This window comes from Triticum aestivum, chromosome 2D (assembly GCF_018294505.1).
Source record: "Triticum aestivum cultivar Chinese Spring chromosome 2D, IWGSC CS RefSeq v2.1, whole genome shotgun sequence".
NCBI classification, from domain to species: Eukaryota; Viridiplantae; Streptophyta; class Magnoliopsida; order Poales; family Poaceae; genus Triticum; species Triticum aestivum.
In genome coordinates, this window is record NC_057799.1 from 399,062,194 (window position 1) to 399,134,282 (window position 72,089).

Below are 72,089 nucleotides of genomic sequence, written 5' to 3' on the forward strand. Positions count from 1 at the left end.
CGCACAACATCATTTGTCGTCGTCATATCTTACTACACTAGCAACAAGATTATGTAGTACTGACGTATGAACCACTGCAAATGCCTAGTAGTAGGAGCACTGTGTATGTTCAAGTGGCTGCCGTGTTTCGCACTCCTCCGTCGTAAGAGTGGAAACGCTTGCTGTAATCATTTTTTTCTTCAGAAAAACAGTGGACACGCTCTACCGTGCGGATCCTCCTCCAGCCATGCACTAAATTACTCACTTTCGCCGACGTGTGGGACAGCCAGCATCGGGGTCCACCAGCCATGCACTAAATTACTCCGTAGTAGAGTGACAGTAGACTACCCCGATCGAAGCACCACAGTAATGCCCAATGAGCCGTCAAATCACAAAACCCCCTCCTTTCCAGCAGTAAGTTGGACGGACGAAGCAACCATCATTTCACTCTTCTCTCTCAGCTTCCTCTCTACCCAACCCTCGCTTCTCCCTCATCTTGTTCCTCATTTCTTCAAGAAAACCCTGACCTGCTTCTGCCATTGTTCTTCTCTCCCAAAGAAGGAAAGGTGAGCGCATCAATGGTGTTGATTCTGGCCAAGGCCCGGTCTTGCAACCCCGAGACTGATCCTATAACTCCCTCTCTTTTCTTCTTTTGGGTTTGTGATTATGGTTTCTTTTCTTTTATTTCTATTTGACAGTTTCTTGATGGACGCTGGAGCACCGGCCGAAGTGATGTCTATGGCTATGGCCAAAACCGTCGAGGCTCATGGTACGAAGAAGCGCAAGCACCCCGCTGAGACTACCGCAGACAAGGTCAAAGCCATGGCCCTGTCCAAGCCCCCCTCTCCGGGATCCCTCATTAAGCAAGTCCAGGTAATATCTCTTCTTGACGATCTTTTTCTCGATCTTGATCATGTTTTTTCATCTAACACGCAGTACTAGTACTAATAGTACAACTTTCTGGGTGATCTTGCATGTGATTTTTGTGTGCCAAATGACGGTTCTAAATTCCTCTTTTGACCAAAACATGTGAGAGGTTGACACTGATTTCTTATAGATTACTTTCAACTACTCCCTCTGTCCCAAATTTCTTGTCTTAGATTTGTCTAGATACAGATGTATCCAATACTAAAATGTGACTTGATACATCCGTATCTAGACAAATCTAAGACAAGAATTTTGGATGGAGGGAGTACTTTATGAACATCAATGCTACCTTTGAAGAGGGTATATTTGCCTCAGTAACTTGTGTTATGGATATTGCAAGTAATCCCTCTGCTCTCATGCCTTTGAAGACATGTTCTAGTGTCTTTGTTCACTCATTTCTGTGCGTATATGTAGTCATATATGGAGTATAATATTGAAAATCATCTTATATTTCTGAACGGAGGTAGTAATAAAATATGGTTTCTGTTTGAATTAGAACCAGGTCCGCGGTGGAGATGAAGTTCTCAAAGTCATGCCGTGTGAACTGGAAGACCTAAGGACGAGTTCTACTGCTAAACTATCCAGCTGTTGTGTCCTTGTCGCCATGTGTCCTGAACTAGTGTTTTCCTGTAGCATTGTTGTCAGGCGTGTTCTCGAGTCTGTACTTGACCACAACAATTTCCTGGATGTGCCTTCGATTACGAAGGGTGTGGTTCTTGTAAAGCTTCCCAACAAATCTGATGCGGCTTGTCTTCATGATCATGTTTATGAGTGGAAAGACCACTCTCTTAGGTTCTCCAAGGTTGACAAGATGGTGATGGTGCATGTAGACATCTCTCACGAAGTCCATGGCCTAGTCAGTTATGCGGGGTTCATCCCGTAGGTCGGTGGCAAGAATAGTCTGCAGAGTTTAATTAGTGCAACTTTGCTTGTCTGTAGTAAGTACTATTGTTCAGTACTTGATTTGTGTTTGTGAACCATGTATTGTTTATTAGTACTGCCGCTTTTGGTGTGTGGTCAGTCCTGAGAACGGTCTATGTTAATGTCTGTCCACTCAATTCAGTCTGTATATGTTGAAGTATCCAGATCATCTTTTTTGTGAGGACGGTTTATCAATTATGGTTACACTCCAATATCTGTATGCATTGCAGGGTTTATCGCACCCACCAGGATTTCCAGTCCCATGGATGTTCGGTCCACACGATTTGTCATGACCTTTGGACTGTCTTGCTTGTGGGAGTAGGCGGGACCCCTGCATGCCACCCGTAGTTGGACGATCAATCTTCTGTTTAGTACTTCAACATAGTGATTTCCTGGTAAGGATTCACTCGTGTCACATCAAGTAAATCTTATTAATTTACTGTCTAAATCTTATTGATTTAATGTCATGTTTTCTTTCTTTTCCTGCAATTTTATGATGCAGGTTTTGCCATGTGACATTCATCACAGAATAAACCGTTTGGTTTGCTCTACGATGGCTATTTTTGCAGGTTTCACTTCTTATGTCATGTCAGTAATGAAGGCACTGTCCATCACTTATATTACTAGAAAAAATTGGATCAGTCTGTTGTCTGAGTACAAGCTGAATCCCTATGATGAACTGCAGTTTGGTTTAACAAAAATGCCATAATTAGTCCTTCTCGCTTTTAAAAGAAATGAAGAAACAAACTGGATCACGGTCACGAAGCCTAGTCGAGTTAGAAAGCTGATCATACCAGACCACACACAATCGCCGCTGTCTCGCACATCGGTACCACCTTCAGCAACGGATCGAGCACCAGCAGTTGCTCTAGCACTGACAGTGACAGCAGCTCAGTCTGATCCAGCTGAGGATTGGGCACCGACCGCGTCAGCGGATCAGGCTGATCTACCGGAGGATCGGGCATCGACACCGGCACCTGCTCCGACACCGGCACCAACTCTACAAGGAGCACCATCTTCAGTAGCAGCAGCGGCTTCAGAACCTGCACCAACACTTGCACTTGCATCTCCTCCGGCCCGTGCAGCGGCAACCGAACGAGCAGTTGCACCGGCAACAGACTGGGCTGCAGTTCGCACTTCATATACCGAAGTCCTTACAAAAACCGACATGTCCACCTTCTTGGTAATCATTGGCCGCCCAAGTGTTTCGTTCTTTTTTATTTCCATGTTGTTTCGCATGATTCACTGTGTTGATCTAACTGTTTGGGTATGTCTTCTTGTTTGCAAATAGAGAATTCCTAGAGCAACGAGGGAGTCGTTCAACAATCCGGGCGACAGCGGCCAAGTTTCTCTTACCATGTGCAGCCTTGGTGTGAATGAACCTGCTCAATATACCGCAAGTACAAAGGATGGTCGCATGATGATTGATGCTAAAGGATGGTCAAGGTTCAAATCTAAATCATATCTTGCGGTAGGGGATGATGTCAAAATCAAACTTTCTCGGCAAGGAGAGCTGGTCCAAATCAACTTTGAAATTCTTCAGTACTGCCGAACAGATCTATCTACCAAGAGATTTTGATGTAATACTCTGGCATGGTGAAACAAGTGTCCTGTGTGTATAAATAGTACGACATTATCATTGATAGAATTGCAACTCTGATTGCTGGTTAGGAACTGTCGTTTGATTTCATTCCAACAGCTGCTGTGCTTTATTCAATTTTGTGTATTCGCCTTGCGACAACATCTAAAACCAGCGTCGTACCGACCGCTTGCAATATGAAAAGCGCTGAGGTAGAACACATGGGCCCCCAAACATGCAGGCCCACCGGCCTATGGCCCAAAGTCCAGAACCGTGAGCCTGTCTGAGTATTCCTCAGCTGAACCCCCATAATGCCCGTGCGTTGCACATAACATCAAGATGCATTTCTATGAGTATTTTATCTTGTGAGAGAAAAGGATGAACAAGGGAAGGCCTTATTTGCAAATGCGGAGAGGTGTGTGGGTACCTTTTTGCAAAATTGCCATAGTTTCCTTCCTATCCGTCAGATATAAATCGGACGGCCTACATTGCAGGATGACAGGCACACCATCATCACCAACTCGTCTATACCGTGTTAAAAAAATCTGTTTTTTATAATTACATATGTTATATATATTCCCCTTGATTTTTCTTATGTATAAAGTTGTGATATAAAAGATCTTTATATTTCTTTACAAAGGGAATATCTCTTTGTCAAAAATATATTTATGTGTAATAACTAGTTACTCCTGTCTTTCTACTTCCTTGCGCTGATATGTGGGCATCCGGCAACGGGATCCACATGCCATATGCACCAAATTAGGGTGCACAACTGCATGGTAGACACACCCCGGTTGTAGCGCCGCATTAATGCCCAATGAGCCATCAAATCACAAAAACCCCCACCTTTCCAGCTTTAGTAGTAAGTTGGACGGATGAAGCGGCAATATTTCACTCGGCCTGAATCCCTTCTCCCTTGTCTGCTTGTTCAGAGAAAACCCCCGCTCGGCGATTGCATAGGGTTTTCTCATGGAGAACCTGGTACGAATTCTTCATCCATCCCCGATAAATCCAAGTCCCTTGGTCGCGGGTACTCCTAGGATGGCAGCCACCGCCATTGATGCATTTTTCTTCCTACTGAATCTAGTATGTTTCATTTGCAGTGCCCAAAGTGCGAGGACCCTACAGGTTTCTGCGCCCTCAGCGAGACGCCACACTTGTTCCTTCTCATCGTAACACAGGATTTTAAAACACGCACAGTATGTTCCTAGAATCCTCTTTTCTATCCGGGAGGGTGCTTTTTTTTGAACATGATGTCGACTAATTTGGAAATTTGGATTGCTATATTTGGATAAAAGGTACTAGTACCATGGTCAACACTGACGTGAAAGAGGAAACTATTTCTAGATTTGGATATAGGGAATACATTGTGTTGTCATATTATTTTTCCTGCAGTGCATTCCTTGCTCTGCCAGAACACATGTACTCAAGATGCTCGGCCTTGCCATAACAGAATACACCAATTTAATGGTAACAGTGAAGACAAGCCATGGATATAAGTTTCGAGTTGGGTTCATGAACCAAGAAGGTCGCTACTTTTTTTATAGCCGAACTTGGATAAACTTTCTCAAGTGTTACAGACTGAAAGTTGGCGCACGAATGTTGATGGAAATAGCAGAACCTGGTCTCATCTTCACTGTGATCTTCCACCCCGACGTTGTTCCAATTGTTCATCCATGTTAGTTTTGTATCTGGTTCTTGCTTGTTGCCTCGATTACTTCTTAATCCACCTATTCTGTCTAAGTGATCACAATTTAACTTTAGAAGTAGCAACGAATATCTCACGAAGATGCTACTTCTAACTAATATTTTCTTATAATTGGTGGCACGTGTAGGTTTTTCCAGAGTTAAGCAGGCTGCTCGTTTGTTATTCTGTAACAACTCCGCTGTTACAGATGGCACTGAAGTTGACTGGGACGACATCCACAAGTTCCTACACTTTATTGATCGTCTTGATGTCCTTGTGGGACGTTTCAATGGTGGAAGGCCACGTGGGATATGTGTGCCACTGCTGCACTCATTGAACAGGTCCAACTGTGTCGAGAAACTTATGGTACGAGCTATTTTCTGTTATATATGTTGTTCATAAACTATTGCTTATACACAGTTTTACAGTTGTGATCTTCTTGAAACAGAAACTGCCCAATTCTATTGTTCCTATACAGATGCCTGACCATGGTCGGGTCAGACTTGCGCTTGGTCACAACATGATGTTTATGTCGACCTACTCCATTCCCCTTGGAGGTGAAAAGATACTTATTCATGGGTGGTCTCAAATAATGAAGGCCCGTCCATCTTGGAGAATAGGACAGAAGATTATGTTCCTGCTTTTCCATGGATCTAAAGCGAATATCCTGTTTATTGACCACATTACGAGATGAAGCCGCTTTCAGAAGGTTGTGGATGTGCGGGGTGGCGCCTGGGCCTTGTCCTGGGGCTTGGCGGCCTCACCCTTGGTTAACTGTAGGCAAAGTAGCACTATTCGAGGCATGCTTTGTATGGTTGAACCTGTATAAGTACTCATACTGCTTTCAGCTATGGTTGTTAAGTGCCCCTGCTGGTTTCAGTTAAGGTTGTTAAGTACTCCTGTTGCTTTTACAGTCTGTCGTGCTTCTTCAGTCCTGTCTTCCTCCAGCCGCCAAAACCAAACCAGCGCCGGCGGGGCCGCCTGCTTCCGCCTCCCACGGCTGGCTGCGCCTCAGCGCACGCATCGCCGCCCCACCGTCTCCTAAATCGTTAACGCCAACGTCCGAGGCCTCGCCGTCGTCCTCCGCGCACTTTGGTGCGCTCACCGCGGCGCCGCCCTCTCGTGTTGTCAACATGGTCAACAAAGAACAGGAATCGGCAGAAGTACGTGGAGAGGATGACATTAGGGCCCACCATGTCAGCGTATGGAAAAATAAAATGCTTCCTCCTAGTGCTTTCCTGACATCTGGGACCCACGACATTGTGAGCGTATATAGTCAATAGACAAGAGAACAGCACAAGATCGGCTGACACCTGGGACGTAGCAGCTCGAGCAATATTTTTTTGTTATTGTTGAGATGGAGCAGGGTGAACTAGGCTGTGGCCCGTCTAGCCCAGGTTTATATTTTATGTTCACCATGTGACTAGCCCAGCTATTTTTTCTTTGTGAAAATGAGCCCAGTTTATTTTTTCTGAAGAATACCCAATCCAGGCCTACTTATTTTTCCATGCTCTGATGGGCTGCAACTCTTTCAAGACGCGTGCAAATCTTGAAAGTAATATGAAATGGGCTATAAATATAAAAACAGATGACAAATTGGCAATTACTTTATAATTTCTGAATTTTTTCACATTTTCAGATTCCTATTTCACTGGGCATTAACCTAATTTAAATATATCTTCAAAGTACTTTAAATCTGGCTCGACATTTCGGTATTAAAAATAGTTTGGAACCCACAGAAATATGCGAAATTGGCCTTGGCCAACAAAAAAACAGACTGCAATAAATTGCATAAGAAGTCGCAATGAGCTATATATAAATTATTAAAAAAGAGGGAATGGTCTGACTTATGGGCCTATTAAGTTGACGCGTATGCAAGATTTTTTTAGTTATTATATACGTCAACAAATGATTCTAGCCGACGTAACTGTTGGATGTCAATCCAATGGCCGTCATGTTACTTCAATCTCTGATATTCTTGCTACAACCGCCAAATCCAGCGCCAGCGGGACCGCCTGCTCCCGCCTCCCGTGCAGGCCTCACCGCCCCTACTACTCCCACCGCTGGCCAGGGCATCCCTCTACTCACCCATACCCCCTGTTATTCTGCGGCGACGGCAGCCTCACACCGCAGCCGAACCAGTGAACCCTCGTACTCCTCTCCGCATGGGCATCCACTGCCGCGTCTTCCCCGGCTCCGCGTCGTCCCCTTCCTAGGCCTCGCCGTCGTCCACCGCCCAGGTGCTCTCGGCGCAGCGTGGTCAACGTGGTCAAGGAACGACTTCCATCGGAAGAGTATTGTCGGGGAGAGGCTGACAGCTGGGTCCACGGTAGCCGCAAGGAAGTGCCTCCTTATTACGCGGAAAATAATTATTCCTCCACCTGACAGCAGGGACCCACCTAACGGGCAACTATATTTCGTGAAAAAACGTTTCCCCCTGACTGCTGGGGCCTACTAGCTACATCTTCGCACGCAAGGAAGTGCGTCCGGGCAAAAAAAGTGATTCGCCCCCTGACTGCTGGGACCCACCAGCTACATCTTCTTACGCAAGGAAGTGCCTGACAGTCGGGACCCACCTAGTCGAAGCGTACGTAGCATTGTCATTCTGGTCGCGAATGTGTACGTACATACTGGTCGATGTAGAGGCGCGCACGTGTCGTGGTAGAGGCGCGCACGTAGCATGTACACGTACGTACAGCGGCCAGTGTGCAAAAAAGAAAATACGACCACGTATGTACATACGGGCAGGGTCTCGAACGCCTACTCGCGCATACGTACGGCCAGGGCTCATGTACATGGCTGGGACGGAACGGAGAAACAACGTCATCGTCGTGTTCATGGGGAGCCAACCGGCTGGGTCGGAACGGAATGCGTCGTCGTGTTCATCGGGAGGGCTTGGACGGAACAACCGATGGAAACGAGGCCTGGCGTACCGCAGAACGGAGGAAATGGCCTTGTGTTCGACCAGCCACGTTCGAAACGGGATCCTGTTCATTGGGATGGGTCTGGCGTACAACAAAACGGAGGAAACGGACCTCCTTCGGTCGAAACGGGGGTCCTGTTGATCGGGAGGGGTGTGGCGTACCGCAAAACAGAAGAAACGGACTTGTGTTGGAGCGCTACGGTCGAAATGGGGGTCCTATTCATCGGGAGGGGTGTGGCGTACCGCAAAACGGGACTCCACGGGATATTGTTCATCTCCACCGTCGACCCCCTCCAGCCTCCACGGGCTACTGTTCATCCATCGTCGACCTCCTCCAGCCTCCACCTGCGACTGTTCATCCACGGGCTCCTGTTCATCCAGCCTCCACCGCGCGCTACTCCACCGGCTACTGTTCAACCAGCCCTCTGCACGGGCTCCTGTTCAACCACCCCTCCACGGGCTACTGTTGATCCAGCCCTCCACCGTCTACTGTTCAGCCTGCCCTCCACGGGGTGGTCCTGTTCATCCTGCCCTCCACGGGGTCCTGTTCATCCAGCCCCAACCGGCTCGAACGATCGGGGTCCTGTTCATCCACCCCCACCGGGAATTGTTCATCCAAACCCCCCAGCAACGCTCACTATTCATCCAGAGGCAACGCCACGGGGTCCTATTCATCCACCCCCACCGGGAACTGTTCATCCAAACCCCCCAGCAATGCTCACTATTCATCCAGAGGTAGCATCGATCGGCGTCAGTTAGCAGCAGTAGCGAAGGAATCTCTCGATCGGGTTCAGTTAACAGCCATCGATCGATCGCTTGGGTTCAGTAACGCGTAGCCTGCAGTGCAATCGCTCGGGTTCAGTTAGAGCCCAACGCCTCACACACACGCACATACGTACGAGAGAAACGCGCATCGCTCGGCCCCCGACCACCCACCGTAACCGGGGACTCCCCGATATTTTCCGCGCCCTCGCTTCTACCATGGTTTTTTCCGTCATGGACGGCCCAAAGAATGTCATGCAGCTCCGTCTCCGGCCCGCCCAGGACGAAAAGCCCATTTTTTGTCATGATTTTTTGTCATAGAAGTAGGACCCCACCACATCTATGATGATACTGGGTTTTGTCACAATTATCGTCATAGAAGTGTCATAAGTATGACAAAAGATTTTCGTTCGGCCCAAAATGTCATGGATGTGTCTTTTTTTTGTAGTGGGAGGACGTGCATCGTTTCTCCGTTCGACAGTGCCGAGGCAGCACGTCCCGATCTGCGGTACACGCCGTTCTCTCTGACCAAGCTCCAGCGTGGTAGGGCCTATGCCACCTGCTCGCTGCCGCAGTACGGGCATATTCCACCCGCCGCCGCTCACCTAGTTACATCCCGACGACCTCCAGGTATCCCCTCGGGCCTTGCTCCACTGCCCGTCTTCCCACGTCGCTGCATGTGGATCTTCCGTAGTTCTTTGCCCAAAACGTAGCTCGTCCGGCGTACTTTCCATATTGCAATCTCGTCCTCACACCGTTTTAGGCAAACACAACCGTGTTGTTATCTTCCCTTAGGACAAGGAATATGCTTCTTTTTTTTCATCGCATGTGTCATCAAGTGTTATTGGCCATTAATTGTTTCCTTTCTACCTCTTTTTTGCAAACAGGGCTATCTAGTTCACCTCGTTGCTATTGCGACCTTTTGGTGAACTGCACAAATCACTTTTTTCTTAAGAGTGTTTTGTGCAGTTCTACCAAAATGTCACAAGGGCAACGTCTCTACATTTAAGTGCGACTGCACAAAGGGAGATTGGTTTTGCTCTATCCTCCTCATCCAACTCCGAGCCTAATCTTCTCCAACTAGTTAGTCTTAAGAGAGACTGCAAAGGTGACCGGCTTCTATTTGTGTGTTTATTGTTTCATCACCAGTCCTCTATTATCATAATCACACTTAATATCTTTGGAACAGGGACGCTCAGCTCTATTTTAGTGGAACTGCACAAAATGATCGGAATGTTGCATGCTCTAGACAACTACTTTTTTCCCAACATGCCTTGTTGATTTAGACAGAGCTGGGGGGACGTTGCTGGCAATGAAAGCATGGATCAATTTTAATTTAACACCTTCTCACAATTTTGTCTTCAGTTGTGATGTAAATATTAGCTCTGATTAGCAAGGAAGTTAGTTTTTTTATTGTTTCCGAAAGGGCATCGATGGCAAGACACACGAAACAAAAGCTGAAAGCTCACACCATTGTACAATTTCATGTCGTTGGAAAATTATTTGTGTAGTAAGTCAATTATGTAAACAAATGCTGGAAGCTTGATAGCATTGCCAGAAGCCTCTTCGGCATCCGGGTCCATGTGCCATGCACAAAATTATACTCCTTCGTTCCTAAATATTTGTCTTTAAAAAAAATTCAAATGGGCATATTTTAGAGTGTAGATTCACTAATTTTGCCTCGTATGTGTACTCCCTCCATTCCTAAATATTTGTCTTTCTAGAGATTTCAACAAGTGACTACATACGGAGCAAAATAAGTGAATCTACACTCTAAAATATGTCTATATACATCGGTATGTAGTAGTCCATTTGAATCTCTAAAAAGACAAATATTTGAGTAGTCACTCGTTGTCTCTAGAAAGACAAATACTCCGGAGTATATTTAAGAACCGAGGGGGTAGTGCACAGCCGCATGGGAGACTCGGACCGGTCGTTGCGCCGCATTAATAGTGAGTAATGAATAGTCAAATCATAAGCCCCACCTTTCCCACTATAAGTTGCTCGGAAGAAGCAACCATCAATACGCTCTTCTTTGAATCCGCTCATACTATTCCATCCGTCACTGTTTATAGAGCGCGCTTCAGAAAAAGAGAAAATCTCTGGGACCAAGGCGACTAGCGATCGGCCTGAAAAATAGCATTGGTAGTTATAGCCGTCTATTACTAGAGGAAATAATGCGTACACACATGCATGCAGTGCTTCCACACCGGGTACACACATGCATGCACTTACTCCACTCTGTAGTACTACACCGAGAGAAAATTGCGGTTACCATGCCCTAATTAATTGAGCATTAAACCAAACGTGTCTAAAGTCTCTCTGGTGGTGGAAATGCATTGAGAGAAATGCATCATAATGAAGTGCGCCTTGTAAACTGTGACGGAGGGAGGAGTAGTATGAAGGTGCAAAACCAAGTACGCGTATGGCCAGTCGGTCAACGCACCTCCTCTTGGCATATCACTGACATGTGGGACCGGAGTGTGAGCAAACCGATCTCAATTGACGGCAAAATGGCCAACCCGCCGTTCCTTGAGAGAGACGAGGAGCGAGAACACACAGACAGGCTTGCACGGAGGCCACGATATATTCGAGCATGGTTGATCGATATCATCATTACATGTTGGGCTGCCATTTTCCGCCCTTCTCCGGAATAAATGTGTACTTTATCAGAGATTAAAAAAATAAGAGTATAGAGGCTCCACCATGCGGTTCTAGTACTAGTATTACTCGTACTACTAAACCTTGCGCTTGGCTCTTCGCCTCTTCGTGAAGTCGAACAATGATGGTACTCCGCATGTTCGGTACTACAGTGTATGCCTCTGGCAATCTGACACCGAATGAACTGATGCATGTCCACCGCCTGGGCGAGGGTACGTTGCATTAGTCAAAAGGCGTAAGCGAGCTTCACCTTGTCCTGCAAGCTTCTCCTCGTTCTGTGAGTTGACGGGACACACCAACAAATAGTGCTAGTCCATACTCCCTCCTTTGCGGTTAATATGGCTTAATCTTTTCTGCGGGTAAATGAGAGAGCTTTATTCATATATAACCATTCTTAGGACGATCAGCCAAGACACTGGTCACTAGGAAGCGAGGTACCCCGCAAAAAAAGAAGTAGGAAGCGAGGTGTTTCATCAAGCCAGCTCTCGGCCACATTCAAAGTGCAGCAAGCACGGTTCGCACAAAGATGCGCCGCAAGGTTTGCTGACCTATTTACATGCTAAATAACAATAAAAGAGGAAATATTACCGAGCGCTCCTATTTGTAACAGGATATGAGCCAGAATTAAGCGACAATTGTGGCGAGTGTTCCATGCAATCAACTTCCATTTTCACATGCGAGAACCCTCGAAGAGAACCAAATGTGTTGAAGATTGCTTTATCACATTTTAAAAATATAATAAGAGTGCAGACGCTCCTCCATCCGGTTCCTAGTACTAGTATAGTACTACATAGTACCTCTATAGACTATAGTAGTAGTACTAGTACTAGTAAACTTTGCGCTTGGCTATTCGCCTCTTCGGGAAGTGCAACAATAATAGTACTAGTATAGTGTATGCTTCTGGCAATTTGACACCGAATTAACTGTTGCACGTCCACCGCCTGAGCGAAGGACAGCTTGCATTAGTCAAAAGTTTCTCCTTGTCATGCGAGCCACCGCGCGCAAGCTTCTCCCGCCCTACAAGCTTCTCCTCGTTCGGCAAGTTGACGGGACACATCAAAGTAATGCTAGTCCATACTGCCTCCTCTCCGGTTAATATGGCTTAATTTCAAACGAGATAAATACACTGTCTGTCACTGTATATTTGTAAAAATACGGTCAGTGGACTTCATAATACGCTCATTGCACTCAATATATACATTTTTCGGTGTTTATACGATCACTAGCTCACCCTGGCTGAGTATGTGTGTGCATGCACATGTAGGTTGAGCACTTGAGCGTGACCGTGTGTGTTCCGTCGTGTGCTCGGACATGCATGCATTAGGGCGTCGTGCGCGTTTTTGCGTCCATGTGTACGTGTGACTGTTGCATACACGTACGGGGAGTACGTGTAGGGGCCACTAAAGGAGCAGTCAAATCACACAGTAAGTTAGTCAGAAGAAGCAACCATCATTTCACTCTTCAATGACACGTACGCAATATAAAATGGTTGATATGGAGAGAAAAATAAAACCACTATATATACACTAGCAGGAGCCTAAGCTACAAGCCTGCTTGCTTGGGTTGCTCTCTTCACAAGCATAGAACGACGGTGGCCACACCGCTGGTCACATATCCGGCCTGATCCCGCAGTTGGGGGAAGGGAACAATGTTCTGCGTAGAGGCGGTCGACATCGTCGAGGGAGCAAATCCATAGTCGTGCGTCCCAATCGGGGGTCACCGCGGTATGGGCCGATGCCGCGTCCCAACCGCCCTTCTAGCTACAGCCCGACGTCCCAGGTAGTCCATCTTCCTTTTGGAGCCGGCTTGCTCCACTGCCGCAGCTCCCCACGTAGCTCCATCTCCATGTCGATCTTTCTCTACTTCTACCGGCTTCTACTTGTGATGAGTTTATGTCTCATGAACTAGTGCCAGTACTATTATTCTAATCACACTTCTTCAATATCTTTGCCATCAGGGATGCTCAACTCGATTTTAGTAGAACTGCACAAAAGCATCGTATGATCCGAGGGTGCCAGCCGTCTTTCCTTCGACAGGTTCTACCTGGCCAGGAAATTAAATCCTGTTTATGGTTTAGGGTTTAAGTCATAGTGACCCCATCAGTAGTTTTTCTTTCGTACACGCTCTCACAACTTTTGTCTTTAGTTGTGAAGTAAATATTGGCTATGATCTGTGAATCATTGAGATGCATCAGCATGTGTGTTAGTTTTCCTTTGTATTTGATGGAATGTTGTAACGGGGCAACCTTGGAGTAGGAATGAAAATAGAGTGGAAAGTTTCTGTTTTTCCAAAAAAAATGGAAACGGAGAGAAACCAACGTTTCGTTTCGTTGGATCGCGCCATCGAGCAAAACCAATGTTTAAATCACGTTTGTCGCGTTCGTGTCTCACCCTCCTCCACGGCTCGACCCCACACGGTCGCTCGGCATGCCACTCACCGCAAACCGAGTATACGATAACTTTCCCGCCTGCTTGTCGATGGATTGCGCCATTGAATACTAGTACTACTGGAAGAGATTGACGAGTTGGGGGAGGACAGCTAGCTGTAGCACGGACTCCCAAGAACTTTTTACATGCATGTTGTGGACGGCTATTGCGACCTTTGAACGGGGAGCAGTCGCGTGCACCAGGAATCGGCGCGGGCGACGCTCTCTCGGCCGGCGCACTGCTTCAATGCCGGCGCCAGTGAGAGGTCGCATCCGCTCTGGCCGGGCATGAATGCGGCACTGACCGTTTCGGGCGGGAAGCACGCGCGGGTGATGAAGAGGGTTCGTGTTGGTCAGGAGTGGCCGTGGCAGCGGTCCGGACGCCCGCAAATAAGAGATGATGTACGTTAATATTGCCGCGTTTATAATTAACAACGTATATAATGTGCCAGTTGGACAAATAGGATTGGAGATGGAGATGGAAATGGAATTTTACATAAACACGGATATGCATGTCTATGTCTATGTGTGTGTGCGCGACGACTCTCGTGACCTGGAAGCGGGGGCGTGTTTTTGATCGAGTTTTCTTTCTTGGTACGTTAAAAAATTGTCCGCCAGTTTTCATTTCTTTTTCTAGGAACGCGCGTATTCTATTTAAAACCATTGCTATGGAGAGATTGTTTTACTCCATTATAGCCTCTTGTTTGATAGAGTTTCTCGCATCCTGCTCTCTCACCCTCTCCATATCAAAACAAGATGACAGTGTCCACACTATCTCTCTCCTCACCGGTGGTCACAGATCCGACCGAATCCCGTCCGCTGCGGGAGGTGAGGAGGTGCAGAGTTGATGTTGTCGCCGTCGGCGATGGAGGAGGCCGATGCGCACCGTCCTCTCGGAGCCGGCGCTGGCGCGGACGAAGGTCCTCCACGCCCTTGTTCACTGCCGTCGTGTGGGCAGATCCCGCCCGCCCGCCTAAGCGACATCTCGCCCACCTGAGGTATAACTTCTTGTACTGGTCGAGCTCCCTAGGTCGCTGCATGCGGGTTTTCATCTATGTGACTACTCCCCAGCTCCCCATGTATTGTAGCTAGGTCTCGTCGGCTGATCCAACATCGCCTACTATTATAGAGGAAATGCCACTCGAAAAGTTATCCTGATTTATGCCTCGGTGGAGGTATACATGTTGTTTCGACAAATAGTACATGGTGGTTGTGTGGTCATTGTCCATATGCTCCTATTGCTGCTGCTAATCTAATACTATCACTGGTTAAATGAAGAAATGCTTTTTTTCTCAGGTATCCTGGTTTAGTTCCCATCAAGATAATCATGATGCTTCTGTTTGTTGGTGTACTTTTCATAATTCTTATTGACAATTGAGATGTCGTTGTTAATCTTGTAAAACAAAGTAACAACACTATATCCCTTTTTTATATTTTTGGAAACAGCGATGTGTATCTCCATACCCGGGCATGTCTTCCTCAATTTTAGTGGAACTGCACAAAATTGGATGGCCATTGTTGTTCCGCCTCACTGTCGTCTGCGACGTGGTTTTTCCTTCCTCGAGCTTGACTACTGAGAAGAAACAGACCACAGTGAGGATTTGTCGAACTTCATAGGTGCCTCACCCAAACTTGATGCCAAATGGATGATGCATCACCATGATGACCTATCGATGCTCATGGTTGCGTCGGCTGGTGAAGCTGGTCGATTTTCAATGAAAAACAAGATGTCTTCCATCAGTGCTCTTTGCTTGTTACCCACAAAGATGATATCCTTCGTCAGTTCACCTTGGTTGCGTTGGAGACACATACCTCTTTCACGTTGGTGTAATTTTATCACACAATTAGCTATGAACCAAATGTTTCCTCGAAGAAGGATCGATGTTGGTACTAAGAGCATAAGTTTTGTATTGATTTCTAAGCCTTCTCACAACTTTGTCTCCAGCTCCCCTGTAATTTTATTTGTCCAGCTATTAACTTTGATTAAAAAAATGGTGTGGACTGAAAACCCGGATAGACATAGTAGCCCTCCATTTTTATTTACTCCGCATATTAGATTTGACTGAAGTCAAACTTTGAAAATTTTGACCAAGTTTAGGCCGAACACAACAAACCATAATTATTAGAGAGGCCAAACTGTACATACTTTCAAACCTTTCCGATAATTGAAATTAAAATTCTTTATTTGTACACACTCTCACACGTTTCCTATAATTTGGCGCATGTGTGGTTGTTCACTTAAGGGAGGGTAGTGTACCGCACGTGAAGGACAGGAAGTGCGACCAGGACGCGTGGATCGTTAGTTCATCGGAAGTACTCCCTCCGTTCCTAAATATTTGTCTTTCAAGTGGTTTGCAATGGACTGCCACATACGGATGTATATAGCACTACTAGGAAAAGGGCTATAGATGGAATGGCCACTAATGGCGCACCAGACATGTGGTGCGCCATTGCTATGTAGCAGTGGCGCACCATGTGCTGGTGCGCCATTAGTGTGAAATACACTAATGGCGCACCAGACACACGGTGCGCCATTAGTAACAAATTTTATTTTTTTTATTTTGCCAGACATACTAATGGCGCACCAGGACATAGCGCGCCACTACAATTTTTTTTTACTTTTTTGCAAAACTACTAATGGCGCACCTGGGGTAGGCGCCATTACTAGTTTAAGCTAGTAATGGCGCAGTGCTCCCTCATGCGCCATTAGTGTTTTTTTGCAAAACTACTAATGGCGCACCACCAGCAGGTGCGCCATTAGTAACCAGGGTTACTAATGGTGCATTATGTGGTGGTGTACCTGGGACGAGCTAGATATTTTGGACAGCCACACCTACCCACTCACTTTCCCCACTTCATTCTCTCCTCCCTCCTCCAAGCTTGTCTCGGCTGCCTCCTCCTCCTCACCTCATTTGCACCATAAATTCATCCAAATTACGTGGTTAAAGCCCCTTTTTTGATAGGTAAGTAAGGGGGAAGCTATCTTTATGTTGTTCTCCCTCCAACAACGTGCACATGCACTTTTTATGTCCTAGCTAGATCTATGTATGTTTGTGGTGTTGCATATGTTTGTGGTGTTGCATATGTTTGTGGTGTTGCATATATGTTTGTGTTTGCAGGTACCGGTATTTGAAATGCGATAGTTGCCAATATTTTGCCGGAATGTTGATTCATTTCCGTTTCGGCGAGAATTTTGGCACTATGCATTCTTTTTGGTCCTATTTTTAGGGAAAGTCATGCCAAATTTTTTCTTGGTTCTAAAATATCATTTTGCTCTACCCCACAGGCGACCATGGTCCGCACGATGACTGAAGGCATCGTGAATAGGTTTTTGAGCTCTGCGAAGGCCGAGATGCTTGAAAAGAACGAGACGGAGATAAGATGTCCGTGTCGAAGATGCAAGCTGAAGAGCCTTATTGCGGACCCGGATTCCGGGCAGGTGCGGGACCACCTGCTCTTGCGTGGTTTCATGGATGGCTATCGGTGGCAAGGTGATGAAGATGACTATGAAGTCGTCCATGGGGGTCGGGCAAGAAATGAGGATGGGCAGCAAGACAACCACCGCGGCTCGGGCGGGCGAGAAGACGAAGAATCTCCAGGACATGATCACGACGGTGATGCTGTACACAGTCATCATGTAGAAGATGCCGGACATGATGATGAGGAAGATGCGGGAGCAGACGAAGGGCATGATCATGAAGATGAAGATGCCGGCGGAGCAGACGACGATGGACCATCGATGGGCTGGGTGCAGGACCCTCATATTCAAGAGCTGCTTCTCAAGCAGACGGATAACGCAAGAGCCTCGGTGTCGATGAGAACCTAAATGATGTACGCTTAGGCTTTTAGGGTGCCTCGGCGTCGACAAACCCTAAATGATAAAAGCTTAGCTTTTAGGATGCCTCGGTGTCGACAAACCCTAAATGATGAGACCATGATCTTGTTCCTTGACAATAACCAACTTTTTGACCAAACTTTTTCCTATTTAGAGTGAAACATGGCCCACAACGATGAGGCCGGCGGTTCGGGCGGCAAGCAATTCTGGGAGCTGTCCCAGGAGATGGAGGAAGAACCTCACCGCTATGAGGACGCCGCAGAAGACACCGATCCTGACTACACAACCCCTAGTGGCGTCGGGGATGACACCACTGATGGTGCCGCCGAGGATGCCACCACTGATGATGGCGGCGCACGCACAGATGGCAGCCAACCGAAGAGGCAACGGAAGGACCGGCGCCCGAACGTGCTCGGCACCGTCAAGGAGGAATTTACTGAAGTGAACTCCGACGGGCATCCAACGGCACCCAAACATGTAGTCAAGGGGTACTCGGTTCAGCTCGGGTGCATTCTCCGGAGCACCATCTCGATCAACACCGAGAACCTAAGGCATAAGGACCGAGGGAATTTGCGCTGCCTCCTCTTCACGAAGCTGCACGAACGATACAAGTTCCCCAATGAGTTTGCAAACACACGCCTCTCAGGGAATAAAGTGAACAGTGCCGCCCTCACGAGGATGAGCATGGCCCTGTCTACATGGAGAAGCACGGTGAAGGCAATGATTGAAAAAGGTGATAGTTATGAGAAGATCAAGGCGAAATATCCTTTGATGAGCGAAGATGACTACAAGGAGTTCAAGATCAAGTGCGAGAGCAGCGCAACCTCCAAATCAAGTCAGTGGGGGAAAGAAATGCGGCAGTTGAACTTAGGGGTCCACCAACTCGGTCCCGGCGGTTATAGAGTGGCGGAGCCTATATGGGACAAGGAGGACGCGGAGCGTGCCGAGCAAGGCCTACCGCCCCGCTTCGAGAAATTCCCTGACAAGCAGACCTGGAACTTTGTCAGGGCCCAGTACAAGGAGGACCCGGTAACAAAGGAGCTTACCACGGATCCGAAGACCAGGGCGCTTGAGCTTGTTCTGGTAAGGAATACACCCCCGCGTAATTAGCTCCATATGGTTGCATTCAAATTAATGAAGCCAAATTTCTAAATGGTTCACATTCCTTCCGCAGGAGGCTGAAAGCAGTAGCGCGGGGTCATCTCAGAGCTCCCCTTTTGACACCCCTTTAAATAGGGCGTTGAACGTAATGAAAAACAAGGATAAGCTCAGTAAGCCGTCGTCAGCTGGTCATGTGGCCGGCAAAGGCTTGTCCACAAAATGGTCGTCATACTATACCGCTGGTGGACGAAAGGAGAAAAAGACCAGCTCGGAAAGCTAGTCGCACGAGGTTCAAGAACTCAAGGCACAAGTGGCGCAGATTCCGGAGATTGTCCAAGAGCAAGTGCAACAACAACTGGGAACGACGCTCACCGCCATTGTGCCTACCTTGATTCAGGGGCTGACGACGTGGATTGCGGACGGCCAACACGGGCATCCCCCGGTTCCCAGCTTCACGGCCAGCAACTCGCACAACGCGCAGGCGGCGCCATTGGTGTCTCCGGCGGAGGCGGTATTCGTGTCTCCGGCGCCGGCATGGGCATTGGAGCTTAATGCACCTGGGTGTACGCCGGCTGGCACCTCGCTAGCAAGCGGCCCCTCCGTCAGTTGCACCCGCACGCCCGCCGTTGGCGGTGCCTCGACATTAGCCGAGCTCGACGGCATCACGGTAACTAAGCCTCTCGGCCGATGACTTCATCTCCTTGCCTTTGACTGGGCATCCCTGACGCCCTACATGTTTTCGCAGGGCGCCACCGATGTTCCTTGCACTCTCTTGCACTTCGTGGGCGGCGAGTTGGTCGATGTCGCCAAGGGCAGAATCGTTCAACCGGGCAACCGCGTGTTCCACGGTAATCCGATGCCACCCACCTTGTATAGGGTTGAACTGGTTCAGGTGCTGCCAGGCTGCGACGAGTTGTTACCTCCGATTCGACCCGCTGGGGCCGACGAAGATGATGTGATGACCCTCAGCGCCTGTGTAAGCTGGCCCCTGCTTTGGCCGAAGAGCCAGATTCGTTTGGGGGCGGGGGACACCACCCCACAGACAAGACCGTCAGTCGTGCCAGCGCCAAGCCATGGCAAGAACGCCGCAACGCTACCGAACATGCCGGACATCCCTATGGCACAGGATCCGAACATGCATATGGCACAGGATCCGGACGACGACGACAAAGACGACGGTACATTTACCAACGTCGATAAGTACTTTGCCGAACATGGGTACGGTGACGACTTCTGCGGGCCTCCTTCTCAAGAACCCAACCCTCAAAAAGACGACCGCGATCTAGCTGGTACGGCGGAGAAACCCAATTGCAACAGGCATCGTCTGGCATTCAGTTCTCAGGAGATGCCTCCAGCTGCCGCCTTCACCGAGCCTCAGATAGCTGAGGTGCCAAATATTATCAGCCCCAACACGCTCAAGAAGGCGGTCTGTGAGCAGAACTCGATCCCATTACAGCAGATCAAGAAGAAGGGACGAAAACGAAAGACTAACAAGGGCGCCAGTGCGAGCCAACCGGCACCGAGTACGATCCGTGCTCAGGACGGACCACCTTCACCTAAGGATATCTCGAGGAGGGTGCATGTGGCGGGTAGGCCGATGCTACCGACAAATATGCTCAATGTGCAACCGGTGCTATGCGGAGTCTGCATGACAGTGTTCTTTCTTTGGAGAAGCGGCGTCTCAGAGAGAATGATGTGGCATACCCGGTTTTTGTGGCCAAGTTGCCAGAGGGCAAGGGCTTGGTGGATAGCGCCGTCGGGGGTACGATCGTCCTGCGATTTGATGACATCTTTGCTATGCTTAACCTTCATCCGCTGCACTACACCTTCGTTCGGCTGTTTTCGCTGAGTATGGAGATGCGGATCATTAGAGACAAGACCCCAGACATTGTGATAGTCGACCCCTTCGACATGCGTGCCAAGATCTTGGGCAGCGCTGGGGACCGGCAAGTCGCGAGTTCACACCTCGAAGGCGTCATTCTGGCAAACCCAGATAAGGATAACTTCCTCGTGCCTTACTTTCCCGAGTAAGTCATCTCCTAACCGCCCCGTAACATATGATTTCTTAGATTTCGATCATTCTTTTTTTTCTAACATTCTGTGTTCTGTGCAGTGACACACATTGCACACTCATCCTCTTAAGCCCGAAATATTCCATGGCCACGTATCTCGACCCGGACTGTGACTCCAAGATAGACTACACAAATATACAGAAAGTTCTTGATGATGCTCTCCCCGACTACGCCGCATCTGGAGGCACCTTTAAGACGCCAGTTCGTAGGTACGGCAGGCACGTGTTCACCCACAATACGACGTTCCCCTGCGTCAAGCAGCCGCCTGGCGGTCAGAAGGATGCCTACTACGCCCTCCATCACATGCGGGCGATCATGCGGGACCATAATCACCTTCTGCTACCAAATAATCTCAAAGATTGGGCCGCAAGCTTGGGGGCAATCCAGGACGCGGACATCCGACAAGAATTCTTTCGCATCCAGTCGGAGTTTGCAGAAATCATCCATCAAGATGTCCTTCGTACCTCGGGGCAGTTCTACCTCAAATTTCAACCGTCCAACAGCGAGATAGATACAACGCTACAAATGCAGGCTGACAACGCCCGCGACTTCATGACCATCACGACAGACGGCGACTTCATCCATGCTCCGGTCCCATGAGTCGAGTCGAAAGTTGTGATGCTATGTGTAGTTCTGAAACATTCATTAGCTCATGTTGTAATTAAACTGTAGTGAACTTGTATGTCTCTTTGGTTTGGATAGTCGTTCAACTTAGATGTAATCGATGCTACTTGTTAGTAGGACCATGAATCGTGCTATTAATGTCTTGCTTTTCTCTTCCGATCCTTTTGTTGCATACTTATATATTGCTTATGTATTGTCTGTTGTTTGGCTAGTGCATAGAGATGCCATCGTATGTCATGTACAAGGGTAAGGTTCCCGGAGTCTACGACGACTGGGAGGAGTGTCGGAGACAGGTTCACCGTTTCAGCGGTAACAGTTACAAAGGGTACACCACTAGGGCGGAGGCGGAATCTAGATACGCGCGCTATCTAGCGGGAGAGAGGAGGGAGCGTTGGAGGAACCGGATGAAGACCAGTTTCATCGCGATGATGCTCATCGTGATGACCGCATCTCTCTTCTATGTGATGGTAGTTTAGATGATCGATATCGACTTGTAATGTGAAGATAAACTCGCTACTCGCGGTCTCGAGACTTGTAATGTTCTATCTTCGTTCGGTCTTTTGAATTCGGAGACTAATATGATGAATTGTATTCGGAGACTAATCTTCTATTGTATTCGATGAATCTGCTGTTGCTGTGTCCTGCTGCTTATTTTCTGTCCAATAATATATTTTGTAATCTGTGCAAAAATCAAAAAAGAAAAAAAATCCCTAATATACATACTAATGGCGCATCACGCCAACGTGCGCCATTAGTATGCCAAAGGATACTAATGGCGCATCTCAGAGCAGTGCGCCATTAGTATGCCAGAGGGTACTAATGGCGCATCACCCAACAGTGCGCCATTAGTATGCCGAAGGATACTAATGGCGCATCACACTGCAGTGTGCCATTAGTATGGCAAAGCACATGGGTATATATGGCCCCCTGGGAGGCATACTAATGGCGCACCGTGGCCTATACTAATGGCGCACTGCCCGGTGCGCCATTAGAGTACCAGATACTAATGGCGCACCAGCGGTGCGCCATTAGTAAAACTTACTAGTGGTGTGATGCTAGTGGCGCACCAGTAGTGCGCCATTAGTAGGCAAAACTGGTGCGCCACTAGTAAGCCTTTTTCTAGTAGTGTAGACATTTTTTACAGTGTAGATTCACTCATTTTGCTCCGTATGTAGTCATTTGTTGAAATCTCTAGAAAGACAAATATTTAGGAACAGAGGGAGTAGTAGTTTTCTTCACTGGTACGTTAAATAAAGAGTTTCGTTTCGTACTTACACAATTTAAAACGATTGTTATGGAGAGAATAATACAACCACTCCACTATATATTAGTCGTATACACGAGTACTATATGGACGCAGCTTCATTGACTTTAGTGCACCTGCCTTTGGGTTTATGACAGGTGGGCCCAAAATGTGGCTGGCCCACTTGTCATACAGCCAAAAGCAGGTGCAGTTAAGGCACCGGAGCTCAGTCCGTAGTACGATATATATATATAAGCTGGAGCCTCAGCGCTTGTTCGCTAGGGTTTGCACTCTCCACACTCTCGCCACACTACATATATATATATACACGCTGGAGGCTCAGCGTTCCTTTGCTAGGGTTTGCTATATTCACTGTCTCTCACCCTCTTCACCAGATCTAAACAAGACTGCGTTGTGGCCTCTGTCTCTCTCACGCCCCTCACAGACAGCTGGTGAAGGAGGCGTCCGGATCCCGTTGCACCGGGAAGGGGAGGAGGTGCAGCGTTCACTCTATCGCCTTCGGCGAGGGAGGCAATCCATTGCGGCTGCGCTTTTCTCTTTCACCCAGCGCCTATTCGGGAGGGCCACCGACCCCTTCTTCCTTGCTGCCGTACGTAGTGTGGGCAGACCCGACCTCCCGCCGCACGCCTTGCCACATCCCGACGACCCTAAGGTATAAGTTTCTTTGAAACCGTCATTGGTCTAGCTGCATGCTGATCTTTTTCGATTCTGTAGTCGAATCTAGGTCTTGGTTCAAAGAGGAAAGAAGGGTGCGGTGGGGTGGAGCATGAATCTAGGACGTGGTTCAATGAGGAAAGGAGGGAGGGAAAGTAGTATAGACTAGCTATCCAGCCGCTTTGTTGGTCGAAAAGGGAAAATGGGGTAACCAAGTACACACATCTGTAAGGAACCAAACTCTTTGTTGAAAAGGGAAAGAAACTTGGGGGTCGGGTAGTTTGTGCAGGACTAGATTTGCTGCCCTCACATCGGAAAAAGTTTCAAAGAGAACAAATATGGGACCAACGCAGATATGCTGCTTGGCTACATACTCTGCATCACCCATTTATACGTGTGGACGCACATGGTGTTGGCATGTCCCATGTCCCATCCACATGATCGTGCAGTGTGTTTTGAGATGTTGTGTTACTTGTATTGGTACTGTTTTAAATAAATGTCGAATTGAAGCTATTGTATTGCTCTCTTTTCCCATTAAGTAGGGAACAAAAATGGTACCAACCCAGACATGATGCTTGTTGCTTTGTTACAACAAACTCTGCATCACCCCCTTTATAAGTAGATGGAAGCACATGGTGTTGTTGCGCCCACTCGCCCCTGGAACTGTTTATGCTTTTTCTTAATCTAATGCTGATGGTAAAATTAAGCAATGCCACTCTCAGAATTAACTACTGAACTATTTTAAGAGAATTTCTCTGTTAATATGAATCAATGCAACTGTTTTAGAAATGCTACTGTCCTATACTTTGTTTTCCATCAAGATAAGGTAGATGCTTCTTTTTGTGGCCGCATGTTTCATCCTCCTTTATTGGCAGTAATTGTTTCCTTTTTTGCCTTTGTTAAATCAGGGATATCTATTCAACTTGTTGCTATAGCAAAATTAATGTCACACCGGCGACTTTACTTGATTTCAGAGTAACTGCACAAAACGAGATTGGATTTCCTATTCGTGTTAGCAGATTCGTACGTGATCTTGTGTGCGTCATGACAGGTTGGTACTTGCCTTCATCCACATGATCGTGCAGTGTGTTTTGAGATGATGTGCTACTTGTATTGGTACTGTTTTAAATAAATGTTGAATTGAAGCTATTGTATTGCTGTCTTTTCCCATTAAGTAGTGAACAAAAATGGGACCAACCCAGACATTATGCTTGTTGCTTTGTTACAACAAACTCTGCATCACCCCCTTTATAAGTAGATGGAAGCACATGTTGTTGTTGCGCCCACTCTCTCCTGGAACTGTTTATGCTTTTTGTTAATCTAATGCCACTGGTAATATTAAGCAATGCCACTCTCAGAATTAACTACTGAATCTTATTTCAAAACTGCAACACTTGTTAGGGATTGGCGGGATTACCATTTTTGTGGCCGCATGTTTCATCCTCCTTTATTGGCCAGTAATTGATTCCTTTTTTGCCTCTGTTAAAACAGGGATATCTATTCAACTTGTTGCTATTGCGACATTTTGCTTCGCTTAATTTTGGTGGAACTGCACAAAATGAGACCGGATTTCCATATATGTGTTGAGATCTCTCTGAGGTCTTCCTCATGAGTTGTTTCAAATCTTGGTCTTGAAAGGTCAGTACCGAATTTCCTCATAATTAACTACTGAATCTTAGTTCAAAACTGCAACACTTGTTAGGGATCGGCGGGAGTACCATTTCTGTTAGGGATCGGCCGGAGTACATGTTTAAGAAATGTATTGTTCAGATAATGTCTCTGTTATTATATATCAGTTACAGTGTTTTACAAATGGTACTATCCTGCTTTGTAGTTCTTTCTACATGTTTAACCAAGGTATTGTTAAGATAATGTCTCTGTTAAAATGAATCAGTCGCATTGTTTTAGGAATGATACTTTTCTGCTTTGTCGTTCTTTATACATGTTGAAACAAGGCATTGTTAAGATAATGTCTCAGTTAATATGAATGAATCACACTGATTGAGAATTGCTACTCTCCTGCTTTGTTTCCCATTAAGATAAGGTAGATCAGTAGATGTTTTTCTTCTGGGAGTACAAGTCATCAACCGTTATTTCTCAGTAATTGTTTCCCTTATACCTTTTGTTGCTTACAGGGATATCAAAATTAAAGCTCGGTTTTATTCTGACTTTGATTTTAGTTGAACTACACAAAAGGAGCGAATGTGTCCAAGGCAAACTGCTGCATTAGTGGGTCCAGTTGGTCTTACCACTTTGCAGAAAGAAGCAGTCACTGTTTGCGCTACATTACACAAGGAATGATCGAGAAGCTTTACAGAGTATTAGTAGATGCTGGTGACATGACTAGTCTGCAGAGAGCACATAGGAAACTCTACAACACGTGGAGTGCACTGGGAAAAAAGTGCCCAAACAAGTACAGGAAGCCAGGACAGGACTCCAAATTTGTCAATGTCATTGTAAGCAACAATGATGGGGCATCTGGGTATGGTAATCTGTTTACCGTACTTTCAGTTTGTTAGTCCACCGATTGGTGGGTTGACACTGGGGTAAATATTCATGTGTGTGCTGCTATGTCTTTGTTTTCTTGCAGCATATAAATGCGATATCCACAAGGATGCTCAGCTTGATTTTAGTGGAACTTCACAAAATGTCCAGATGGTTTGTGTCCTCCATAATACTTCATCATGCACAATACATCGAATGGTTCTCTAATCATTCGTCGTCACCTTGAGCCACCGGACTATATGTTGAATGGTGCTGCCAGCGTCGGCCACTAAGAAGGGTAAGAAGAAAGACAAAAAGAGAGATGGCTGCTTTACTTATGGTTCGGAGGAACACTGGGCAAACAAGTGCCCAAACAAGTACCAAGAAGCCAGGACAGGACTCCAAGTTTGTCAATGTCACTCTAAGCAACAATGATGGGGCATCTGGGTATGGTAATCTGTTTACCGTACTTTTAGTTTGTTAGTCCACCGATTGGTGGGTTGACACTGGGGCCAATATTCATGTGTGTGCTGATGTGTCTTTGTTTTCTGGCAGTATATAAATACGAAATCCACAGGGATGCTCATCTTGATTTTAGTGGAACTGCACAAAATGTTTAGATGGTTCGTGTCCTCCATAATAATACTTCATCATGCACAATACATCGAATGGTTCTCTAATCATTCGTCGTCACCTTGAGCCACCGGACAATCAGATGACAAACTGATGACAAACCGTGCCCATTCCACGATCATAGGCATTACATATTTTGAATGGGAAAAGCTTGTCAAAGTTGACATTAGTTTAATATATTGGAATTGGAAAACCTTGTCAATTTTTACTCATTGATGTTAGCCAGAAGACATGCATTTGATATTTTTGTGTGGGACGCCCTTTGCTGTGAGCAACGTCGATCGTTTTTTCCTATTCCTGTCTTCAGTTCAGAAGTAAATATTTACTCTGCTGAGATGCATAGTCACATGAATGTTGACTTATGTAAGATATTTTAAGAGTTTGTTCTGAATATTGTCTATGTAATGCCAGGCCCTGTGTTTGATTGCAAAGTTGAGCTTGGAATGTTGTGGCATGCGGCATCACGAGCTGTTGACCGTGCCTCCTGAGAATAATTCTTCGTACTGTTTTGCATGTCGATCTAATGCCAGTGATTTGCTTGTTAGGAAGATCATCCTCTTATGTTGTTTTCATGCTTAAGAAGTTCATCGTCTTATGTTTCATTCATAGCCTATACGACAAGTCGGGTAGGTTAGACGTGAAACCATATGATCTTCCGACCAACTCATCATCTTAGGCCATGATTGGATCGTCGTTTTCCAACCAAACCCGCTTGTAAAACTGACGCTTGTAAATAAAAGCAGATGGTCTCGGGCAAAGCGCTTGGTTGGTCGATTTCGACTAGTAAAATATACACCGGTCTCTCAAATTACACGCGTAACCCGCCGGTTTTACTTACAGACCTCGGGCCCTCGGTTTCATTATGCCTGTATTTTACGCGTTGTTTTCGATGACGAGTAAATTACACTTGTATCTTAATACAGGTTTGAAATAAACCAGAGCTCCCAAGCGCGGCCTTACCGTTTCATGCCGTCTCAGTCTCTCGAAGGTGCTCATAGGTGTCCGATGATCCCGGCTTCCTGAATGAGCAGCGGGCGCTTTATCAGACCACCCGTAGGGCCCGCGAGGCCCTCTCCGTCGTCCTTCGAGTTGTTGCGCTCGCCGTGGCGCCGAGCATTGTTAACATGGTCAATGAACATGAGGATTCAGGAGATGACTTTATTTTGACTGGTTGACAGTAGGGACCCACTAGGGCCATAGCCGTACGTACGCAAGTGCCTCCTTATTATGTACAACTATATTTTTTTGCTTCCTCCTGGTTTCCTGACATCACGGTCCCACACCATTGTCAACCTATGTAGTCAATATAAACGAGAGAATTGCACAAGGTGCGGCCGACAGCTGGGACCAAGCAGCTCGAGCAGTATTTGTGTTTTTGAGGCGTGAGCACTGCAGAGTTTTTCTTGGCGATGTTTTCGTTGTTGTTCAGAGGAGAGCATGGTATTAACTGGGCGGGCTGTGGCCCGTCTAGCCCAGGACAGATATCCAGCCCAGAGATTAATCTTTTTCAAGATGAAAATGGCTAGCCCAGCTATATGTGTTTTTGAGGAATACCCAGGCAAGGTCAACTTGTTATTCTCCGCCCCGCTGGGCTGCAAATCTTCCCTAGGAGGGATGCATTAGGTTAAACAGGAAAATGGGCTTTCAAAATAATAAATGGGATGTAATTAAAAAACTGGGCAGTAACTATAAAAAAATGCACCAAGCACAAAATTAGTTTATAAAATATTATTTATGGATTTTGAAAATCTTAATTTTTAATTGTTGCGCGCCCAATGTTTCGTTAGATTTTTACGTAATACAAATTTATATTTAATCTAACTAGAAATTTCGGGATAAAAATATTTCGGATCCCATCAAAATGTGGGAAATTTTATTGAATTCTGTCTTGAACGGTTGGTTGAAATTATTAATCGTTGTCCTAGCTAGAAAATGGGTTGTACTTTTAACAAACTGTAAATGGGCTGTAGTAAATTTCATTAGAATTCAAAAATGGGTTGTACATTCTTACAAATCACAAATGGGCTATAAGTTCTCTGCAACATACTTGTGGGCCTACTAAGTTGACGCGTCCCCTAAAAAAAGGAATTTGACGCGTATGCAAGGCTTTGTCAACTTATTATAGTCAACACACGGTTCTAGCAGCAGTGGCCGTTGGATGTCCATCCAACGGATGCCGTGCTTCTTCTTCAATCTCGGATATTCTAGCTTCACCCGCCCAAAAAATGATTCCTCCCCCTGACATCTGGGGCGCACCGTTTCGGAAGCTGACCTGTGGGCCTACTATGTTGACACGTACCAAGGGCTTTGTGAACTTAGTCAATATGAACGATTCTAGCTGTAGTGACCGTACGATGTCCATCCAACGGCCGTAGTGCTTCTTCAACCTCTGGTCTTCTTGCTCCAGCCGCCCAAAGCAGCGCCAGTCGTGCCGCCTGCTCTTGCCTCCCGTGGCCGGCTGTGCTGCCGCGGAGGCCTCACCGCCCCCTACTACTCCCACCGCTGGCCAGGCCATCCCTCCACTCACCCACACCCCCTATTATTCTGAGGCGATGGTAGCCTCACACTGCAGCCGAACCAGTGAACCCTCGTACTCCTCTCCACGCGGGCTTCCACTGCCGCATCTTCCCCGGCTCCGCATCGTCCCCTTCCTAGGCCTCGCCGCTCGCCGTTGTCCACCGCCCTGGTGTTCTCGGCGCGGCGTGGCCAACGTGGTCAAGGAATGACTTCCATCGGAAGAGTACTGTACGTGGAGAGGCTGACAACTGAGTCCACGGCGGCCGCAAGGAAGTGCCTCCTTATTATGCGGAAAATTATTATTCCTCCACCTGACAGCAGGGATCCACCGGACGGGCCACCGTATTTGGCGAAAAAAAATGTTTCCCCCCTGACTGCTCCGACCCACCGGACGGGCCACCGTAATTCACGAAAAAAAGTTCCCCCCGGTGTTAGCTCGGACCCACCGGAAGTGCCTCCTTATTACGCACAAAAAAATGAATACTCCCCCTGCTAGTTGGGACCCACTGCTACCTCTTGAGCACTGTGTTGGTTTTCCCTTGAAGAGGAAAGGGTGATGCAGTGAAGCAGCGTAAGTATTTCCCTCAGTTTTGAGAACAAAGGTATCAATCTAGTAGGAGGCCACGCACGAGTCCCTCACACCTACACAAACAAATAAAATCCGCGCAACCAATGCAATAAAGGGGTTGTCAATCCCTTCACGGTCACTTACGAAAGTGAGATCTGATAGATATGATAAGATAATATTTTTGGTATTTTTATGATAAACACGCAAAGTAAAATAAAAGGCAATAAAAATAGCTAAGAGTTGGAAGATTAATATGATGGAAAATAGACCCGGGGGCCATAGGTTTCACTAGTGGCTTCTCTCGAGAGCATAAGTATTACGGTGGGTAAACAAATTACTATTGAGCAATTGACAGAATTGAGCATAGTTATGAGAATATCTAGGTATGATCATGTATATAGGCATCACGTCCGCGACAAGTAGACCGACTCCTGCCTGCATCTACTACTATTACTCCACACATCGACCGCTATCTAGCATGCATCTAGAGTATTAAGTTCAAAAGAACAGAGTAACGCTTTAAGTAAGATGACATCATGTAGAGGGATAAGCTCATGCAATATGATATAAACCCCATCTTGTTATCCTCGATGGCAACAATACAATACGTGCCTTGCTGCCCCAACTGTCACTGGGAATGGACACCGCAAGATTGAACCCAAAGCTAAGCACTTATCCCATTGCAAGAAAGATCAATCTAGTAGGCCAAACCAAACTAATAATTCGAAGAGACTTCCAAAGATAACCAATCATACATAAAAGAATTCAGAGAAGATTCAATTATTGTTCATAGATAAACTTGATCATAAACCCACAATTCATTGGTCTCAACAAACACACCGCAAAAGAGGATTACATCGAATAGATCTCCACAAGAGAGGGGGAGAACATTGTATTGAGATCCAAAGAGAGAGAAGAAGCCATCTAGCTAATAACTATGGACCCGAAGGCGGTAAACTACTCACACATCATCGGAGAGGCTATGGTGTTGATGTAGAAGCCCTCCATGATCAATGCCCCCTCCGGCGGAGCTCCGGAAAAGGCCCCAAGAAGGGATCTCACGGGTACAGAAGGTTGCGGCGGTGGAATTAGGTTTTTGGCTCCGTATCTGCTAGTTTGAGGGTACGTAGGTATATATAGGAGGAAGAAGTATGTCGGTGGAGCAACGTGGGCCCCACGAGGGTGGAGGGCGCGCCGGGGGGGGGGGTAGGCGCGCCCCTACCTCGCGCCTTCCTGGTTGCTTTCTTGACGTAGGGTCCAATTCCTCTGGATCACGTTCGTTCCAAAAATCACATTCCCGAAGGTTTCATTCCGTTTGGACTCCGTTTGATATTCTTTTTCTGCGAAACTCCGAAATAGGCAAAAAACAACAATTCTGGGCTGGGCCTCCGGTTAATAGGTTAGTCCCAAAAATAATATAAAAGTGTATAATAAAGCCCAATAATGTCCAAAACAGAATATAATATAGCATGGAACAATCAAAAATTATAGATACGTTGGAGACGTATCAAGCATCCCCAAGCTTAATTCCTGCTCGTCCTCGAGTAGGTAAATGATAAAAACAGAATTTTTGATGTGGAATGCTACTTAGCATAATTTCAATGTAATTCTTCTTATTGTGGCACGAATGTTCAGATTTAATATGATTCAAGATAAAAGTTTAATGTTGACATAAAAAAATAATACTTCAAGCATGCTAACCAAGCAATTATGTCTTATCAAAATAACATAGCCAAAGCAAGTTATCCCTACAAAATCATATAGTCTGGCTATGCTCCATCTTCCCCACAAAAAATATTCATATCATGTACAACCCCGGTTTTAGCCAAGCAATTGGTTCATACTTTTTAACGCGCTTCAGCCTTTTCAACTCTTACGCAATACATGAGTGCAAGCCATGGATATAGCACTATGGTGGAATAAGGTATAATGGTAGGGGTTATGTGGGAAGACAAAAAAGGAGAAGATAGTCTCACATCAACTAGGCGTATCAACGGGCTATGCAGATGCCCATTAATAGATATCAATGTGAGTGAGTAGGGATTGCCATGCAACGGATGCACTAGAGCTATAAGTGTATGAAAGCTCAAACAAAAGAAACTAAGTGGGTGTGCATCCAACTTGCTTGCTCACGAAGACCTCGGGCATTTTGAGGAAGCCCATCATTGGAATATACAAGCCAAGTTCTATAATGAAATTTCCCACTAGTATATTAAAGCGACAAAATGAGAGACTCTCTATCATGAAGATCACGGTGCTACTTTGAAGCACAAGTGTGGTAAAAGGATAGTAACATTGTCCCTTCTCTCTTTTTCTCTCATTTTTTTATTTGGGCCTTTTCTCTTTTTTTATGGCCTCTTTTTTTATTTAGTCCTGAGTCTCATCCCGACTTGTGGGGGAATCATAGTCTCCATCATCCTTTCCTCACTTGGGACAATGCTCTAATAATGATGATCATCACACTTTTTTTTACTTACAACTCATGAATTACAACTCAATACTTAGAACAAAATATGACTCTATGTGAATGCCTCCGGTGGTGTACCGGGATATGAAATGAATCAAGAGCGACATGTATGAAAGAATTATGAATGGTGGCTTTGCCACAAATACAATGTCAACTACATGATCATGCAAGGCAATATGACAATGATGGAGCGTGTCATGTTAAACGAAACGATGGAAAGTTGCATGGCAATATATCTCGGAATGGCTATGGAAATGCCATAATAGGTAGGTATGGTGGCTGTTTTGAGGAACATATAAGGAGGTTTATGTGTGATAGAGCGTATCATATCACGGGGTTTGGATGCACCGGCGAAGTTTGCACCAACTCTCAAGGTGAGAAAGGGCAATGCACGGTACCGAAGAGGCTAGAAAATTGCGGAAAGGTAACTGTGCGTATAATCCATTGACTCACATTAGTCATAAAGAACTCATATACTTATTGCAAAAATTTATTAGCCCTCGAAGCAAAGTAATACTACGCATGCTCCTAGGGGAAGGGTTGGTAGGAGTTAACCATCGTGCAATCCCGACCGCCACACAAAGGATGATGATCAATAAATACCTCATGCTCCGACTTCGTTACATAACGGTTCACCATATGTGCATGCTACGGGAATCACAAACTCCAACACAAGTATTTTTCAATTCCACAATTACTCAACTAGCACAACTATGATATTACCACCTTTATATCTCAAAACAATTATCTAGTATCAAATTTCTCATGATATTAGAATTAAAGCAAATTGCCATGCTATTTTAAGACTCTCAAAATAATATAAGTGAAGCATGAGAGATCAATAGTTTATAAAACAAATCCACCGCCGTGCTCTAAAAGATATAAGTGAAGCCCTAGAGCAAAACTATATAGCTCAAAAAATATAAGTGAAGCACATAGAATATTCTAATAATTTCCGAATCATGTGTGTCTCTCTCAAAAGGTGTGTACAGCAAGGACGATTGTGGTAAACTAGAAAACAAAGACTCAAATAATACAAGACGCTCCAAGCAAAACACATATCATGTAGTGAATAAAAATATAGCTCCAAGTAAAGTTACCGATGGAAGTAGACCAAAGAGGGGATGCCTTCCGGGGCATCCCCAAGCTTTGGCTTTTAGGTGTCCTTGTATTATCTTGGGGTGCCATGGGAATGCCCAAGCTTAGTCTCTTGCCACTCCTTGTTCCATAATCCATCAAATCTTTCACCCAAAACTTGAAAACTTCACAACACAAAACTTAACAGAAAATCTCGTGAGCTCCGTTAGCGAAAGAAAACAAAACATCACTTCAAGGTACTGTAATGAACTCATTCTTTATTTATATTGGTGTTAAACCTACTGTATTCCAACTTCTCTATGGTTTATAAACTATGTTATTAGCCATAGATTCATCAAAATAAGCAAACAACACACGAAAAACAGAATCTGTCAAAAACAGAACAGTCTGTAGTAATATGTAACTAACGCAAACTTCTATAACTCCAAAAATTAAGCAAAAATAGGAAGACCTAGACAATTTGTTTATTGATCGGCAGAAATTTGAATCAATATTTTATCACGTTATGGTGATTTTTAACAATTATTTTCGTGAACAGAAAGTTTCTGGAATTTTCAGCAAGATCAAATAACTATCATCCAAGAAGATCCTATAGGTTAAACTTGGCACAAACACTAACTAAAAAATAAAAACAAATCTAACCAGAGACTAGATCAAATATTTATTCCTAAACATAAGCAAAAAGAAAAAAAAACTAAAAATAAAATTGGGTTGCCTCCCAACAAGCGCTATCGTTTAATGCCCCTAGCTAGGCATAATAGCAAGGATAGATCTAGGTATTGCCATCTTTGGTAGGCAATCCATAAGTGGCTCTCATAATAGATTCATAAGGTAATTTTATTTTATTTCTAGGGAAGTATTTCATGCCTTTCCTTAACGGAAATTGGAATCTAATATTCCCTTCCTTCATATCAATAATTGCACCAATCGTTCTAAGGAAAGGTCTACCAAGAATAATAGGACATGAAGGATTGCAATCTATATCAAGAACAATAAAATCTACGGGCACATAATTCCTATTTTCAACAATAAGAACATCATTAATTCTTCCCATAGGTTTCTTAATGGTGGAATCCGCAAGGTGCAAGTTTAAAGAGCAATCATCAAAATCACGGAAACCTAGCAAATCACACAAAGTTTTTGGGATCGTGGAAACACTAGCACCCAAATCACACAAAGCATAACATTCATGATTTTGAATTTTAATTTTAGTAGTAGGTTCCCACTCATCATAAAGTTTTCTAGGGATAGAAACTTCCAACTCAAGTTTTTCTTCATAGGATTGCATCAAGGCATCAACAATATGTTTAGTAAAGGCTTTATTTTGACTATAAGCATGTGGAGAATTTAGCACAGATTGCAACAAGGAAATACAATCTATCAAAGAGCAAGCATCATAATTAAAGTCCTCGAAATCCAAAATAGTGGGTTCATTAATATCTAGAGTTTTGATCTCTTCAATCCCGCTTTTACCAATTTTTGCATCAAGATCTAGAAACTCCGAATTTTTGGAACGCCTTCTAGGTAAAGGTGGATCATTTTCAGTCCCATCATTATCAAGATTCATATTGCAAAACAAAGATTTAATAGGGGACACATCAATAACTTTTAGATCTTCATCTTTATTTTCCAAAAAAAATCCGGCTTAGCGGCCATCTTATTAACTAAGGTGGCCTACTTATCCAAAACTTCAGCTATTAACTTCTCAAAATGAGCAATCTGAGATTTCAAACCATCAAATTCTTTAGACATATCATTGAGCTCTTTATTCATATAACCCATAAAGCTTTTTTGTTTCTTAAGCTCGTTTCTAAAGAAATTATTATGCTCAAATTGTAAGACCATAAAACTCCTAACATTGCTTTTGATCTCTTCTAACCTTTTAAGGTGAAGATCACCAAATCTAGGTAGAGCCATCGTGACAAGAAAGCAATCCAACACACGAGCAAACAAGAAGCACACGAAAAAGAGGCGGACGGAAAAGAGAGGGCGAATAAAACGGCAAGGGTGAAGTGGGGGAGAGGAAAACGAGAGGCAAATGGCAAATAATGTAATGCGGGACATAAGGGTTTGTGATGGGTACTTGGTATGTTGACTTTTGCGTAGACTCCCCAGCAACGGCGCCAGAAATCCTCCTTGCTACCTCTTGAGCACTGCGTTGGTTTTCCCTTGAAGAGGAAAGGGTGATGCAGTAAAGCAGCGGAAGTATTTCCCTCAGTTTTTGAGAACCAAGGTATCAATCCAGTAGGAGGCCATGCACGAGTCCCTCAAACCTACACAAACAAATAAAATCCTTGCAACCAACACAATAAAGAGGTTGTCAATCCCTTCACGGTGACTTACGAAAGTGAGATATGATAAGATAATATTTTTGGTATTTTTATGATAAAGATGCAAAGTAAAATAAAAGGCAATAAAAATAGCTAAGTGTTGGAAGATTAATATGATGGAAAATAGACCCGGGGGCCATAGGTTTCACTAGTGGCTTCTCTCGAGAGCACAAGTATTACGGTGGGTAAACAAATTACTATTGAGCAATTGACAGAATTGAGCATAGTTATGAGAATATCTAGGTATGATCATGTATATAGGCATCACGTCCGCGACAAGTAGACCGACTCCTGCCTGCATCTACTACTATTACTCCACACATCGACCGCTATCCAGCATGCATCTAGAATATTAAGTTCAAAAGAACAGAGTAACGCTTTAAGTAAGATGACATGATGTAGATGGATAAACTCATGCAATATGATATAAACCCCATCTTGTTATCCTCGATGGCAACAATACAATACGTGCCTTGCTGCCCCAACTGTCACTGGGAAAGGACACCGCAAGATTGAACCCAAAGCTAATCACTTCTCCCATTGCAAGAAAGATCAATCTAGTAGGCTAAACCAAACTGATAATTCGAAGAGACTTGCAAAGATAACCAATCATACATAAAAGAATTCAGAGAAGATTCAAGTATTGTTCATAGATAAACTTGATCATAAACCCACAATTCATAGGTCTCAACAAACACACCGTAAAAGAAGATTACATCGAATAGATCTCCACAAGAGAGGGGGAGAACATTGTATTGAGACCCAAAGAGAGAGAAGAAGCCATCTAGCTAATAACTATGGACCCGAAGGTCTGCGGTAAACTACTAACACATCATCGGAGAGGCTATGGTGTTGATGTAGAAGCCCTCCATGATCGATGCCCCCTCCGACGGAGCTCCGGAAAAGGCCCCATGATGGGATCTCACGGGTACAGAAGGTTGCGGCGGTGGAATTAGGTTTTTGGCTCCGTATCTGGTAGTTTGGGGGTACGTAGGTATATATAGGAGGAAGAAGTACGTCGGTGGAGAAACGTGGGCCCCACGAGGGTGGAGGGCGTGCCTAGGGGGGTAGGCGCGCCCCCTACCTAGTGCCTTCCTGGTTGCTTTCTTGACGTAGGGTCCAAGTCCTCTGGATCACGTTCGTTCCAAAAATCACGTTCCCGAAGGTTTCATTCCGTTTGGACTCCGTTTGATATTGTTTTTCTGCGAAACTCTGAAATAGGCAAAAAACAGCAATTCTGGGTCGGGCCTCCGGTTAATAGGTTAGTTCCAAAAATAATATAGAAGTGTATAATAAAGCTCAGTAATGTCCAAAACAGAATATAATATAGCATGGAACAATAAAATATTATAGATACGTTGGAGACTTATCACCCACCTTGGTGGGAGGCTGACTTGTGGGCCTACTAAGTTGACGGGGAAGGAGTGCTTTGTTAACTTAGTCAATATGAATGATTCTAGCTCCAGTGACCGTACGATGTCCATCCAACGGCCGTAGTGCTTCTTCAACGTCTGGTCTTCTTGCTCGAGCCGCCTAAAGCAGCGCCGGTCGTGCCGCATGCTCCTGCCTCCCGTGGCCGGCTGTGCTACCGCGGAGGCCTCACCGCCCCCTACTATTCCCACCGCTGGCCAGGCCCTGCGGCAACGACAGCCTCACACGGTAGCCGAACCAGTGAACCCTCGTACTCCTCTCCGCGCGGGCTTCCACTGCCGCGTCTTCCCCGGCTCCGCGTTGTCCCCTTCCTAGGTCTCGCCGTCGTCCACCCCTGGTGCTCTCGGCGCGGCGTGGTCAATGTGGTCAAGGAACGACTTCCATCAGAAGAGTATTGTACGTGGAGAGGCCGACAGCTAGGTCCACGGCCGCAGCAAGGAAGTGCCTCCTTATTACGCACAAAATAATTATTCCTCCACCTGACAGTGGGGACCCACCGGACGGGCCATCGTATTTCGCGAAAAAAACGTTTCCCCCTGGCTGCTAGGACCCACCAGCTACATCTTCCCAGGCAAGGAAGTGCCTGACAGTCGGGACCCACCTGGTCGAAGCGTACGTAGCGTTGTCATTCTGGTCGCGAACGTGTACGTATATACTGGTCGATGTAGAGGCGCGCACGTGTCGTAGAAGAGGCGTGCATGTAGCATGTACACGTACGTACAGCGGCCAGGGTGCAAGAAAGTAAATACGGCCACGTACGTACATACGGGTGGGGTCTCGAACGCCTACTCGCGCGTACGTACGGCCAGGGCTCGTGTACATGGCTGGGTCAGAACGGAGAAACAACGTCATCGTCATGTTCATGGGGAGCCAACCGGCTGGGTCGGAATGGAATGCGTCGTCGTGTTCATCTGGAGGGCTTGGACGGAATAGCCGATGGAAACGAGGTCTGGCGTATCGCAGAATGGAGGAAACGGCCTTGTGTTCGACCGGCCACGTTTGAAATGGGATCCTGTTAATCGGGAGGGGTCTGGCGTACCACAAAACGGAGGAAACGGACCTCCTACGATCGAAACGGGGGTCCTGTTGATCGGGAGGGGTGTGGCGTACCGCAAAACGGAGGAAACGGACTTGTGTTGGAGCGCTACGGTCGAAATGGGGGTCCTGTTCATCAGGAGGGGTGTGGCGTACCACAAAACAGGACTCCACTGGATACTGTTCATCTCCACCGTCGAACCCCTCCAGCCTCCACGGGCTACTGTTCATCCACCGTCGACCTCCTCCAGCCTCCACCCGCGACTGTTCATCCACCGGCTCCTGTTCATCCAGCCTGCACCGCGCGCTACTCCACCCCCCAGCAATGCTCACTGTTCATCCAGAGGAAACACCATGGGGTCCTTTTCATCGACCCCCACTGATACGTCTCCAATGTATCTATAATTTTTGATTGTTCCATGCTATTATATTCTATGTTTTGGATGTTTATGGGCTTTATTAAACACTTTTATATTATTTTTGGGACTAACTTATTAACCCAGAGCTTAGTGCCAGTTTCTGTTTTTCTCCTTGTTTCTGTGTTTCGCAGAAATGGAATATCAAACGGAGTCCAAACGGAATGAAACCTTCGGGAGAGTTATTTTTGGAACGGAAGCAATCCAGAAGACTTGGAGTGTACGTAAGGGAAGAAACGAGGAAGGCACGAGGCAGGGGGGCGCGCCCACCCCCTGGGCACGCCCTCCACCCTCATGGACCCCTCGTGGCTCCCCTTACCGACTTCTTTCACCTATATATGTCCATATACGCTAAAAACATCGAGGAACAGAATAGATCGGGAGTTCCGCCGCCGCAAGCCTCTGTAGCCACCAAAAACCAATCGGGACCCTGTTCCGGCACCCTGCTGGCCGGGGGAACCATGACCGGTGGCCATCTTCATCATCCCGGCGCTCTCCATGACGAGAAGGGAGTAGTTCACCCTCGGGGCTGAGGGTATGTACCAGTAGCTATGTGTTTGATCTCTCTCTCATGTTCTTGATTTGGCACGATCTTGATGTATCACGAGCTTTGCTATTATAGTTGGATCGTATGATGTTTGTCCCCCTCTACTCTCTTGTAATGGATTGAGTTTTCCCTTAGAAGTTATCTTATCGGATTGAGTCTTTAAGGATTTGAGAACACTTGATGTATGTCTTACCGTGCTTATCTGTGGTGACAATGGGATATCACGTGATCCACTTGATGTATGTTTTGGTGATCAACTTGCGGGTTCCGCCCATGAACCTATGCATAGGGGTTGGCACACGTTTTCGTCTTGACTCTCCGGTAGAAACTTTGGGGCACTCTTTCAAGTACTTTTGTGTTGGTTTGAATAGATGAATCTGAGATTGTGTGATGCATATCATATAATCATACCCACGGATACTTGAGGTGACATTAGAGTATCTAGGTGACATTAGGGTTTTGGTTGATTTGTGTCTTAAGGTGTTATTCTAGTACGAACTCTATGATAGATCGAACGGAAGAATAGCTACGTGTTATTTTACTACGGACTCTTGAATAGACCGATCAGAAAGAATAACTTTGAGGTGATTTCGTACCCTACCGTAATCTCTTCGTTTGTTCTCCGCTATTAGTGACTTTGGAGTGACTCTTGGTTGCATGTTGAGGGATAGTTATATGATCCAATTATGTTATTATTGTTGAGAGAACTTGCACTACTGAAAGTATGAACCCTAGGCCTTGTTTCCTAGCATTGCAATACCGTTTGTGCTCACTTTTATCATTAGTTACCTTGCTGTTTTTATATTTTCAGATTACAAAAACCTATATCATCCATATTGAACTTGTATCACCATCTCTTCGCCGAACTAGTGCACCTATACAATTTACCATTGTATTGGGTGTATTGGGGACACAAGAGACTCTTTGTTATTTGGTTGCAGGGTTGCTTGAGAGAGACCATCTTCATCCTACGCCTCCCACGGATTGATAAACCTTAGGTCATCCACTTGAGGGAAATTTTTGCAACTGTCCTACAAACCTCTGCACTTGGAGGCCCAACAACGTCTACAAGAAGAAGGTTGTGTAGTAGACATCAAGCTCTTTTCTGGCGCCATTGCCGGGGAGGTGAGTGCTTGAAGGTATATCTTTAGATCTTGCAATTGAATCTTTAAGTTTCTAGTTTTAGCACTAGTTTAGTTTATAAAAGAAAACTACAAAAAAATGGAATTGAGTTTGTCTCATACGCTTCATCTTTTTAATATCTTTCGTGAGAATGATGGAAAGGAAAATTATGCTCAAGTGCTAGGAGAAGAAATCTATACAATGTTTGGCACTAAATCTTTGAATAATGAGCATGATTGCAATGTTGTTAGTATCAACTCCTTGAATATCCATAGTACTAATGATAATTGCACTAGACATGATGAAAATATCTCTTATAAGCATGTCGATTTTTGTGGAGTGCATAGAATTTGCAAATACATACCAAAAAGGGAAGATAGATTTTGTAAGAGGCACAAGTACTTAGAAACTAAATGGTTGCAAGAGAGGCTAAATGTTAGTGCTGAAAATTTAAAATATCTTAGCCATACTTGTGAACTTTGCAATGAACATGGTCATCAAATATCAAATGCAAATTGTTTCATGATCGAATCGTGTCCAAAATTTGTGATGACTTGATTTCCCTTGCACATCATAATGAACTTAGTCTGCTTTTGGGTTGTGAAGAATTGAAACGTCAAACTAAGTGAGAAATTCCTCGATATTGATCTAGAGGAAATTTATATGTATTGTGCGGTGAATTTCATTGAAAATCCTTATATTGCCAATTACATAAAGAAAAGAAAACAAATAGAAGATGAAGAGAATACTAACGAAAGGGAAGAGACTTCCCAATATCCTCGTATTATTTCTTATGATGAATCAGGTAACGAGGAGGAGCCTTCTATTCAACCAATCTCATTAATAAGGAGCTCAAAAAATAGGGATAAACCCGCACATGATGTGAAGAAGAAAATAAAAAACGGAGAAGCAAAGGTAAAAAGGTATCCCTCCCAAATGATGTTGCTCCTACTACTCATTGTGATGATGATAATTGCTATACTATTGGTGCTATCCATACTATTAATAATGAGAGTGATTATGCTTATGATATGAAAAGGCCCAAGCTTGGGGATGCTATGTTTGATGAGGATGACACATTTGAGAATATATTTGCTAAAATTAATGTTTGTCCCAAGCTTGGGGATGCTACGTTTAATGAAGATGATATTTTTAGCCTCCCAAGTTTTGATATGCAAAGTCATTATGATGATAGCATGCCTTCTACCTATGATGATTATATTGATGAAAGTGGGTTTGGAAGAGTGTGAACTTTAGGAAGTAATGATCCCACTATTTTGGAGGATGTTGAATCTTATAATATTTATGAAAGTGGATTTGGAGAGGTCATGACTTTATTTAGTGATGAGTCCACTATCTTGGAAGAGGTTTCAATCGATTATGATGAGAACAAAGTTGCTACTTATGATGATTATTGTGATGAAACTTATGCTATAAAAAGTAGTGATGACTATATTTATAAAATTTGTCATGATTATGATTACCCTTTTTCTGAACATTAATCTTTTAATGTGGAAACAATTTATAGTATTCAAGTCTCTTATGATACTCCCACTATTCATGAGAACAAATTTGCTTATGTGGAGAGTAATAAAATTTCTATGCTTGTAGATCATGAAAAGAATGCTATATGTGATAGTTATATTGTTGAATTCATTCATGATGCTACTGAAAATTATTATGAGGGAGGAACATATGCTTGTAGGAATTGCAATAATATCAAGTTTCCTCTCTATGTGCTTAAAGTTTTAAAGTTATGCTTGTTTTGCCTTCCTATGCTAGTTGATTATTGTTCCCATAAGTTATTTGCTCACAAAATCCCTATGCATAGGAAGTGGGTTAGACTTAAATGTGCTAGTCATATTCTTCATGATGCTCTCTTTATGTTTCAATTCTTATCTTTTATGGGAGCATCATTGAAATCATCATGCCTAGCTAGGGGCGTTAAATGTTAGCGCTTGTTGGGAGGCAACCCAATTTTATTTTAATTTCTTGCTTTTTGGTTCTGTTTAGGAATAAATAATCCATCTAGCTTCTGTTTAGATGTGGTTTTGTGTTTTAATTAGTGTTTGTGCCAAGTAGAACCTTTGGGAAGACTTGGGTGAAGTCTTTATGATCATGCTGTAAAAAACAGAAACTTTAGCGCTCACGAGATTAGCTAAAACTTTTTACTGGAGAGTGCTATTTAGTTGATTCTTTTTGAAGACGATTAATAGACAAATTCCTCAGGTCCACCAATTTATTGTAGAATTTTTTGAGTTCCAGAAGTTTGCGTTAGTTACAGATTACTACAGACTGTTCTGTTTTTGACAGATTCTGTTTTCTATGTGTTGTTTGCTTATTTTGATGAATCTATGGCTAGTAAAATAGTTATAAAGCATAGAGAAGTTGGAATACAGTAGATTTTACACCAATACAAATAAATAATGAGTTCATTACAGTACCTTGAAGTGGTGTTTTGTTTTGTTTTGCTAACGGAGCTCACGAGATTTTCTGTTAAGTTTTGTGTTGTGAAGTTTTCAAGTTTTGGGTAAAGATTCGATGGACTACGGAATAAGGAGTGGCAAGAGCCTAAGCTTGGGGATTACCAAGGCACCCCAAGGTAATATTCAAGGACAACCAAAATCCTAAGCTTGGGGATGCCCCGGAAGGCATCCCCTCTTTCGTCTTCGTTCATCGGTAACTTTACATGGAGCTATATTTTTATTCACCACATGATATGTGTTTTGCTTGGAGTGTCTTTTTATTTTATTTAGCTTTGCTTGTTGTTTGAATAACATATTAAGATCTGAAATTCTTAAATGTTACAGAGTCTTTACATAGTTGCATAATTATTAAACTACTCATTGATCTTCACTTATATCTTTCGGAGTAGTTTGTTGATTGCTCTAGCGCTTCACTTATATCTTTCAGAGCACGGCGGTGGATTTATTTTGAAGAAATATATGAACTCTCATGCTTCACTTATATTAGTTTGAGAGTCCTAAACAGCATGGTAATTTGCTTTGGTTATGAATTTAGTCCTAATATGATGGGCATCCAAGAGGGATATTATAAAAACTTTCATATAAAATGCATTGAATACTATGTGAAGTTTGATTCCTTATGATTGTTTTGAGATTGAGGATGGTGATATTAGAGTCATTCTAGTTGAGTAGTTGTGAATTTGAGAGATACTTGTGCTAAAGTTTGTGATTCCCGTAGCATGCACGTATGGTGAACCGTTATGTGATGAAGTCGGAGCATGATTTATTTATTAATTGTCTTCCTTATGAGTGGCGGTTGGGGACGAGCGATGGTCTTTTCCTACCAATCTATCCCCCTAGGAGCATGTGCGTAGTACTTTGTTTCGATAACTAATAGATTTTTGCAATAAGTATGTGAGTTCCTTATGACTAATGTTGAGTCCATGGATTATACGCACTCTCATCCTTCCACCATTGCTAGCCTCTCTAATACCACGCACCTTTCGCCGGTATCATACACCCACCATATACCTTCCTCAAAACAGCCACCATATCTACCTATCATGGCATTTCCATAGCCATTCCGAGATATATTGCCATGCAACTTTCCACCGTTCCGTTTATTATGACACACTCCATCATCGCCATATTGCTTTGCATGATCATGTAGTTGACATTGTATTTGTGGCAAAGCCACCGTTTATAATTCTTTCATACATGTCACTCATGAGTCATTGCACATCCCAGTACACCGCCGGAGGCATTCATATAGAGTCATATTTTGTTCTAAGAATCGAGTTGTAACTTGAGTTGTAAGTAAATAAAAGTGTGATGATCATCATTATTAGAGCATGGTCCCAGTGAGTAAAGGATGATGGAGACTATGATTCCCCCACAAGTCGGGATGAGATTTCGGACTAAAAAAAGAGGCCAAAAAAAGAGAGAGAAAAGGCCCAAATAAAAATAATAACAAAAAAATGAGAGAAAAAGAGAGAAGGGACAATGCTACTGTCCTTTTACCACACTTGTGCTTCAAAGTAGCACCATGATCTTCATGATAGAGAGTCTCCTATGTTGTCACTTTCATATACTAGTGGGATTTTTTCATTATAGAACTTGGCTTGTATATTCCAATGATGGGCTTCCTCAAAATGCCCTAGGTCTTCGTGAGCAAGCGAGTTGGATCCACACCCACTTAGTTTCTTTTGTTGAGCTTTCATACACTTATAGCTCTAGTGCATCCGTTGCATGGCAATCCCTACTCACTCACATTGATATCTATTGATGGGCATCACCATAGCCCGTTGATACACCTAGTTGATGTGAGACTATCTTCTCCTTTTTTGTCTTCTCCACAACCACCATTCTATTCCACCTATAGTGCTATGTCCATGGCTCACGCTCATGTATTGCGCGAAGATTGAAAAAGTTTGACAACATCAAAAGTATGAAACAATTGCTTGGCTTGTCATCGGGGTTGTGCATGATTTAAATATTTTGTGTGGTGAAGATAGAGCATAGCCAGACTATATGATTTTGTAGGGATAGCTTGCTTTGGCCATGCTATTTTGAGAAGACATGATTGCTTTGTTAGTATGCTTGAAGTATTATTGTTTTCATGTCAATATTAAACTTTTATCTTGAATCTTATGGATCTGAATATTCTTGCCACAATAAAGAAAATTACAATGAGAATTATGTTAGGTAGAATTCCACATCAAAAATTATGTTTTTATCATTTACCTACTCGAGGATGAGCGGGAATTAAGCTTGGGGATGCTGATACGTCTCCAACGTATCTATAATTTTTTATTGTTCCATGCTATTATATTATCTGTTTTGGATGTTTAAGGGCTTTATTATACACTTTTATATTATTTTTGGGACTAACTTATTAACCCAGAGCCGAGTGCCAGTTTCTGTTTTTCTCCTTGTTTCAGTGTTTCGCAGAAAAGGAATATCAAATGGAGTCCAGACGGAATGAAACCTTTGGGAGAGTTATTTTTGGAACGGAAGCAATCCAGAAGACTTGGAGTGTACGTAAGGGAAGCAACGAGGAAGGCATGAGGCAGGGGGCGCGCCCACCACCCTGGGCGCGCCCTCCACCCTCGTGGGCCCCTCGTGGCTCCCCTTACCGACTTCTTTCGCCTATATATGTCCATATACCCTAAAAACATTGAGGAACAGAATAGATCGGGAGTTCCGCCGCCGCAAGCCTCTGTAGCCACCAAAAACCAATCGGGACCCTGTTCCGGCACCCTGCCGGAGAGGGGAACCCTCACCGTGGCCATCTTCATCATCCCGGCGCTCTCCATGACAAGAAGGGAGTAGTGCACCCTCGGGGCTGAGGGTATGTACCAGTAGCTATGTGTTTGATCTCTCTCTCTCTCTCGTGTTCTTGATTTGGCACGATCTTGATGTATCGCGAGCTTTGCTATTATAGTTGGATCTTATGATGTTTCTCCCCCTCTACTCTCTTGTAATGGATTGAGTTTTCCCTTTGAAGTTATCTTATCAGATTGAGTCTTTATGGATTTGAGAACACTTGATGTATGTCTTGTAGTGCTTATCTGTGGTGACAATGGGATATCACGTGATCCACTTGATGTATGTTTTGGTGATCAACTTGCGGGTTCCGCCCATGAACCTATGCATAGGGGTTGGCACACGTTTTCGTCTTGACTCTCCGGTGGAAACTTTGGGGCACTCTTTCAAGTACTTTTGTGTTGGTTTGAATAGATGAATCTGAGATTGTGTGATGCATATCATATAATCATACCCACGGATACTTGAGGTGACATTGGAGTATCTAGGTGACATTAGGGTTTTGGTTAATTTGTGTCTTAAGGTGTTATTCTAGTACGAACTCTATGATAGATCGAATGGAAAGAATAGCTACGTGTTATTTTACTACGGACTCTTAAATAGATCGATTAGAAAGAATAACTTTGAGGTGGTTTCGTACCCTAGCATAATCTCTTCGTTTTTTCTCCGCTATTAGTGACTTTGGAGTGACTCTTTGTTGCATGTTGAGGGATAGTTATATGATCCAATTATGTTATTATTGTTGAGAGAACTTGCACTAGTGAAAGTATGAACCCTAGGCCTTGTTTCCTAGCATTGCAATACCGTTTGTGCTCACCTTTATCATTAGTTACCTTGCTGTTTTTATATTTTCAGATTACAAAAACCTATATCTATCATCCATATTGCACTTGTATCACCATCTCTTCGCCGAACTAGTGCACCTATACAATTTACCATTGTATTGGGTATGTTGGGGACACAAGAGACTCTTTGTTATTTGGTTGCAGGGGTTCTTGACAGAGACCATCTTCATCCTACGCCTCCCACAGATTGATAAACCTTAGGTCATCCACTTGAGGGAAATTTGCTACTATCCTACAAACCTCTGCACTTGGAGGCCCAACAACGTCTACAAGAAGTAGGTTGTGTAGTAGACATCAAGCTCTTTTCTGGCGCCGTTGCCGGGGAGGTGAGTGCTTGAAGGTATATCTTTAGATCTTGCAATCGAATCTTTTTGTTTCTTGTTTTAGCACTAGTTTAGTTTATAAAAGAAAACTACAAAAAAATGGAATTGAGTTTGTCTCATACGCTTCATCTTTTTAATATCTTTCGTGAGAATGATGGAATGGAAAATTGTGCTCAAGTGCTAGGAGAAGAAATCTATACAATGTTTGGCACTAAATCTTTGAATAATGAGCATGATTGCAATGTTGTTAGCATCAACTCCTTGAATATCCATAGTACTAATGATGATTGCACTAGACATGATGAAAATATCTCTTATAAGCATGTCGATTTTTGTGGGTGCATAGAATTTGCAAATACATACCAAAAAGGGAAGATAGATTTTGTAACAGGCACAAGTACTTAGAAACTAAATGGTTGCAAGAGAGGCTAAATGTTAGTGCTGAAAATTTAAAATATCTTAGCCATACTTGTGAACTTTGCAATGAACATGGTCATTTAAATATCAAATGCAAATTGTTTCATGATCGAATCGAGTCCAAAATTTGTGATGACTTGATTTCCCTTGCACATCATAATGAACTTAGTCTGCTTTTGGGTTGTGAAGAATTGAAACGTCGAACTAAGTTTATTCTAGAATATAACCTCGAGAAATTCCTCGATATTGATCTAGAAGAAATTTATATGTATTGTGCGGTGAATTGCATTAAAAATCCTTATATTTCCATTTAAATAAAGAAAAGAACACAAATAGAAGATGAAGAGAATACTAATGAAATGGAAGAGACTTCCCAATATCATCCTATTATTTCTTATGTTGAATCAGGTAACGAGGAGGAGCCGTCTATTCAACCAATCTCATTAATAGGGAGCTCAAAAAAGAGGGATAAACCTGCACATGATGTGAAGAAGAAAAGAAAAAACGAAGAAGCACAGGTAAAAAGGTATCCCTCCCAAATGATGTTGCTCCTACTACTCATTGTGATGATGATAATTGCTATACTATTGGTGCTATCCATACTATTAATAATGAGAGTGATTATGCTTATGATATGAAAAGGCCCAAGCTTGGGGATGCTATGTTTGATGAGGATGACACATTTGAGAATATATTTTCTAAAAATAATGTTTGTCCCAAGCTTGGGGATGCTACGTTTAATGAAGATGATATTTTTAGCCTCCCAAGTTTTGATATGCAAAGTTGTTATGATGATAGCATGCCTTCTACCTATGATGATTATATTGATGAAAGTGGGTTTGGAAGAGTGTGAACTTTAGGAAGTAATGATCCCACTATTTTGGAGGATGTTGAATCTTATAATATTTATGAAAGTGGATTTGGAGAGGTCATGACTTTATTTAGTGATGAGTCCACTATCTTGGAAGAGGTTTCAATCGATTATGATGAGAACAAAGTTGCTACTTATGATGATTATTGTGATGAAACTTATGCTATAAAAAGTAGTGATGACTATATTTATAAAATTTGTCATGATTATGATTACCCTTTTTCTGAACATTAATCTTTTAATGTGGAAACAATTTATAGTATTCAAGTCTCTTATGATACTCCCACTATTCATGAGAACAAATTTTCTTATGTGGAGAGTAATAAAATTTCTATGCTTGTAGATCATGAAAAGAATGCTATATGTGATAGTTATATTGTTGAATTCATTCATGATGCTACTGAAAATTATTATGAGGGAGGAACATATGCTTGTAGGAATTGCAATAATATCAAGTTTCCTCTCTATGTGCTTAAAGTTTTAAAGTTATGCTTGTTTTGCCTTCCTATGCTAGTTGATTATTGTTCCCATAAGTTATTTGCTCACAAAATCCCTATGCATAGGAAGTGGGTTAGACTTAAATGTGCTAGTCATATTCTTCATGATGCTCTCTTTATGTTTCAATTCTTATCTTTTATGGGAGCATCATTGAAATCATCATGCCTAGCTAGGGGCGTTAAATGTTAGCGCTTGTTGGGAGGCAACCCAATTTTATTTTAATTTCTTGCTTTTTGGTTCTGTTTAGGAATAAATAATCCATCTAGCTTCTGTTTAGATGTGGTTTTGTGTTTTAATTAGTGTTTGTGCCAAGTAGAACCTTTGGGAAGACTTGGGTGAAGTCTTTATGATCATGCTGTAAAAAACAGAAACTTTAGCGCTCACGAGATTAGCTAAAACTTTTTACTGGAGAGTGCTATTTAGTTGATTCTTTTTGAAGACGATTAATAGACAAATTCCTCAGGTCCACCAATTTATTGTAGAATTTTTTGAGTTCCAGAAGTTTGCGTTAGTTACAGATTACTACAGACTGTTCTGTTTTTGACAGATTCTGTTTTCTATGTGTTGTTTGCTTATTTTGATGAATCTATGGCTAGTAAAATAGTTATAAAGCATAGAGAAGTTGGAATACAGTAGATTTTACACCAATACAAATAAATAATGAGTTCATTACAGTACCTTGAAGTGGTGTTTTGTTTTGTTTTGCTAACGGAGCTCACGAGATTTTCTGTTAAGTTTTGTGTTGTGAAGTTTTCAAGTTTTGGGTAAAGATTCGATGGACTACGGAATAAGGAGTGGCAAGAGCCTAAGCTTGGGGATTACCAAGGCACCCCAAGGTAATATTCAAGGACAACCAAAATCCTAAGCTTGGGGATGCCCCGGAAGGCATCCCCTCTTTCGTCTTCGTTCATCGGTAACTTTACATGGAGCTATATTTTTATTCACCACATGATATGTGTTTTGCTTGGAGTGTCTTTTTATTTTATTTAGCTTTGCTTGTTGTTTGAATAACATATTAAGATCTGAAATTCTTAAATGTTACAGAGTCTTTACATAGTTGCATAATTATTAAACTACTCATTGATCTTCACTTATATCTTTCGGAGTAGTTTGTTGATTGCTCTAGCGCTTCACTTATATCTTTCAGAGCACGGCGGTGGATTTATTTTGAAGAAATATATGAACTCTCATGCTTCACTTATATTAGTTTGAGAGTCCTAAACAGCATGGTAATTTGCTTTGGTTATGAATTTAGTCCTAATATGATGGGCATCCAAGAGGGATATTATAAAAACTTTCATATAAAATGCATTGAATACTATGTGAAGTTTGATTCCTTATGATTGTTTTGAGATTGAGGATGGTGATATTAGAGTCATTCTAGTTGAGTAGTTGTGAATTTGAGAGATACTTGTGCTAAAGTTTGTGATTCCCGTAGCATGCACGTATGGTGAACCGTTATGTGATGAAGTCGGAGCATGATTTATTTATTAATTGTCTTCCTTATGAGTGGCGGTTGGGGACGAGCGATGGTCTTTTCCTACCAATCTATCCCCCTAGGAGCATGTGCGTAGTACTTTGTTTCGATAACTAATAGATTTTTGCAATAAGTATGTGAGTTCCTTATGACTAATGTTGAGTCCATGGATTATACGCACTCTCATCCTTCCACCATTGCTAGCCTCTCTAATACCACGCACCTTTCGCCGGTATCATACACCCACCATATACCTTCCTCAAAACAGCCACCATATCTACCTATCATGGCATTTCCATAGCCATTCCGAGATATATTGCCATGCAACTTTCCACCGTTCCGTTTATTATGACACACTCCATCATCGCCATATTGCTTTGCATGATCATGTAGTTGACATTGTATTTGTGGCAAAGCCACCGTTTATAATTCTTTCATACATGTCACTCATGAGTCATTGCACATCCCAGTACACCGCCGGAGGCATTCATATAGAGTCATATTTTGTTCTAAGAATCGAGTTGTAACTTGAGTTGTAAGTAAATAAAAGTGTGATGATCATCATTATTAGAGCATGGTCCCAGTGAGTAAAGGATGATGGAGACTATGATTCCCCCACAAGTCGGGATGAGATTTCGGACTAAAAAAAGAGGCCAAAAAAAGAGAGAGAAAAGGCCCAAATAAAAATAATAACAAAAAAATGAGAGAAAAAGAGAGAAGGGACAATGCTACTGTCCTTTTACCACACTTGTGCTTCAAAGTAGCACCATGATCTTCATGATAGAGAGTCTCCTATGTTGTCACTTTCATATACTAGTGGGATTTTTTCATTATAGAACTTGGCTTGTATATTCCAATGATGGGCTTCCTCAAAATGCCCTAGGTCTTCGTGAGCAAGCGAGTTGGATCCACACCCACTTAGTTTCTTTTGTTGAGCTTTCATACACTTATAGCTCTAGTGCATCCGTTGCATGGCAATCCCTACTCACTCACATTGATATCTATTGATGGGCATCACCATAGCCCATTGATACACCTAGTTGATGTGAGACTATCTTCTCCTTTTTTGTCTTCTCCACAACCACCATTCTATTCCACCTATAGTGCTATGTCCATGGCTCACGCTCATGTATTGCGCGAAGATTGAAAAAGTTTGACAACATCAAAAGTATGAAACAATTGCTTGGCTTGTCATCGGGGTTGTGCATGATTTAAATATTTTGTGTGGTGAAGATAGAGCATAGCCAGACTATATGATTTTGTAGGGATAGCTTAAAGTTTCCTCTCTATGTGCTTAAAGTTTTAAAGTTATGCTTGTTTTGCCTTCCTATGCTAATTGATTATTGTTCCCATAAGTTGTTTGCTCACAAAATCCCTATGCATAGGAAGTGGGTTAGACTTAAATGTGCTAGTCATATTCTTCATGATGCTCTCTTTATGTTTCAATTCTTATCTTTTATGTGAGCATCATTGAAATCATCATGCCTAGCTAGGGGCGTTAAACGTTAGCGCTTGTTGGGAGGCAACCCAATTTTATTTTAATTTCTTGATTTTTGGTTCTGTTTAGGAATAAATAATCCATCTAGCTTCTGTTTAGATGTGGTTTTGTGTTTTAATTAGTGTTTGTGCCAAGTAGAACCTTTGGGAAGACTTGGGTGAAGTCTTTATGATCATGCTGTAAAAAACAGAAACTTTAGCGCTCACGAGATTAGCTAAACCTTTTTACTGGAGAGTGCTATTTAGTTGATTCTTTTTGAAGATGATTAATAGACAAATTCCTCAGGTCCAACAATTTATTGTAGAATTTTTTGAGTTCCATAAGTTTGCGTTAGTTACAGATTACTACAGACTGTTCTGTTTTTGACAGATTCTGTTTTCTATGTGTTGTTTGCTTATTTTTATGAATCTACGGCTAGTAAAATAGTTTATAAACCATAGAGAAGTTGGAATACGGTAGATTTAACACCAATACAAATAAAGAATGAGTTCATTACAGTACCTTGAAGTGGTGTTTTGTTTTCTTTCGCTAACGGAGCTCACAAGATTTTCTGTTAAGTTTTGTGTTGTGAAGTTTTCAAGTTTTGGGTAAAGATTCGATGGACTACGGAATAAGGAGTGGCAAGAGCCTAAGCTTGGGGATGACCAAGGCACCCCAAGGTAATATTCAAGGACAACCAAAATCCTAAGCTTGGGGATGCCCCGGAAGGCATCCCCTCTCTCGTCTTCGTTCATCGGTAACTTTACTTGGAGCTATATTTTTATTCACCACATGATATGTGTTTTGCTTGGAGCGTTGTTTTATTTTCTTTAGCTTTGCTTGCTGTTAAAATATTAAGATCAGAAATTCTTAAATGTTAGAGAGGCTTCACATAGTTGCATAATTATTAAACTACTCATTGATCTTCACTTATATCTTTCGGAGTAGTTTGTTGTTTGCTCTAGTGCTTCACTTATATCTTTTAGAGCACGGCAGTGGATTTATTTTGAAGAAATATATGAACTCTCAAGCTTCACTTATATTATTTTGAGAGTCCTAAACAGCATGGTAATTTGCTTTGGTTATGAATTTAGTCCTAATATGATGGGCATCCAAGAGGGATATTATAAAAACTTTCATATAAAGTGCATTGAATACTATGTGAAGTTTGATTCCTTATGATTGTTTTGAGATATGAGGATGGTGATATTAGAGTCATTCTAGTTGAGTAGTTGTGAATTTGAGAGATAGTTGTGCTAAAGTTTGTGATTCCCGTAGCATGCATGTATGGTGAACCGTTATGTGATGAAGTCGGAGCATGATTTATTTATTAATTGTCTTCCTTATGAGTGGCGGTCGGGGACGAGCGATGGTCTTTTCCTACCAATCTATCCCCCTAGGAGCATGCGCATAGTACTTTGTTTCGATAACTAATAGATTTTTGCAATAAGTATGTGAGTTCCTTATGACTAATGTTGAGTCCATGGATTATACGCACTCTCATCCTTCCACCATTGCTAGCCTCTCTAATACCGCGCACCTTTCGCCGGTATCATACACCCACCATATACCTTCCTCAAAACAGCCACCATATCTACCTATCATGGCATTTCCATAGCCATTCCGAGATATATTGCCATGCAACTTTCCACCGTTCCGTTTATTATGACACGCTCCATCATTGTCATATTGCTTTGCATGATCATGTAGTTGACATTGTATTTGTGGCAAAGCCACCGTTCATAATTCTTTCATACATGTCACTCATGAGTCATTGCACATCCCGGTACACCGCCGGAGGCATTCATATAGAGTCATATTTTGTTCTAAGAATCGAGTTGTAATTCTTGAGTTGTAAGTAAATAAAAGTGTGATGATCATCATTATTAGAGCATTGTCCCAGTGAGGAAAGGATGATGGAGACTATGATTCCCCCACAAGTCGGGATGAGACTCCGGACTAAAAAAAAAGAGGCCAAAAAAAAGAGAAAAGGCCCAAATAAAAAAATAAAAAAATGAGAGAAAAAGAGAGAAGGGACAATGCTACTATCCTTTTACCACACTTGTGCTTCAAAGTAGCACCATGATCTTCATGATAGAGAGTCTCCTATGTTGTCACTTTCATATACTAGTTGGATTTTTACATTATAGAACTTGGCTTGTATATTCCAATGATGGGCATCCTCAAAATGCCCTAGGTCATCGTGAGCAAGCGAGTTGGACGCACACCCACATAGTTTCTTTTGTTGAGCTTTCATACACTTATAGCTCTAGTGCATCCGTTGCATGGCAATCCCTACTCACTCACATTGATATCTATTGATGGGCATCACCATAGCCCGTTGATACACCTAGTTGATGTGAGAGTATCTTCTCCTTTTTTGTCTTCTCCACAACCACCATTCTATTCCACCTATAGTGCTATGTCCATGGCTCACGCTCATGTATTGCGCGAAGATTGAAAAAGTTTGAGAACAGCGAAAGTATGAAACAATTGCTTGGCTTGTCATCGGGGTTGTGCATGATTTAAATATTTTGTGTGGTGAAGATAGAGCATACCCAGACTATATGATTTTGTAGGGATAGCTTGCTTTGGCCATGCTATTTTGAGAAGACATGATTGCTTTGTTAGTATGCTTGAAGTATTATTGTTTTCATGTCAATATTAAACTTTTATCTTGAATATTATGGATCTGAATATTCTTGCCACAATAAAGAAAATTACATTGAGAATTATGTTAGGTAGCATTCCGCATCAAAAATTATGTTTTTATCATTTACCTACTCGAGGACGAGCAGGAATTAAGCTTGTGGATGCTGATACGTCTCCAACGTATCTATAATTTTTGATTGTTCCATGCTATTATATTATCTGTTTTGGATGTTTATGGGCTTTATTAACCACTTTTATATTATTTTTGGGACTAACTTATTAACCCAGAGCCCAGTGCCAGTTTCTGTTTTTCTCCATGTTTCAGTGTTCCGCAGAAAAGGAATATCAAACGGATTCCAAACGGAATGAAACCTTCGGGAGAGTTATTTTTGGAATGGAAGCAATCCAGAAGACTTGGAGTGTACGTAAGGGAAGCAACGAGGAAGGCACGAGGCAGGGGGGCGCGCCCACCCCCCTGGGCACGCCCTCCACCCTCGTGGGCCCCTCATGGCTCCCCTTAGTGACTTCTTTCGCCTATATATGTCCATATATCCTAAAAACATCGAGGAACAGAATAGATCTGGAGTTCCGCCGCCGCAAGCCTCTATAGCCACCAAAAACCAATCGGGACCCTGTTCCGGCACCCTGCCGGAGGGGGGAACCCTCACCGGTGGCCATCTTCATCATCCCGAAAATCTCCATGACGAGGAGGGAGTAGTTCACCCTCGGGGCTGAGGGTATGTACCAGTAGCTATGTGTTTGATCTCTCTATCTCTCGTGTTCTTGATTTGGCACAATCTTGATGTATCGTGAGCTTTGCTATTATAGTTGGATCTTATGATGTTTCTCCCCCTCTACTCTCTTGTAATGGATTGAGTTTCCCCTTTAAAGTTATCTTATCGGATTGAGTCTTTAAGGATTTGAGAACACTTGATGTATGTCTTGCCGTGCTTATCTGTGGTGACAATGGGATATCACGTGATCCACTTGATGTATGTTTTGGTGATCAACTTGCGGGTTCCGCCCATGAACCTATGCATAGGGGTTGGCACACGTTTTCATCTTGACTCTCCGGTAGAAACTTTGGGGCACTCTTTGAAGTACTTTTGTGTTGGTTTGAATAGATGAATCTGAGATTGTGTGATGCATATCATATAATCATACCCACGAATACTTGCGGTGACATTGGAGTATCTAGGTGACATTAGGGTTTTTGTTGATTTGTGTCTTAAGGTGTTATTCTAGTACGAACTCTATGATAGATCGAACGGAAAGAATAGCTACGTGTTATTTTACTACGGACTCTTGAATAGATCGATCAGAAAGAATAACTTTGAGGTGGTTTCGTACCCTACCATAATCTCTTCGTTTGTTCTCCGCTATTAGTGACTTTGGAGTGACTCTTTGTTGCATGTTGAGGGATAGTTATATGATCCAATTATGTTATTATTGTTGAGAGAACTTGCACTAGTTAAAGTATGAACCCTAGGCCTTGTTTCCTAGCATTGTAATACCATTTGTGCTCACTTTTATCATTAGTTACCTTGCTGTTTTTATATTTTCAGATTACAAAAACCTATATCTATCATCCATATTTCACTTGTATCACCATCTCTTCGCCGAACTAGTGCACCTATACAATTTACCATTGTATTGGGTGTGTTGGGGACACAAGAGACTCTTTGTTATTTGGTTGCAGGGTTGCTTGAGAGAGACCATCTTCATCCTACGCCTCCCACAGATTGATAAACCTTAGGTCATCCACTTGAGGGAATTTTGCAACTGTCCTACAAACCTCTGGACTTGGAGGCCCAACAACGTCTACAAGAAGAAGGTTGTGTAGTAGACATCAAGCTGTTTTCTTATTTTAGCACTAGTTGAGTTTATAAAAGAAAACTACAAAAAAATGGAATTGAGTTTGTCTCATACGCTTCATCTTTTTAATATCTTTCGTGAGAATGATGGAAAGGAAAATTTCGCTCAGCCCCCGACCAGCCACCGTTACCGGGAACACCACGATATTTTCCTCGCACTCGCTTCTACCACGGTTTTTCCGTCATAGACGGCCCAAAGAATGTCATGCAGCTGCGTCTCCGGCCCGCCCAGGACGAAAAGCCCATTTTCTGTCATGATTTTTTGTCATAGAAGTAGGACCCCACCACATCTATGATGATACCGGGTTTTGTCACAATTATCGTCATAGAAGTGTCATAAGTATGATAGAATTTTTTTTCATTCGGCCCAAAATGTCGCGGATGTGTCTTTTTTTGTAGTGTTGAATGACATCTTTTGTCCTACCCTCCCGTGGCAGCGGGGTCCATAAGGAAACTAAGGGATGTTAAGGCTTCCTTTTAATAGAGAACCGGAACAAAGCATTAACACATAGTGAATACATGAACTACTCAAACTATAGTCATCATCAGAAAGTATCCCAATTACTGTCACCCTGGGGTTTACGGGTCATAACACGTAATAGGTGAATATGACTTGCAAGATCGAATCTAGAACATAGATATAATGGTGAAAACATAAACGGTTCAGATCTGAAATCATGCACTCGGGCCCTGGTGACAAGCATTAAGCATAGCAAAGTCATAACAACATCAATCTCAGAACATGGTGGATGCTAGGGATCAAGCCCTAACAAAACTAACTCGATTACATGATGAATCTCATCCAACTCCTCACCAACCAGTGAGCCTACGAATGAATTACTCACTCCCAGTGGGGAGCATCATGGAATTGGTGATGGTGAAGACCGAAGATTCCCCTCTCCGGAGCCCCGAACGGGCTCCGGATCTGGCCTCCTGATGAAGAACAGGAGGTGGCGGCGGCTCCGTATCGTGAAACGTGATGAAACTTCCTCTCCTATCTTTTTCTCCAAAAATAGGATTTTATAACATCAGAATTAGGGTCCACGGGGCCACGAGATGGGCACAACCCACCAGGACGCGCCAGAGGGGGAGGTGTGCCCTCGTGTCTTGTGCCCAGCCAGGGCCCCCCTCATGTGGTTCTTGGCTCAAGTATTTTTCTTTTATTGTAAAAACAATTCTCCAAAAAGTTTCGTTCCACTCCGAGAACTTCTATTTCTGCACAAAGACAACACCAAGGTAGTTCTGCTGAAAACAACATCAGTCCAGGTTTGTTTCATTGAAACCATGCAAATTAGAGTCCAAAACAAGAGCAAAAGCGTTAGGAAAAGTAGGTACGACGGAGACGTATCATTGACTCAGGAGGATACCGATGCATCCCGAGTTTTGTAAAGTATCATGAAGCAAAGGGAACATCACATGATAACCAAAAGGTTCACTCGAATATCGTTCTTGTGCTCATAGGGATCGATATGGACGTCCACGGTTCCGCTGTCGATCATTGAATGACGGGGTTTCGTTCATGTCTATGATTTACCGAACCTACGGGGTTACAACCATAAGGCAATCGCGATCTGCTGAGTGTTAGTAGGACGGGAGTTATGAAAACATATTTGTGAAATTGTTTCATAAATATTCAAAATGGCTTCGAGAGGATCCATAAGCGTTTTGGGGTCACCGGAACGGTTTCAGAGAGTATCGGGTAATACCGGGTATTAGCGATAAATATATATAGGTGGAAAATGTTTTTGGGGATGTTAAATTATATATAAGATGGTTTGAAAATGTTTAGAACACTTCTATATTTAATTTATTATCAACATGTCTAAAAAGTCCAAGAGGTGGAACGCAACATGGGCCACAAGGGCCCAAGTGGAGAGGCGCCTCCCTTCTCTAAGGAAGGAGGCCGAATTGGGGTAGAGGAGGAGTATGCCCTTTGGCCAGCGCCCCAAGAAGCTTTTCCCTACTTGGTGGTAGCCCTCCTATTCCCTTCCAACCTATATATACTTGAGGTATTAGCCACAATTGAACATACAAGTTTTGGAGCCTCCTCTAGTTCTAGTTGGTCCTAGTTGACTAACTAGAGATAGACTAATCCTCGAGTCCTCACAATTAGAAGCCCAGTGTGGTTCTAATATCCTTCCTCTAATTCTCAGGCGACGATTAGCTCTTGACGGTGAAGCGCTGCCAGATCGTGAAGGTTGCACGCTTGCAACCAAGTAGAGAGGCCGTTCTTTCGGTCTTTGGTTCGAGGGACTGTTCGTGGGTGGTTCACGGAATCGTTCATTGACAGTTAGAGGAACTCCAACGACGATCTATACCAACGCGTTCTTCTTCCGCTGCAACTCGGTGACGGTAGCGACCGAGATCCCAACCCGTTATGCATCTTCATATTGATCTTCGGTGTGCGTAGGCGTGAAATTTTTTGTTTTCTACATTTCCCAATACTGGCATCATGAGCAGTATATGAGTAGGTGCAGGTTGTGGTCTAGATCACATGTGGATGTGAGGGTTGATGTTTTTGCTATGCTTCCCTCGAGTGTTGCTTCAGTTCAGTCCATCGGCAGTATGATGTAGCTTTGTTAAGGTTCTCACAATCGATCGGCTTTGGCTGTCGACGATCTGCTAATAGTTCCTTGCGCTTCATCATAGTCGAGAATAGTGAACTGTCGTTCTATATGATGATCTCAACGAAGATCTGCATACCACCACGAAGTGGCAGAGGAAATTTTGTTAATGGGTAGCTTCTCCACTTGTTCTTCTTTGGCCAGGAGGCTACCATGGCTCATGCATAGTTGGGTCCATGAACTCAACGGTCACGGTAATGCTACTTGTGTGTTGTGTTGGGATTTCCTCTAAGGGGAAAGAATGATGCAGTATAGTAGAGAAGTATTTCCCTCAATTAAGAACCAAGGTTATCAATCTACTAGGAGAACCACGCGAAACCTCGTTAACAGCACCTACACACACAAAAGCAAATATATGCACCCAACGCGATCAAGGGGGTTGTCAATCCCGTCGGCGGTTATTTGCAAGGATCAAATCTCGTAGTGATAGATAAAATAAAATACAAAATAAAATAACGGTAATAAAATTGTAGCAAGGTATTTTTGGATTCTATATATGATAAAAGTAGACACGGGGGCCATAGTTTTCACTAGAGGCTTCTCTCTCGAACAAAAAGCATACGGTGGGTAAACAAATTATCGTTGGGCAATTGGTAGAAAAGCACATAGTTATGATAATATTCAAGGCAATGATCATGTATATAGGCATTACGTCCGAGACAAGTAGACCGACTCCTGCCTGCATCTACTACTATTACTCCACCCATCGACCGCTATCTAGCATGCATCTAGAGTATTAAGTTAATAAAAACAGAGTAACGCCTTAAGCAAGATGACACGAGGTAGACAAAGTAAATCTAACCAATATGAATAAACCCCGTCGTTTTCCCCTTAATGGCAACAATACAAATACGTGTTGTGTCCCCTACTTTGTCACTGGGATATAGAGCACCGCAAGATTGAACCTGATGCGGCTTGAAGCTATGTCGGTATTTCCCCAAAGAGGAAGGGGTGATGCAGCACAACAGTGGTAGGTATTTCCCTCAGTGAGGAAATCAAGGTTATCGAACCAGTAGCAGAACCAAGCAACACAACGTAAACAACCCCTGCACACAGATAACAAATCCTCGCAACCCGACATGTAAAAGGGGTTGTCAATCCCTTTCGGGTAGCGACGCCCCAAGATGGGCAAACAAACGTGAGGAAATTGTAGTAGATTGATAGATCGAACGCCAAATAAAATAAATAAGAATAAAATGCAGCGAGGTATTTTTGTGTTTTTGGTTTAATAGATCTGAAAATAAATGCAAAGGAAACGTAGATCACAAAGGCAAATATATGAGAAAGAGACATGGGGGGCGTAGGTTTCACTAGTGGCTTCTCTCGAGAAAAATAGCAAACGGTGGGTAAACAGATTACTGTTGGGCAACTGATAGAACTTCAAATAATCATGATGATATCTAGGCAATGATCATTACATAGGCATCACGTCCAAGATTAGTAGACCGACTCCTGCCTGCATCTACTACTATCACTCCACACATCGACCGCTATCCAGCATGCATCTAGTGTATTAAGTTCATGGAGAAATAGAGTAATGCAATAAGAACGATGGCATGATGTAGACAAGATCTATCTATGTAGAGATAGACCCCATCGTTTTATCCTTAGTAGCAACGATACATACGTGTCGGTTCCCCTTCTGTCACTGGGATCAAGCACCGTAAGATCGAACCCACTACAAAGCAACTCTTCCCACTGCAAGATAAATAGATCAAGTTGGCCAAACAAAACCCAAATATCGGAGAAGAAATACGAGGCTATAAGAGATCATGCATAAAAGAGATCAAAGAAACTCAAATACTTTCATGGATATAAAAAGATATAACTGATCATAAACTCAAAGTTCATCAGGTCCCAACAAACACACCGCAAAAGAGTTACATCATATGGATCTCCAAGAGACCATTGTATTGAGAATTCAGAGAGAGAGAGAGAGAGGAAGCCATCTAGCTACTAACTACGGACCCGAAGGTCTACAAAGAACTACTCACGCATCATCGGAGAGGCACCAATGGAGGTGGTGAACCCCATCCGTGATGGTGTCTAGATTGGATCTGGTGGTTCTGGACTCTGCGGCGGCTGGATCAATATTTCGTCGACTCCCATAGGGTTTTGGGAATATTGGGGTATTTATAGAGCAAAGAGGCGGTTCGGGAGGCACTCGAGGTGGGCACAACCCACCAGGGCGCGCCTGGGCCTCCTAGTGCGCCCTGGTAGGTTGTGCTCTCCTCGGAGCACCCCCCCAGGCGCATCCATGGCCCATTATGTGTCTTCTGGTCCATAAAAAATCTCCGTGAAGTTTCGTTGCATTTGGACTCCGTCTGATATTGATTTCCTGCGATGTAAAAAACATGCAGAAAACAACAACTGACACTTGGCACTATGTCAATAGGTTAGTACCAAAAACTGATATAAAATGATTATAAAACATCCAAGATTGATAATATAACAGCATGGAACAATAAAAAAATTATAGATACATTGGAGATGTATCAGCATCCCCAAGCTTAACTCTTACTCGTCCTCGAGTACGTAAGTGATAAAAATAGAAATTTTGATGTGGAAGGCCGCCTAGCATGTCATATCATATTCTTTTTTTATAGCATGGACATTTGGACTTTTATGTGATTCAAAGCAATAGTCTAAATTTGACATCATAATTTAAATATTCAAGCATATTAATAAGCAACCATGTCTTTCAAAATACCAACACTATTATAAATTATCCCTAGCCCATCATGCTCAACCATTGATCCATTCATGAAACACACTCGCTGTTGGGGAACGTAGTAATTTCAAAATTTTCCTACGCACACGCAAGACCATGGTGATGCATAACAACGAGAGGGGAGAGTGTTGTCCGCGTACCCTCGTAGACCGAAAGCGGAAGCGTTAGAACAACGCGGATGATGTAGTCGTACGTCTTCATGATCCGACCGATCCAAGTACCGAACGCATGGCACCTCTGAGTTCAGCACACGTTCAGCTTGATGACGTCCCACGAACTCCGATCCAGTAGATCTTCGAGGGAGAGTTCTGTCAGCATGATGGCGTGATGACGGTGATGATGTTGCTACCGACGCAGGGCTTCGCCTAAGCACCGCTACAATATTACCGAGGTGGATTATGGTGGAGGGGGGCACCACACACGGCTAAGAGATCAATGATCAATTGTTGTGTCTCCAAGGGGTGCCTCCCTCCCCGTATATAAAGGAGTGGAGGAGGGGGAGGGGGCCGGCCCCCTATGGCGCCCCCCATGAGGAGTCCTACTCCCACCTTCCAAGTAGGAGTAGGAGAGGAGAGGGAAGGGAGAGAGGAAGAGAAGGAAAGGGGGGCGCCGCCCCCCTCCTTGTCCAATTCAGACTAGAGGGCGAGGGGGCGCGCGGCTGCCCTGGCCGACCCTCCTCTTCTCCCACTAGGGCCCAATAGGCCCAATAAACTCCCCGGGGGGTTCCGGTAACCCCCCGGTACTCCGGTATATGTCCGAAACCTCCAGAAACACTTCCGGTGTCCGAACATAGTCGTCCAATATATCAATCTTTACGTCTCAACCATTTCGAGACTCCTCGTCATGTCCGTGATCATATCCAGGACTCTGAACTACCTTCGGTACATCAAAATACAAAAACTCATAATACCAATCATCACCGAACATTAAGCGTGCGGACCCTACGGGTTCGGGAACTATGTAGACATGAACGAGACACGTCATCCGTCAATAACCAATAGCGGAACCTGGATGCTCATATTGGTTCCTACATATTCTACGAAGATCTTTATCGGTCAAACCGCATAATAGCATACGTTGTTCCCTTTGTCATTGGTATGTTACTTGCCCGAGATTTGATCGTTGGTATCTCAATACCTAGCTCAATCTCGTTACCGGAAAGTCTCTTTAATCGTTCTGTAGTGCATCATCCCGTAACTAACTCATTAGTCACATTGCTTGCAAGGCTTATAGTGATGTGCATTACCGAGAGGGCCCAGAGATACCTCTCCGTCAATCGGAGTGACAAATCCTAATCTCGATCTATGCCAACTCAACGAACACCATCAGAGACACCTATAGAGCACCTTTATAATCACCCAGTTACGTTGTGACATTTGGTAGCACACAAAGTGTTCTTCCGGTATTCGGGAGTTGCATAATCTCATAGTCATAGGAACATCTATAAGTCATGGAGAAAGCAATAGCAGTAAACTAAACGATCAAGTGCTAAGCTAACGAAATGGGTCAAGTCAATCACATCATTCTCCTAATGATGTGATCCCGTTAATCAAATGACAACTCATGTCTATGGCTAGGAAACTCAATCATCTTTGATCAACGAGCTAGTCAAGTAGAGGCATACTAGTGACACTATGTTTGTCTATGTATTCACACATGTATTATGTTTTCGGTTAATACAATTCTAGCATGAATAATAAACATTTATCATGACATGAGGAAATAAATAATAACTTTATTATTGCCTCTAGGGCATATTTCCTTCAGTCTCCCACTTGCACTAGAGTCAATAATCTAGATTACACAGTAATGATTCTAACACCCATGGAGCCTTGGTGCTGATCATGTTTTGCTCGTGGAAGAGGCTTAGTCAACGGGTCTGCAACAATCAGATCCATATGTATTTTGAAAATCTCTATGTCTCCCACCTGGACTTGATCCCGGATGGAATTGAAGCGTCTCTCGATGTGCTTGGTTCTCTTATGAAATCTGGATTCCTTTGCCAAGGCAATTGCACCAGTATTGTCACAAAAGATTTTCATTGGACCCGATGCACTAGGTATGACACCTAGATCGGATATGAACTCCTTCATCCAGACTCCTTTCATTTGCTGCTTCCGAAGCAGCTATGTACTCCGCTTCACACGTAGATCCCGCCACGACGATTTGTTTAGAACTGCTCCAACTGACAGCTCCACCGTTCAATATAAACACGTATCCGGTTTGCGATTTAGAATCGTCTGGATCAGTGTCAAAGCTTGCATCGACGTAACCATTTATGACGAGCTCTTTGTCACCTCCATAAACGAGAAACATATCCTTAGTCCTTTTCAGGTATTTCAGGATGTTCTTGACCACTGTCCAGTGATCCACTCCGGGATTACTTTGGTACCTCCCTGCTAAACTAATAGCAGGGCACACATCAGGTCTGGTACACAACATTGCATACATGATAGAGCCTATGGCTGAAGCATAGGGAACATCTTTCATTTTCTCTCTATCTTCTACAGTGGTCGGGCATTGAGTCTTACTCAACTTCACACCTTGTAATACAGGTAAGAACCCTTTCTTTGCCTGATCCATTTTGAACTTCTTCAAAACTTTGTCAAGGTATGTGCTTTGTGAAAGTCCAATTAAGCGTCTTGATCTATCTCTATAGATCTTGATGCCCAATATATAAGCAGCTTCACCGAGGTCTTTCATTGAAAAACTCTTATTCAAGTATCCTTTTATGCTATCCAGAAATTCTATATCATTTCCAATCAACAATATGTCATCCACATATAATATTAGAAATGCTACAGAGCTCCCACCCACTTTCTTGTAAATACAGGCTTCTCCAAAAGTCTGTATAAAACCATATGCTTTGATCACACTATCAAAACGTTTATTCCAACTCCGAGAGGCTTGCACCAGTCCATAAATGGATCGCTGGAGTTTGCACACTTTGTTAGTACCCTTTGGATCGACAAAACCTTCTGGTTGCATCATATACAACTCTTCTTCCAGAAATCCATTCAGGAATGCAGTTTTGACATCCATTTGCCAAATTTCATAATCATAAAATGCGGCAATTGCTAACATGATTCAGACAGACTTAAGCATCGCTAGGGGTGAGAAAGTCTCATCGTAGTCAACCCCTTGAACTTGTCGAAAACCTTTCACAACAAGTCGAGCTTTGTAGACAGTAACATTACCGTCAGCGTCAGTCTTCTTCTTGAAGATCCATTTATTCTCGATGGCTTGCCGATCATCGGGCAAGTCAACCGAAGTCCTACACTTTGTTCTCATACATGGATCCCATCTCAGATTTCATGGCCACAAGCCATTTTGTGGAATCTGGGCTGACCATCGCTTCTTCATAGTTCGTAGGTTCATCATGGTCAAGTAACATGACTTCTAGAACAGGATTACCATACCACTCTGGTGCGGATCTTATTCTGGTTGACCTACGAGGTTCGGTAGTAACTTGATCTGCAGTTTCATGATCATCATCATTAGCTTCCTCACTAATTGGTGTAGGTGTCACAGGAACCGGTTTCTGTGATGAACTACTTTCCAATAAGGGAGCCGGTACAATTACCTCATCAAGTTCTACTTTCCTCCCACTCACTTCTTTCGAGAGAAACTCCTTCTCTAGAAAGGATCCATTCTTAGCAACAAATTTCTTGCCTTCGGATCTGTGATAGAAGGTGTAACCAATAGTTTCCTTTGGGTATCCTATGAAGACACATTTCTCTGATTTGGGTTCGAGCTTATCAGGTTGAAGCTTTTTCACATAAGCATCGCAGCCCCAAACTTTAAGAAACGACAACTTTGGTTTCTTGCCAAGCCACAGTTCATAAGGCGTCATCTCAATGGATTTTGATGGTGCCCTATTTAACGTGAATGCAGCCGTCTCTAAAGCATAACCCCAAAACGATAGCGGTAAATCAGTAAGAGACATCATAGATCGCACCATATCTAGTAAAGTACGATTACGATGTCCGGACACACCATTACGTTGTGGTGTTCCGGGTGGCGTGAGTTGCGAAACTATTCCGCATTGTTTCAAATGTAGACGAAACTCGTAACTCAAATATTCTCCTCCACGATCAGATCGTAGAAACTTTATTTTCTTGTTACGATGATTTTCCACTTCACTTTGAAATTCTTTGAACTTTTCCACCGGGAGTACGACTCCCCCTTCCAAGTAGGAGTGAGAGAGGAGAGGGAAGGGAGAGAGGAAGAGAAGGAAAGGGGGCGCCGCCCCCCCTCCTTGTCCAATTGGGACTAGAGGGGGAGGGGGGCGCGGCTGCCCTCGCTAACCCTCCTCTTCTCCCACTAGGGCCCAATAGGCCCAATAAACTCCCCGGGGGGTTTCGGTAACCCCCCAGTACTCCGGTATATGTCCGAAACCTCCAGAAACACTTCTGGTGTCCGAACATAGTCGTCCAATATATCAATCTTTACGTCTCAACCATTTCGAGACTCCCCGTCATGTCTGTGATCATATCCGGGACTCCAAACTACCTTCGGTACATCAAAACACAAAAGCTCATAATACCAATCGTCGCCGAACTTTAAGCGTGCGGACCCTACGGGTTCGACAACTATGTAGACATGACCGAGACATGTCTTCGGTCAATAACCAATAGCGGAACCTGGATGCTCATATTGATTCCTACATATTCTACGAAGATCTTTATCGGTCAAACCGCATAACAGCATACATTGTTCCCTTTGTCATCGGTATGTTACTTACCCGAGATTTGATCGTGGTATCTCAATACCTAGCTCAATCTCGTTACCGTCAAGTCTCGTTACTCGCTCCGTAGTGCATCATCCCATAACTAACTCATTAGTCACATTGCTTGCAAGGCTTATAGTGGTGTGCATTACCAAGAGGGCCCAGAGATACCTCTCCGACAATCGGAGTGACAAATCCTAATCTCGATCTAAGCCAACTCAACGAACACCATCAGAGACACCTGTAGAGCACCTTTATAATCACCCAGTTACGTTGTGACGTTTGGTAGCACACAAAGTGTTCTTCCGGTATTCGGGAGTTGCATAATCTCATAGTCATAGGAACATCTATAAGTCATGGAGAAAGCTATAGCAGTAAACTAAACGATCAAGTGCTAAGCTAAGGAAATGGGTCAAGTTAATCACATCATTCTCCTAATGATGTGATCCCGTTAATCAAATGACAACTCATGTCTATGGCTAGGAAACTCAACCATCTTTGATCAATGAGCTAGTCAAGTAGAGGCATACTAGTGACACTATGTTTGTCTATGTATTCACACATGTAATATGTTTCCGGTTAATACAATTCTAGCATGAATAATAAACATTTATCATGATATGAGGAAAAAATAATAACTTTATTATTGCCTCTAGGGCATATTTCCTTCACTCGCATATTAGCTACACCCAGTACTTAAGTACGATCATATTACCTCCTAGTTGGTGCTTTTGTGAGAGAAGATGGAGACTCAAATAAAAATAAAAATTGCATAAAGTAAACGAAAGGCCCTTCATAGAGGGAAGTAGGGATTTGTAGAGGTGCCAGAGCTCAAAGCGAAAAACTCAGAGATAAAAACATTTTGGGAGGTGTATCCATCCCACCAACGAAATCGACTTAGAGTTCCCAATACTTTCCATGCTAGATATATCATAGGTGGTTCCCAAACAGAAAATAAATTTTATTCCTTTTCCAGCATACTTTCACTTTTCATGGCTAGCGTATCCACGGTTGCCGTCCATACCAATACTTTCCAAGGAATTTATTATTTGACAACATAAAGTAAATTCATTTTTTTCATTTTGGGACTGGGCATCCCTAAAACCTTTGCCTTACTCTCGTGCAATGACAAGTGAATAAACACTCACCGTGAGAATAACACATCCAGCATGGAAAATATTAGCCACCCCGCACCGCTCCGCGAGCGAAACGAACACACAAAAGAGAAGTTTATTTTGAAAATTAGAGATGGCACATGCAAATTTGCTTAGAACGGCAAAAGAATATCGCATATAGGTAGATATAGTGGACTCATGTGGCAAAACTGGTTTAAAGGATTTTGGATGCACAAGTACAGATCATACTTAGTGCAAAATGAAGGCTTGCAAAGATTGAGAAGCGACCAACCAAGAAATGAATAATCTCATAAGCAATCATTAAGCATAATTAACACTAAATAATGCACCACAAGTAGGTTATAATTTCATTGCATGACTATTGACTTTCGTGCTTGCATAGGGAATCACAAACCTTAACACCAATATTCTTACTAAAGCATAATTACTCATCAACATAACTCACATATCACATCATCATATCTCAAACCTATTACTAAGAATCAAGTTTATTTTATACAATGATCTTCATGAAATTTTTTATTATATCCTTCTTGGATATCTATCGCTTTGGGACTAATTTTCACATGTTGCCTTTCATAAGCTAAAACAAATATAAGTAAAGATCATGAGCATAATTTTCTTCTTTCTCTCAAAATAATTTAAGTGAAGCAAGAGAGAATTTCTTGAAAACTTTACTAACTCTCAAATAAATCTAAGAGAAGCAAGAGAGCATTTCTTAAAAAATACTAAAGCACACCGTGCTCAGAAAGATATAAGTGAAGCACTAGAGCAAGTCCATAGCTCATAAAAATTTAAGTGAAGCACAGAGAGCAATTCTAACAAGTCATGACATAATTTTGGCTCTCTCAAATAGGTGTGTCCAGCAAGGGATCAAGACATAAAACACGAAATAAAACAAGCAAAGACTCGTATCATACAAGACGCTCCAAGCAAAACACATAGTATGTGACGAATAAAAATAGAGCTTCGAGTAAAATACCGATGGTCGTTAGAAGAAAGAGGGGATGCCACTCGAGGGCATCCCCAAGCTTAGTTGGTTGCTCATTTTTGGATAATATCTTGGGATGCCGTGGCATCCCCAAGCTTAGGCTCTTCTATCCTTCTTCATCAATCGTAAGATAACCCAAAACTTGAAAACTTCAATCTCACAAAACTCAACAAAACCTTCATGAGATCCGTTACTGTAAGAAAAATAAATCACTACTATAAGTGCTGTATCAAACCAATTCATATTTTATTTGTGCATTATATCTACTTTATTCCAACTTTTCTATGGCAAAAACTCATCAAAGAAAACCATAGAGCCATCAAAATAAGCACACAACGCAAAGAAAATAGAATCTGTCAAAACAGCACAGTCTGTAGCAATCTGATTTGTTCGAATACTTCTGGAACTCCAAAAATTCTGAAAAATCAAGAAGACCTGGGTAATTTTTATATTAATCTACTTCAAAACAAATCGGTATTTTATCACGCTCTGGTTAAAAATAAGAATTGTTTCCGTGGGCGCGTAAGTTTCTGTTTTTCAGCAAGATCAAACAACTATCACCCAAGAATATCCTAAAGGCTTTACTTGGCACAAACACTAATTAAAACACAAAAAACATGATCATAACAGTAGAATAATTATGAAACACACAAGAAAAGAAATCAAAAATCAAAAATAAATTTTATTCATTGGGTTGCCTCCCAATAAGCGCTATAGTTTTACGCCCTTAGCAAGGCATAAAGCAAGGATCTAAGTTTTGTCGTCATTGGTTCGAGATCCATAAGATGCCCTCATGATTGATTCATATGGTGGCATAATTCTTGCTCTATGAAATTGTTCCATACCCTTCCTCAAGGGAAATTGGAACTTAATATTGCCTTCTTTCATATCAATCACGGCACTGATAGTGCGTAAAAACGGTCTACCAAGAATAATTGGACAAGAGGGATTGCAATCAATATCAAGATCAATAAAATCTATGGGCACATAATTCCTATTTTCAAGAATAAGAACATCATTAATTCTTCCCATAGGCTTTTTAATAGTGGAATCCGCCAAGTGCAAATTCAAAGAACATGATTCAATATCGGTAAGACCAAGCACATCACATAAAGATTTTAGAATTGTAGAAACACTAGTACCCAAGTCACACAAAGCAAAACACTCATAATTTTTAATCTTGACTTTTATAGTAGGTTCCCATTCATCATGCATTTTTCTAGGAATTGAAACTTCTGATTCCAAATTTTTCTTCAAAAGCTTTCATCATAGCATCAACAATATGTATAGTAAAAGCTTTATTTTGTTCATAGGCATGAGGTGAATTTAACATGGGCTGCAACAAAGAAATACAATCAATCAAAGATAAACTATCATAATCAAAATCTTTGTAATCCAAAAGAGTGGGCACATCACTAGTTAAAGTTTTGACCTCTCCAAACCCACTTTTATCAATTTTCTCAACAAGATTTTCACTCTCCGAATCATCGGGACGCCTTCTAACTAAAGTTGACTCTTCTCCAGTCCCTTTTTCATCAATCTTAACTTTACTAAACAAGGAATAAATAGAAGAAACACTAATCCTTTTAAGATCTTCATTACTTTTGCGAAAGTAATCACTAGAAAACGCTTTTTGTAAAAATTCTCTTTTAGCTCTAAGTGTAGCGGTTCTTTTCTTACTTTCATCCGATCCATAGAAATATAAAGAGATTTAATTGATTCATCAACCTTAGGCACAAAAAAATTCATCTTGAGATTTTCCACATCATGCGAAATTCTATCAACACTTCTAGACAAATCATCAATCTTATTCAACTTTTCTTCCATGGTAGTGTTGAAAACTTTTTGCGTGTTGATAAATTCTTTAATATTATTTTCAAGATCAGAGGTGTTCCTATTGTTATTGTAATATTGATTTCCATAGTAATTACCATAATTATTAGAGGAATTACTAGGAAAAGGCCTAGGATTAAAATTACCTCTATAAGCATTGTTATTGAAATTATTTCGAGAGATAAAATTCACATCTATGGCATCGCTATTTTGCTCAATCAAAGTAGACAAAGGCATATCATTAAAATCAATAGGAGCACTTTTACTAGCAACCAATTTCATAAGAGCATCAACTTTTTCACTCAAAGAAGAAATTTCTTCAACCGAATTAACTTTTTTACTAGTAGGAGCCCTTTCGGTATGCCATTGTGAATAATTTGCCATGATATTATCAAGAAATTTGGTGGCTTCACCCAAAGTAATTTCCATAAAAGTACCACCCGCAGTGGAATCTAAAAGATTACGAGAAACAAAATTCAACCCCGCATAAAAAATTTGTATGATCATCCAAAGATTTAACCCATGAGTTGGGCAATTCCTTAGCATCATTTTCATCCTTTCCCAAGATTGTGCAACATGCTCATCTTCAAGTTGCTTGAAATTCATGATCTGGGTTCTTAGGGAAATAATTTTTGCGGGTGGAAAATACTTGGTGATAAAAGCATCTTTGCACTTATTCCAAGAATTGATACTATTGCGAGGCAAAGAAGAGAACCAATTTTTTGCAGAATCACGCAAAGAGAACGAAAATAATTTCATCTTCAACATCATTGTCCACATCTTTTTTCTTTTGCATATAGCGTAATTCCACGAAGGTATTAAGATGGGACGCGACACCCTCATTAGGAGAACCGGAGAATTGATCTTTCATAACAAGATTCAGCAAAGTAGTATTAATATCACAAGACTTCGGACTAGTGGCGGGAGGAGCAATAGGAGTGCCAATAAAATCATTGTTGTTGGTATTTGAGAAATCACACAACTTGGTGTTCTCTTGAGTCATGATGACAACATAACAAGATTGCACTCGAAAACAGATCCGGCAAGAAAACGACGAACGAAAAAAGAGGGGCGAATAAAACGGCAATTTTTTGTGAAGTGGGGAAGAGGAAAACGAGAGGCAAATGGCAAATAATGTAAATTGCGAGGAGATGAGATTTGTGATTAGGAACCTGGTATATGTTGAAGATCCTCCCCGACAATGGTGCCAGAAATTCCTTTTGATGCGGCTTGAAGCTACGCCGGTATTTCCCCAAAGAGGAAGGTATGATGCAGCACAGCAGCGGTAGGTATTTCCCTGAGTGAAGAAACCAAGGTTATCGAACCAGTAGGAGAACCAAGCAACACAACGTAAACATCCCCTGCACAAAGATAACAAATCCTCGCAACCCACGTGTAAAAGGGGTTGTCAATCCCTTTCGGGTGAGGAAATTGTAGTAGATTGATAGATCGAACGCCAAATAAAATAAATAAGAATAAAACACAGCGAGGTATTTTTGTGTTTTTAGTTTAATAGATCTGAAAATAAATGCAAAGGAAAAGTAGATCGCAAAGGCAAGTATATGAGAAAGAGACCCGGGAGCCGTAGGTTTCACTAGTGGCTTCTCTCGAGAAAAATAGCAAACAGTGGGTAAACAGATTACTGTTGGGCAATTGATAGAACTTCAAATAATCATGATGATATCCATGCAATGATCATTACATAGGCATCATGTCCAAGATTAGTAGACCGACTCCTGCCTGCATCTACTACTATTACTCCACACATCGACCGCTATCCAGCATGCATCTAGTGTATTAAGTTCATGGTGAAACAGAGTAATGCAATAAGAACGATGACATGATGTAGACAAGATCTATCTATGTAGAGATAAACCCCATCGTTTTATCCTTAGTAGCAATGATACATACGTGTCGGTTCCCCTTCTGTCACTGGGATCAAGCACCGTAAGGTTGAACCCACAACAAAGCACCTCTTCCCATTGCAAGATAAATAGATCAAGTTGGCCAAACAAAACCCAAATATCGGAGAAGAAATAGAAGGCCATAAGAGATCATGCATAAAAGAGATCAAAGAAACTCAAATACTTTCATGGATATAAAAAGATATAACTGATCATAAACTCAAAGTTCATCAGATCCCAACAAACACACCGCAAAAGAGTTACATCATATGGATCTCCAAGAGACCATTGTATTGAGAACTCAGCAAGAGAGAGGAAGCCGTCTAGCTACGAACTACGGACCCGAAGGTCTAC